This window comes from Elgaria multicarinata, chromosome 3, assembly GCF_023053635.1.
Source record: "Elgaria multicarinata webbii isolate HBS135686 ecotype San Diego chromosome 3, rElgMul1.1.pri, whole genome shotgun sequence".
Lineage (NCBI taxonomy): Eukaryota > Metazoa > Chordata > Lepidosauria > Squamata > Anguidae > Elgaria > Elgaria multicarinata.
In genome coordinates, this window is record NC_086173.1 from 104,120,071 (window position 1) to 104,181,018 (window position 60,948).

The 60,948-nt window shown below is 43.0% G+C and overlaps 2 protein-coding genes across 2 annotated transcripts; one reads left to right on the forward strand and one right to left on the reverse strand.

Moving 5' to 3' along the window:
* Positions 1–18,314: 18,314 nt before the first annotated feature.
* On the reverse strand, positions 18,315–31,152 carry GLYCTK (glycerate kinase). The gene is made up of 5 exons (XM_063123377.1): positions 30,952–31,152; positions 30,436–30,842; positions 27,792–27,943; positions 20,665–20,840; positions 18,315–19,555 (listed from the first exon to the last, which is right to left on the reverse strand). Exons 2-5 carry the CDS (start codon positions 30,810–30,812, stop codon positions 18,647–18,649), a joined length of 1,614 nt encoding a protein of 537 aa, XP_062979447.1. The 5' UTR covers positions 30,813–30,842; positions 30,952–31,152; the 3' UTR covers positions 18,315–18,646.
* Positions 31,153–36,441: 5,289 nt separating this feature from the next.
* On the forward strand, positions 36,442–60,710 carry WDR82 (WD repeat domain 82). The gene is made up of 9 exons (XM_063121142.1): positions 36,442–36,834; positions 50,990–51,087; positions 52,670–52,736; positions 52,923–53,022; positions 53,308–53,424; positions 53,890–54,045; positions 55,715–55,784; positions 56,022–56,164; positions 59,815–60,710. The coding sequence occupies exons 1-9, from the start codon at positions 36,674–36,676 to the stop codon at positions 59,842–59,844; spliced, it is 942 nt and encodes a 313-aa protein (XP_062977212.1). The 5' UTR covers positions 36,442–36,673; the 3' UTR covers positions 59,845–60,710.
* Positions 60,711–60,948: the final 238 nt, after the last annotated feature.

Sequence of the window (60,948 nt, forward strand, 5' to 3'; positions counted from 1 at the left end):
CCCCATATATGAAAAGAACCTGTGTATTTCAGCTTCCCCCTCTTTGAATGTACTAAAACCATTACAGTCGTTTTGACTATAGTAATGGGGTACATCACTTAGGCCCATTACTGTAGCAGTGGGAAATTTGCACTTTATTTATTTATTTATTTATTTATTGCATTTATATACCGCCCAATAGCCGAAGCTCTCTGGGCAGTTTACAAAAGTTAAAAACACTAAGCATTAAGCATCTCTTCTTACAGTCTGACCCTTCCTTAGAAGAGACTAAGGCCTGGTCTACCGATTCTTTTTTTGAGCGGGGAGGAGTAGAATCTTGAGATGGTTCAGTGGACTGTACTGTTTCAGACTTGGAGGGGATAAGGTGTACTTCTGAATGCTCCTCCATGTAACAAAAAAAGAAACATCTTGCAAATTAAACAAAATGTCTGGGGCAGTAGTTGCCTCTCTGTGCTAGTTTCCTAGATACAGGGAGGTGTTTTTGTTTTTACAGAGGGGAATATTCAAAAATGGTATCCCCCCACCTGCAGTCCCAGGTAGTATAGTGAATTCTGCCACCTTATTCCTGCCTCATTCTGCTACGGCTTAAGTGCTTAATATAATGGCTCTTATTCTCCTGGGCCATGTCTACACCAGCCGTTTATTCAGGGATTATATCAAAATCATCCCTACTGGGCCGCATACTATTCCCGCGGTGATCTCGGGTCGACCACTCAGTTATTCAGGAATATTGCTGACTAGATTTGTAGCAGCTTTTCCAGCTCTCTCAGTACAATCCCAAGGTCCTTGGACGGTGTGCCCACCCCCCTCTGCGAAGCTGTTGCTGATTGGCATGAGCTCCTGACACAGCAAACAGCCAATCCGCTGGGCATTGGCGTGTTTCATCACCCAGTGTTTCTTTTTTTCTTTTACACAAACATATTGATGCGTAGGAGTGCATTTTCAACTCAGTACCTATCCCACCTCCCTGCATTGCTGTGTGTCTGTGCTGGTGCGCATCTCGGAGGAGGTATTAAAAAAATATTCCGTGCCCTGTACCCATCTGTCCAGTCCCGCCCACTTCTCCCGATACACATTCAGAACCGCCATCATGAGGCACACATCCTCCCGCAACGGCTCTCCTTTACTTGTGGGAAACTTCACTTGCGTGTGCCCCCTGTGCGACAATCACGGAAGCAGGAAACCTCGCAGCTATCCCTCCTCTGTTGCAAAAGGGCTGTAGGTGTAAATTAGGCCCTAGTCTGGGTAAAGCAATAGGCCACAATAGCTGATTCTGGTTTAAACAAATTTTACAGCTCAGTCAGGAACCAGGAGTTTCTCATGTTCTTACACAACTCCTGCTCATTTCATTCAGTCTGCACAGAAGATGTTGGTAAACCATGCCCCCAAACTAGGGCAGGATCTACACTTCTGCTTTAAAATGGTTTAGAACAGTAGTGACAACTGCTGGGGCCCAGGGCACACTCCATATGCAGTTTTCAAAGCATTTTCAAAGTGTCATGCCCTTGGTGAAGATCTGGCCTAGGACACAGGAGTTCTAGGGAACTCCTTTCTTCTTTTCACACAGTATTTTCAAGGGTTGCTTATATTCCCACAGTACCCTCATTAAGGTCCACTGTTAAAAAATGCAGCCTTTACATTAGCAATACATGAAAACTTTGAGCTAGATAAGTATGTCAGTAATGTCAGCAGAAGAATCAGCACTACACTATCCTTGATGTGGAAAACACTGGCATTTAAAACTCCATCTGACTAGTGTTTTATTGCATGCTTGTTACTGGGCGCTCATGGAGTTTGCTCAGGTCCCTCACATGACGTCGTCTGCCCCCCGCACGCCTTCTGCCCCTTCTGGCCTCCCTTGTGTGACAAAAAACCCTCATTAAGTCTGAAGTTTTTTTAAACTCGGAATCGCTGCTCTCTCCTGCTGTGGGCAGGAGAAGCAGCACCATTAGAACAGCCGACTCAATGGGCCTCGTGGTCATTCTGTACTTTCTCTTTTGAAAAGAGGAAGTAACTGAGGAACGAAAACATGAAGGTAGGGAGTGTGTTAACCCCCAGTGTGATGGAGCTTTTACACACTCTAGTTTCCCAGGCATGTGTTTAAAGACTCATGTGTAAGACCCAAGTATTTCCAGGCATTATTTCCACACTGGAAACACTGGTGTGAACACTGGTACTTCTTCTCACGGCTATTGTAATGTGTAGCCCTGGCTTGGGAGCTGTGGCGGGGCTGGAGCGAGGGAGGGAGGGAGTAGTAGAAGCAGTGCAAAAGACAGTAAGTGCCTGTGGACATTTGCATTCTTTACCTGGGAGAAGGGGCCCCACCTGGACAAATCAAGCTGTGTAATTCTTCAAAGTCTCCAGCAGCATCTCTGTTAGCCCACCAATCGGTAACCCTCTCACAGCTGCTCTTGAGCGACTGCACTTTCCAAGAGGCCAGAAAGAGTTCCCTGTAGGCCTCTCTTAATAAGTGGAAGGAAAATGACCTGCTTTCCCTGCTTCTACTAATCAGAAATTCTGGCTCCAATCTGAGAAGAAGGAAAGGACTGTTTATATGTTTCAGACTGTGTGGTGCGCGTGCTTGCTTGCATGCCTGCACGCACGCACGCACACACACATATGGGTACATGCACAAATATCCATGCTCACATGGGATTCCCCCCCACCCCCGTTCTGTTCCTCAAAATAGGCAGCCCTGTAAGTAGTCATCAAACGGACTCTAACAGAGTAATAGATCCCAGATTTCATTCCTCCCACACACACCTTCTTAACAGAATATCTCTGTTTGTTCACTCTGTTGTCTGGCTTCCTGTCAAGATATCCTGCAGCCAGCCTAGAGCAGCTTCTAATGGGCTGCCAGGGGATTTAGCCTGATACGAGTGTGTACCAGGTGCTGACAGCTTGCTGGAACAGCTCGCTCTACTAGCGTGATTGGAAATTGGTCTCTCATTTTCACCCTGTCATAGCGGGGAGATAGCAGAGGGATGAGCAGGGATGCTCTCTTCTTCTTTCGGTAGATTTCCACTGCTGCATGAGACAGGGGCAGCTTTTTCTGCCTGGGGATGATTTGCTCAAGCATGTTTCCGCCACTGCCTTGGCTCTTGTCATAGAAGGGGCAGGCTCTCAGGCTAGTCTTATCTAGCCAGTCTCCTTTTGGCAGCAGGGGCCATTTTCCTGAATCCATTCTCTATGTCATTAAAATAAAAATAAAAAATCTCCAGTAGCCCTGGGTGTGTGTGTGTGTGTGTGTGTGCATGAGAGAGAGAGAGAGAGAGAGAGAGAGAGAGGTCAACATTTTTAGATGTAAAATGCAAATTCTCTGACAAGTATTGTCAGCTTGCGCAACAGAAAATAGTCTCTCCCCAATATCTTACATGTAGTAATTCAGTTTTTAAATACATGAATATTTATCTATTGAAGCAACAATATTCGCATGTAGTCTTGTAAAGAGCCCCTCATTTGTTTGCCCCTGTTTGATAAGAATCATTACGAAGTGGCCAGGATTCAGGAAGGAACGAAAGACAGTAGGTTCTATTTACTTATACATCCCTTTAAGATGTTCATCTGTTGGTAATGATGCTAGTAAAAGTTTGTGTGAGCGAGTAAATGTTTGCAGATATCTTTTCAAGACTGCTAACAAGGATGTTGCTTTTTTAGTTCTGAATAAAATGGCATCTTGGAGTGTGGGTTTGCTTGAGCTGGCTGGCAAATTCCATTATTCCTGATATTCATGCTTTTTTTTGTTGTTGCAAGAATGAATATGCATTTGTTTGCTTTAATGTCCTTGTAGAATATCTCTGAAGGGTAGACAGGACATCCTTTAGTTGCCTTTGTCCCTCATTTTTTATATAGCCAAGAAAATTACCACTCTAAGCTGCAATCAGCATGAGACTTGTATAGTCAAGTGTTAGGAAGGCGCAAATAAAATCACATAAACCTGAAGCTGAACTGCAGTCTTTTGTGTTTCTCCCCACCCCTCCCCTGCCCCCCTTTCCCCCCCAGGGAATTGCTCTTCATGGATCAATATCAGGTAAAGTCCCTCTTAAGAGCTAAAGACAAAAAGACATACATGGAATATATGCATATACGTGGGAGCAAGAAATTGGACTGAGATTTTGCAAATCACAGTGGCTTTGCTGGCAGTGGAAATACAGGTGAGTGGTTTAATTATGTAAAAAACAGTTTAAGCTAACTAATATCTGAATCCAGTTATAGGGAAGAGTGTTGTTTTGCTTATTAGTTAATTTAACCCTTCTGCTTGTGGACCGGGGGGTGCATCTCACACTGAATCAAAGGCTGTGTGCAGAAGGCAGCATTTCAAAGACTTGGATGCAGTATTGTGAGACCGCCTGTGGCACATGTACTCACTATTTGTGTATCTGCTGTTCAAAGCAGCTTTGCTGTTTCTTGTAGGGCCTCAGGTTGTATCGTGAACAAGCCAAAACAAGTCAAAAAAGGATGACCAGAACTGATGAAATAGATATGTGGGTGCTCTGAGTACCCATTATTCTTCCTATCCTCAGACCCACAGCATTTTAGGAACTAATTTAGTACATGAAAGAATGGATAGAAACTCACCTATGAACATGCAAGTCCTTGGAAAAAGAGTGAGAGACCGCAGTTCATCTTAGAACCAAAATTGAACAAATCAGTTCTGCATAAATTCTGATCATTTTCCACTGAGCACATGTAAGAGAAACAGCATAAATTGCTCCCTCTGGCCCAGAAATCTGCCCACCCCTACTCTAGGGGACCCCTATGATGATTGACAAGCCAGCTTCAATCCAGACTAAACCTGTTTCTCTGCTTCTCTGGTCAGTTCTGTTGTGAATGCATGGTGAATGCTGAAGGTAAAGGAAGTGGAGTGACAACTTCCTTGGCCGAAAGTGCAGGAGCAGCAGTGATGGATTTCTTCCCAGAGGCCCATCTGCTAACTGGTGTTACAGATACAGACACTACTGATAGTGTCTGTAGTGAGTTTCCTTCTCCCCACCCCTTCACTCCACATCATTTTTTCTTTTGTATCGTGTCATTTAGATTAAGCCTGAAAGCAGGGACAATCTTATTATTGATCTTCCAGGAGCCTTTTTCAGCAGAAGAGGAGGCTAAAAATGCTTTCAGTTTCAATAGAAGAGAAGCTTTTTGCCCCACTGTGTTCTATGGCTTTTTATTCCTATGTGATTATATTGCTAATTTCATATAGGGATTGAAGCCGTGCAATATGCTGGGGATTTGCAACGGAGAACTCTCACCTTGGAAAGCCTCGTCCAGTAAAGTGCCGTTGGAGAATTCAGGGTCATCCGTAAACAGGGGGAGAGCTGCCTCTGTGGATATTTATTTGCTATAAGTTACTACCATACACTGTTCCATTCCCCTAACCCAACCATTCAGCAGTGACCATTCCTCCTCCTCCCTTCCTGCAGCTGTTTTCTCATAGTAAACAAAGCACTGTGTAGGTTGTCTGGGCAAGGGTGCTATGCCTGGGTACATGTAATGTCTGCTTCTTGTAAGGCCTGTCCCTTCAGATAACAAGCTGGAAATGATGAAAATGAATATATGTGCCAATATCTTTGGTTGTTTTGTGTGGATTATTGGATTATGCATATATGCAAGCACACATACCACTCTACTATATGTGTACAAGAAGAACTGGCACATGATAAGTACCCTCTAGACCATGGAGAGAATGAAGGAAGATTCCCTCCCAGACACACTCTGGTAAGAGATGACACACTCCAGGTCTTTGAAAACTTCCACAGGGGAAAAACCCTCAACTGCAGTGCAAAAATGAGATAAACTGGGGGCTGACAGGTATGGAATCCCAAAATGCAACATGTCCTTCCTCCTCCATAGGGAATAATCATGGCTTTCCTAGTTTTTCTTTATAAGATGTTCTATGAACATAAGAACATCAGAAGTGCCATGCTGGATCAAACCAAGGGTCCATCTAGTCCATCACTCTGTTCACACAGTGGCCAACCAGCCATTGGCCAGAGATGAACAAGCAGGACATGGTGCAGCAGCACCTTCCCACCCATGTTCCCCAACAACTGGTGCACAGAGGCTTACTGCCTCGAATACTGGAGATAGCACACAGCCATCAGGGCTAGTAGCCATTGATAGCCTTCGCCTCCAGGAATTTATCCAACTTTTTAAAGCCATCCAAATTGGTGGCCATCACTACATCTTGTGGCAGTGAGTTCCTTTTATTTGTCCTGGATCTCCCACCAATCAGCTTCATGGGATGACCCCAGGTTCTAGTATTTTGAGAGAAGGAGAAAAATGTCTTCCTATCCACATTCTCCATACCAATCATAATTCTGAACACCTCTATCATGTCTCCCCTTAGCCTCCTTTTTCCCAAGCTAAATAATCCCAGTTGATGTAACCTTCTCTCACAGGGGAGATGCTCCAGCCCCTTAATCAATTTAGTTGCCCTTTTCCACACTTTTTCCAGCTCTAAAATATCCTTTTTTAGGTGTGGTGACCAGAACTGTATACAGTATTCTAAGTGTGGTCACACCATAGATTTGTATAAGGGCAGTATGATACTGGCCGTTTTATTCTCAATTCCTTTTCTTATGATGCCTAACATGGAGTTTGCCTTCTTTACAGCAGCCGCACACTGGGTGGACATTCTCATCAAGCTGTCCACCACAATCCCAAGACCTCTTTCTTGTTCAGTCACTGCCAGTTCAGATCCCATTAAGTTATACTTGAAGTTTGGATTCTTTCCCCCCAATGTGCATCACCTTACACTTGCTTACATTGAACTGCATCTGCCATTTGGATGCCCATTCTCCCAGCTTGGAGAGATCCCTTTGGAGCTCTTCACAATCCCAGCCTGCTTTAGCATTCCATACCTTCTGCTGCAGCAGTTCTTAAAATAAAAGGAGGAATCTGAGATTATTGTTAGAATACAATTCAGTTCAACTGAGAAGCAGCTTCTCACTGGGAGCATTATCTCATCCAAAATGACTGGGGCAAATAGAAACCAAAATGAAAAATCATTCTGATTCAGGGTAGGTGCCTGGTTGCTGCTTGGCCCTGTCATTTTGGGCCAAGAAGAAACTGGGCAATTGACACTGAGATAATTTGTCCAGGGCCTTCTGTTTTACATGATAGGCTTTCAGAAGTGAGCCTGTCTCCCTTCTGGTTAGATTCTCTTACAGGTGCTCATCTACACTGGAGTTACCTTAAGAAGCTTGCCTTTAACTACAGAAAACGTGTCTGGAGCAGTTATGTTCAAGCACCTGCATCCAGACGTTTTTCTGAAGCAGTTCTCCATCATCACTGGAAAAGAGAAGCATCCTGGTATTGCACAAACAATGGAAGAGAGGTAATATCTTCAAGTAGATGTGTGATGCCTGAAAGAGTTAAACTCTTTCCCTCCTGCTGTCTTTGTTATTGTCTGCCTTTGTTCTATAGGAGGTTAAGTTGCTCCCTAGCTGAAGTTTTAAGGTCAAAACCAACTCTTCTTCCATGTCTCAGTGCTGGGTCCTCTCTGACAAAAGAAAAGTGGATGACACATGTTTGTACCTGTGCTGCAGGCTGAGAGTCTCAGCCTTCATGTAGGTTTAGGTAGTATAACGGTAACTGCGCAGCAGAATATGATGTCACAGCGAGGTTATCATTACTGCTGTCATATACTGTCTTCCCACAAGTTTCTCAAGGGGCCATCAGGGGCTTTTTAAAAGTATGTGCTAAATCTGCCATGTTAGTGAAAATGGGCAAAATTATACCATTTGTGGAAGAGATTATAGGAGTAGCTCTTCTGCTCACTTCATAAAAGAAGGCCCCCATTAACACGGTGTGAAATATTAGCCATTAATCAGCATCTGCACAGAATAAACTATCCATACATATCATTATCTGATCCTTAATGAAGCGATAATAGGAATGCTGTGGAGCAGGGATATTAATGTCTCCTAAGAGGCCAGAGCGGTGGAAAGGCTAGAAGCCAAGATGTTTAATTTAGTGCCAAAAGCTTCCGCAGTTAATAAGGTAGTTACTTCTCCCCAACCATTTGCACTGTTTGGCTACAAGTGCTCCACTTACAGAAATGAGCTCAGCCCCCAGAAGGTACTTGGCCAGCTGTTGTGCTGCTGATCCCCCGGCCATCGGACTGTATCCTGCCCAAAGCAGAATGTGTACCTACTGCCGTCTACCCAGCAGGCAGCCCCGTTTAGGTCCTCTGCATTGCTCTGCTTTCTTGTTTGGCCTAGATTTATAGATATTATAGCATCCATCCCCCATATAGAAAATACTTTTAGAATGTCAGCTATGGCTCCCTGTGCTACACTCATCTACCTCGATCAAAGCGACACACAAACACAACGGCCTTAAAAGCTATAGAGAGAGGCATCTATATTTCCACGCTGCAAAATCCGCTTCAGAGAGATCCCGCAAAGTGTCTCCTGCTCTTGGGACTTCTTCAGTAGTGTGAAGATTTTGGATGGAGACTGACCATAGTTCTGAAAATGTGATTATTGTCCTCTGGTAGCTATGCAGGACTTTGAGGCTCTACAAAAACCTTGCAAAACAGTTTGAATGATAATGGCTTGAGTGTGCACATCCCACAGGCAGTGATGGCTATATCAATCCAGCTTCCGCTCCCTGAAAAGAGTGGGGGAAATACTGCATGGACAGCTGCTTCAGAATGCCAGGAGGAAAGTCCAGCCTGCCACCTATCTTCCTTCCACAATTATGGGGAAACACACAATGGCCCTTTTCAGATGTCACACTAGACTCTGCAGGTTAAGGTATTTTGGTTAAGCAGCAGGTTTTAGTGTGCTGTTTGCGCTGCGTTTTGCTAAACCCTGGTCACTTTGTAAGCACAGTCGGACTGTTTTCACTAACACTGCTCTGTAACAGGGTTAGAGGCTGTAACCCTGGCTTAAAGTGTTGTATGCAATGCCCCCAGGGGTTAATGGCCCGGTATCATAGAGCTGGGCAGCAAGAGCAGCCTTAATCGGCTAGGACGCTCTAGCCGGCAAGCTGGATCTCCACTGCCTATTCCTACCATGCTGCTATGGCCACACCGGCTGCCATTTCATGATCTCAAGGCTGATTCAAACGTGCTACATGCACTTTGGAAGCCCATCTATGGGCCCTGTCTATTAATTGCTATGATCCCTCACGTATCCAAGTAAAAGGCCTTCAGAATCCCCTCTCACTGACCCGCCCTCAGGGTCTGTACGATTACTATTCCTACCCATCAGTCACTGATCAAAATGGCCACCGGGGGAAAGGAGAAGTGGGCATCATGCTCATAACTGCCGCCAAAGGAAATGGTGGCAAGCATCCTGGCCAGTGAGAGAGGGGCTGGCTCCTGGCTCCTCTGTGTCATCACATCTGCTGGAAACAGCATGAAATTGGATAAAAAGAGTGGCCCGATAATGGCTGCTCAGGTGCTCAAGTACTACACCTTCTCTCTTGCTGGGCTATTTTGTAAGAAATCAAGGACACAATCCTGTGCATATTTAGACAGAAAAAGTCCTACAACTCCCAGCATTCCGCAGCCAGCATGGCCAGCTAGGGGAATGCTGAGAATTATAGGACTTTTTCAATGTATATAACACGCATAGGCTTGTAACTTAATTTTATTATAGAGTGAATAACTATCCATGAAAGTTTCACCTATTTAGACCTAAGGAAATGTGACCTGTTCCATTCACATGGCCACCAGCACAAAAGAATGTTGGACATTACTATAATCTCTCTGTGCTAAATTTAAGTACTCTCCTGTTGTGACATTTGTACAATTTGCCATTCTTAATTAATTAATTTATTTATTTACAATGTTTATATACATTGAAATAGATTTTTTTTAAAAGCAAAATGCAAAGTAAACTGTGGCTTGTCATCAAGGATAGGCTTTCTGGGACAACATTTTCAGGAGGCACTGAAAGGAATACAAAGATGGTGCCTGCCTCACTGACCTCCAGAGGGAGGGAGTTCCATAGGAGGGGAGCTACCACACTGGAGGCTATTCCCCTGGTGGACCCCAATTGGAAGGTAGGTCTATATGGAACCACCAGGAGCATGCCCTCGGATGACCTCAGTGACAGTGCAGGTTGATAGGGGAGAAGGCGCTCTCTCAGGTATCCTGGTCCCAAGTTGTTTAGGGCTTTGTAAAAGAACCTTAAACCTGGCCCGGTAGCAAATAGGCAGCCAGTGCAGTTCCGTCAGCAAAGGAGTTACATGCTGGAAGGGGGCAGCTTCGAACAACAGCCAAGCTGCAGCATTTTGCACTAGCGGCAGCTTTAAGGGCAGCCCCATATAGAGCACATTGCAGTAATCCAATCTTGAGGTTAACAGTGCCTGTACCACCAAGGCCAAGCTATCCCTGTTCAGGAGAGGTCATAGCTGGCGAACCAGCTGAAGCTGGTAAAAGGCACTCTGAGCCACCGTAGCCACTTGAGCCTCTAGTGACAGAAATGGATCTAAGAGTACCCCCAAAGTATGAACCTGATCTTTCAGAGGAAGTGCAGCCCCATCCAGAACAGGCAATGAGCCTATCTCCGAGACTCAGGAACCACTCACCCACAGGGCTTCCGTCTTGCCAGGATTCAGTTTCAGTTTATTGGCCCTCATCCAGCCCATTACTGAGTCTCGGCACTGGTCCAGGACCTGCACAGCCTCACCTGATTCAGTTGTCACAGGGAGATAGATTAATCTTCTCTTCATAGGAGCCCCATAAAAGTGCTATTAGTCCCTATTGCACAGAAAGCAAATGTAAACCTCAACTACTGACATTTCACTATTGGATTAATACTCCAACAACCCCTGTGGTGCTGACAGTGCTAAGACAGCCAATCCTTAGCAAGGCCATTATCACTCACGAATTTAACTCTTGCTCATTCTTCCACTCCTCTCTTCAGTCTATACTGCTTATTCTCATATTTGATATTTTTCTTTTGAGTAAAAAACAACACCAGGTACATCTGGGTAGACTGTCAGGTATGATAAGGACGTGTGTGCTTGCTGTGCCATAACAAATCCAGTGGTTGCACATTGCTTCACCTCCTGACTACCACTGTTAAATGGCAATGCATGAGTGTGAACCTCTGCCTCACAGGCTGCAGTGCCTGCACTGTATGAACCAGTCACTCCTCCCTTCTTTGGTGGGCTCTTTCCTCTGCAGGCAGGATGTACTTCACACATCCTCACATGGTATATCTTCAATGTGATTCTGACAAACCTTACCGCTTTCAGCCATAACAGGGTACACAGGTGTACACATTTTACATTGAGGTTATGTTTATGCAGAACAAACACCCTATGTGAGGTAGCCCTCAATTAGGGTAGATGTTTAGCTCTTAGGAGATTATGGCCTGGCTTGCTAGGTACAATCTCAATTAAGGAGATGGAAAACCCTTTCACCTCCTGCCAGAAGCACCCGCTTTAGTGATCTTTCCAAGGGTGCTGCAAAAGTGTTTGGCCATTATGCAGGGAGGGGGACAAGAACTGGGTGGAAAGAAGGAATGTGTCCCCATTGCCAAGGTGAGCAGGCTGGCACTCCTGTCTTGCCACACTGGACTGGTAGGCAACAAAAGTGCCAGCCGTGCAAGATTGTGAGCATCAGCACAATTGTCTCTGCAGTGGGAACACATTTTCTCTGCTTCCCCCCTTTGAAGTGAGGGATGTATGGCCATTTTCTGGTGCTGTGATACCATCACCCTGTCTAAATTAATGCTGAGAGGCTGAGATCACTTAGCAAAGATAGAGAACACACCCCTTTGTGTTTTAGACTGCACCAAAGCAGTTGCCAATGAGGAAAATAAACAGGAATGAACAGGCACAAGATGGTAAGCTTTGTATGTGGGTGGGTGTCAGTGAACATTTCAGGGGGCCCTTTTCATGTCACATGAAAATTTGGCACAACTTGAGTGGGCAAAACCTGCTGAAATCTCAGAAACCAGAAAGGAGCTGAGTAAGATTTCCAGTAGCTTGAAGCAAGGCTTCAGTGCTTTCCCCTGATTAGCGAGCCACAATTATACAAAAGAGTAAAAATTGCTGAACTGATTATGCAAAGCAAGTGAAATTATTCCACTGAGCTATGTGCTCAGAATTCAGCTTTGCTTTGAATTGCCTGGGTACAAGATTTTAAGAACATAAGAAGAGCAGTGCTGGTTCAGACTAAGGGCCCATCTTGTCCAGCTTTCTGTTTGCACCACGGCCAACCAATGGCCAACTCACAAGCAGGACTGATTTTTTTCTGAGATCCCAGTGATATAAGGCAGGATACAACTGTTTTAATAAATAATAAATCCGTGCAAAAACAACTATTTATTTCTTAGCCATGTAGTACACATAACCCTGACTATCTCTCACAAAAATGGTCTTGGCATGCGATAACAGGGACAGCAGCTATCCAGAAGCCTCCCTCTCACACCCCGGCCCCCATCAAAGCCTTGATTGGTGTTGTGAGGACTGTGGCAACAAGGCAATGACTTGCTGGAGATTTGTTTTCCTCTTTTTCGTTTTCCTTCCTCTATTGTGCACAGCCTCCCCCCCTCCCATGAGAGGAGCTGTACATACATAAGGCAGGTTTGAAAAGTAAAAGTGTTCTTACAGCCTCATTGTCCTTGACCAGTCTCCTCATCCCTCCCCCATTCCTCATTAAAGAAAAGAGGACTGGAATATAAAAATATTCAGGAGAAGGAGCCAAGTGAACACTGATGTGAAGTGTGCTTCAAACAGCAGCATCCTTTCATCTAACCTTTTTTATCAGCTTTTTCCCTTTACAAGAGGAATTTATTTTAATCATCAGTGAAATGCTCCCAATTTAAAAACACACACACATACACAACACAGGGAGGTTGTTAGAGGCATGTACGCAGTTTCAACAGCTCAGGGATTACCCTTGAGCAGTGGATGCTGCAAAGGCTTTGTGAACCTGTCTGTGAACACGCGCAGGCCTCATCTCCAAGGATTAAAGGAGAACTCTGCCAATATAAAATAAATTGGTTTTTTTTCCTGAGGTCGCTGCTGTGGTGGTGGTGGGTTGTTAAAACCATAGTGGGGACAGATAATGAGGACAAATGGGCTTAGACCCTTCTTTGCAGCAAGGCGGAGTTAGGCAAGTTTGAATTGTTAAGAGTGATTTTAATAAAAACTTTTAATCCCCCCACACACTCCCTGAACACATTGAGCGTCTTCAGATGGGGGGAAATCGTGTTTCCTTGCCATCGTGCACCGTCACTCTTGCTTCCTGCTTCTGCGTTGGGAACGAGCGGAAATTACAAGGGGGAAAGAGAGTAGAGACCACGTGGCCCATACGGATCAATGGGAACAGCGCCCTCCAGTAGGCATTTAATAGCGCAGCCTTCCAGCACACGGCAGGGAATACAGTCTTTTTTAAAAAAAAAAAACCACGGCTTTTTTGTGGATTAATTTACAACGCTAAAACCAGGAAATAGAGCGGGAGATGCGCAGGAAGATTACTGCGTAATCAAAATGATCCGTCAGTGGCCAGTCGCGAGCGTGCGATAAAACACTCTTATGAAGAAGCTCATTGTCTTTGCCATTAATTGCTTGTGCGAGGTACTGCAAGCTTTGAATTGGCTGGAGAACCTCATGCCCAAGGGGCAAATTTACCCCTCCTGTACTCCCAACATGGCCACACACCCTTCCTTATTCCCCCTACCACCCATCGTTGGGTGGTTCCCCAGCTTTTGTGCAGTTTCCCCTCTCATTCTAAAAGGTTGAAATGACTCTCTTGAGGGTTAGTTACTGGCAGAGAAGAACATTTAAACTACAATTTGCCCCCACCGCCTTTTGCCTTCAGCCCCACCCCCTTTGTCTTCAGCCCCGCCCAACATGAATATGGCCTCTGAGAGCTTCTCCAAAACTGAATTCTGCCCTTGGGCTAAAAGAGGTCCAACACCCCTGCTTTAAATGAACCACACTTACTCTATGCTGGCTCTGAACCAGCACCAAGAAGGGGACACACACTTGTCCCCTTGTAGTCCAAAAAGGTTCCAAATATAATGCAGAAATACGTATCTATTAAGACTACTATGAGTTCTCCCAGGAAAAGAACCTGCTGAGATACCAAGCGAGGAGTGTGAACTGTCCCACATGCCACAAGGGTCACTGAACTATGTGGGGTGTGGGGGTGAGGAGAGAAGGCACCCACCCACCCAAAATGATGAAGAAGGAGAAAATTCTCCAAAGTGGCCTTCTATTTCTAGGGAAGCTGAGGGGGGAGGGAAGAAAAGAAAAAACAAATTAAAACTTTTCTGAGAACTTTTTGAGAAATTTCAGCTCAGCTCTCATTCTTCAGGCTTCAGCAACACCCCCAGGGTTTTCCAAATGTTACATTTCTGAAGGGTGATTGTGAATCCATCTTACCTCTAATGCAGATGTTTGTATCAAAAAAACTCTACTTCCCTGAAAGCCCCATTGCGGGTTTGTGGGTGGGTGGACGGACAGTGTTGTGTCTAGTTCCAAAGAAGAGGTGGAGAAATACTGTGCCAAAATCTGTCCTTCAATTTCCTGAAAGTTTTCTTCACCCATGAAAGAGGCTTCCACTTTTCCGCCACAATCTAAGGGTGTTTTATAGTTTATTTTGAATTTCTTTGGGGGAATGTTTTTGTGCTTACACATCTCTCCATTGCTCTGCAGCCTCCCAGGCTGCCTGCAGTTCCTGATCTGAAAAATCTCTCTGACAGTTTTTTTTTTCAGATCAGGAAGTGTGATCGTCTCTTGGGCTTTAACTGAAGTGCAGTAAGCCGAGGTTACAGGCTGTCAGAGAGAGGTAATTCTGCAATGGAAGGCAGGGTACTCCTCAGCCACCTCATAAGAAAGGAAAGCACAAGGACACCCAAACCAACCAATGGGAAATTCTCCCAAATTTTCTACTCCTTTGAATTTCTTTTCAAAAGTCATTTCTTTTCTATCAAATTGAATGAGAATGGTAAAAAAATAAAAAATAAAAATGTGAAAGTAATTTTTGGCACAGCACTATTCAGAATTATGTGACCACCCAGAACAATTTCTTGCAATGTTTCAAGGAGGGGTAGGGAGGGATACAAAGCACTTTTGAAAACGTTACTGCTATTTAGGATTAGAAATATGTGTAAGCATGGGTTAAGGCTTTCCCACCGTAGGAAAAATAAGTTACTACACTGGTAGAGGCAATGCTGCTACATAATTTTCTTCCGCTCCTAATTGCCATTTTCTGAGACTGGAACTTCTAAGAGCAGGTGACTTCCCTTCCTACTTACCATGATCTCCTGTGAGACAACCCAAGATACATTTCTTCTTATATGAAAAAAGCTTGATGTCCCTATCCTTGTATTCTCTCCTTATAGAATACGTATGGAGACACAAAAGCCCTTAGGAGACTCCCTCACACACAGAAAGGTGCTCCAAGTTCTCTTGGGATGCCCTTACATCTTGTCTTTTCATGTGTTAAGCCACAGAGGCAGCCTCCAAACGAGACAGACACTTATCCGCACGCCTAGTATTCCCTTAAAGGTAATGCTTTTCTTTTAAAAGCCCTCTTAAGCTGACTGCCACAGACTTACTATCCGTGCTATAAAAAAGCCTTTCTCAACGTAGTGCCCTCTAGATGTATTGGACATCAACCTGTTAGGCCCAGCCAGTATGACCAATAATCAGAATGCTGGGAACTGTAGTCCAAAACATCCAGAGGGCATCAGGTTGGGGAGGCTGCTGCAATACAACAATGTACTTCTGCATTGTTTTGGGAGAGACAAAAGTTTCTGACGGAGACTCGTCCTCTGAGCCAAACGACAATGGCAGGGCTGTGTCCTCCAGCCAGGAGGGCTGTCCTACCCCCAAGCAAATAGCCTGTGTCTTGTCCTCTTCAGAATCCTCTGCTGCACACTGGAAGGTTCAAGGGCTGGGAGTCACGACAGCTTCCAACTAAAGGTGGTTAGTCTCACTCTAATTCATCAGTCATGCTGGTGGGAGAGGACATGCTGGAGCAAAAAGAGCTGTACGTGTTTCTTAAAGTCTGGCTCTATAATGATTGATGACCCATTCACATAACCCATATTGTGACAAAATATGGGCAAAGACCGGTTTTGTTCAGTTTTGTCCCAGCGAAGAGGCAAACTGGCTAGCAAACCTCAAATAATGGCCTTATTTTGCAATGCAGCAAATTGGGATCAGGACAGTTGCTTTTGCAGGCTTGTGTGTGTGTGTGTGTGTGTGATTGTGTTTGTTCTGTGGGATCAGAGGAGTTAATCAGAGTGACAGTGACTTCTGACTTTATACAGTCGAAAAGGTCACAAACTTGAGGCTGCATTGCTTTCTGGCCAGCTCGCGAAACAATACATGGAGTGCTAGCTGCACCCACGCTGTGCAGCGCATTCCCCCATGAAATATCAACCAGCAAGAAAATGCCACTGCAAAGGGGGAGCAAAAGGTCACGAGGTCAGTTTGCATCTGTGCCAGTACACCTCATGCCATTCCTCCCATACCAGGTGGTAACACCCACCCCCCACTTCAGTGTCAAGCAATGACTCCAAGATCCAAGGCCAGAGCTTCCGAAGTCCCATCGCAAAATATACTTTAAAAAGGAGAAATGCTTATTTAGGAAATACAAAACAAAGTCAAGCATGTTAGAAAATAGAACAGCACAGAATACACTCCACATCAGTTGTACTGATTTAGCTTTGGAGATGATAAACACCATAATCAGGGCCAATAAATGGAATTAAGAAGTTAGAATGTTACCAGTATGTGTTTGAAATGAAATCCTTTTCTTTTCATAAAATGGGTTCAGTGTTAAGAGTTGCTCAGGTATGCAACAATAAAGACAAAAAGATAGCAATTTACCTTTTTATGAAAGAAGGAGATGTTGAGTACAATGACCTCATAACCCATGTGATTTTGAATCAGTAAGCAAATATTTTGAATTTATTCCATGTTGGACAAAATATTAGATTTGGGTCATTGTGAGAGACCGAGAATGAAAACTATTTCTCCAGTACAGAATGATTAACATTTAGCAGGCGTGTTCTGGAGAGAATTTTTAGCCTACAGCAAACTTAAACAGATGTGGAACCTACATAGAATGTATAGGGAGGGAATACAAGATGGTCTGATATGATACTCAGATCATTTTATGCTGGTAAGTGTAGATTCAAATATAGCATGGCATACAAATACATTATACTTAAGACTGATCATCTCTTCTTTTCACCTTCACAATAGCCTAATGTAGACAATGAAGGAGCTAGGCAGTCACTTTTACAATACCAATACACATGGGTGCGGTAGTATTTTGACTTCACTTTAAAGGGGGTGAAATCTGTTTAACGGGGGCTTTGGATTCCCCTCATCCTTAGCAGTCCTAAAGTCCAATGGTGTCTGGCATTTAACACTCAATGGACTGTGTATCTTATTAGAATTTACTATTACAATCACCCTAATTTGCGTCTCTGACAAACATATGAACATTCTGAATGCGCCTGACTTCACAAATCACAAACATTTAAAGCAGGCTTCCCCAACCTAATGCCCTCTACATGTGTTGGACTACAACCTTTATCCTCCCCCATCCAGCTGTAGTCCAACATATCTGGAAGGTACCAGGTTGGGTGGAAGCTGATTGAAAGCATATCGCTCAACAGCAGAGACTGAAGTCTGGCTATCTCAAAATGCCTCACTATTCTTACTGGCTGCCTTTATAGATATACAAGAGTCCACCCGTACAACACCATCACTCCCTTTGTGGTCAGGCCAATCCAGTGACTACATTGCAATGTTAATATATAAAACTATTCTGACAACAACAACAACCTTGTTCATTATATGCCTGAAATCATAGAAATGTCTGTTGCCAACTGGTGTCCACTCATAGTTTATGCCGTCCAACACTCAACTTGTTGAAATACTGCTAAATCTTGTTAGTCATTCTGGTCAAGTGTTCTTTCTTCATATAATTTCATGGCTGCTTCAGTACAGTATTACCTATTCTTCTACCTCCTGAACCTTTACAAGTGCTGCTGCTGTACTTGTGCCCTCATTGTTGTTATATCATTATTCCCTTTGTATGTTTACAGGTTTTTAAATTCACTTTGCCTTGTTATTGATACTCTTATGAAAATTGATAAGGAGAGAAATTTCTGTTACCAAAAACAAATTATATTAGCAGTCTCAAGCGTGGAAGTCCTCATTTATTTATATTAGTTATTATTAACATTTTACAACTTATTTGGTAAAAAGCAATCAAGGTTTTTAACAACAATTTAAAACAATAAAACCTTAAAACTGTTAAGAACAATAACATTAAAAACAAGAAAGAATTTAAACTACATAATTTAAAAGGCTAAATTAAAAAGAAGTGTTGTCACAACCTTTCTAAAGGCCAAAGGAGCAGGTGGGTAATCATAGTTCTTGAGGGAGCGCATTCCACAGTCTGAGAGTGACACAGGAAACAGTCCTTTTCACATGTGCCCAACACATGGACCTCCTTGATATCCAGAATGTTGGTATTACGCTTACTCTGTGTTGACCTTACTTCTTTCTTTTTTAAAAATGAAACATTTAACATGTCCTGGATGTTAAGTGACCAGAAAGCAACACTCCCCAATTTATGTAGCCTAGAGTTACCCACAGTTAGATGTTCTTCCTTCTTAGTAAAAGAATCTTAACGTCCGAAGCATCACAAACTTCCTCTGGCTCTGATTAAAACAGCATGAACGTCCATGACATTTGTGCCTGTCAGGCCTGTCATCAAAAGGTGACGCCCGCTTTGGAACTCAGTGAAGAATGAGTATGAATTATTATTGCTCAAAAATGCTTCCACATCGAAACCTTCCTGCTCAGCCTCGCCCACCAGTTCCTGGCTACAGAGGGCCCCAGCAGCCTCCGTGGGTCCATCTTGTCCATCAGTACCACCACTCAGGAATACAACTTCAAATTTCTCAAGAAAGCTGCCTTCTGCAGTGGATTTCACTCTGTGCAGCTCTAAAGCCACTCGCAGAACTAATTCCTGATTCCTCCCCCCCTTCCCGTTTCCTTTAAGCTGCACAGTGGTTTCTCCACCCGCCAAAAGACAAATGGGTTTTTCAACTTGAGATTCTTGCAAATGTCTGAAAGCATCTGAAAGGTCCAAGCCTGGGATCTCCAGTTCTGCTGCAAGGTTCGAGAGAGCTTCTTTCACCTTGTCTTTCAAAGGGGAATTCCTGGAAATTCTCGAGGTGCTCAAGCAAACAAGCTGAATTAACAGACTGTAGAAGTGGGCAACGGTGCTGACCTCCCCACACATGACATCACTCAGAAGCACAGTTAGATAACCCCGATCTTCCGCTTGACGTTTGGCCTCCTCTAAAGCTAATCTGTTAGACCCAATGACAACATTGTAGACGTGGGAATAGTCTTCGGGAGTGCTCTGCTCCGTGACGGAACTAGACAGCACTGTCTGCACAGACTCTGGCAAGCTGTTTAGCAGATCATATTTGGCCAATATCTGCAGACAGTCCTGGACGCGGTGAGAACTGGGTACAGTAGGGCCACTTGCTATAATGTCCAATGGATCCCCAATGACATCAGAGAGGATAAGGCTCAACACCTAGAAACAAAGAAGGCAGCAGATAGACTTAATACAACACCCTTAATACAGCTCATTAACATTCAATGGTCCCTGCTCAGGATTTGGGCAGTAGTTGCGACTCAGAGTGAGTTCATCCACGGCTGTTGATCACTTCCATGACTGCAAGATCAAGTGATGGCTTGCATGGATGAAAAAGCCACCAGAGGCCAAACACGACAGAGAGTGCTTTGTGTCCCCTCAAATTACCTCAGAAATAAGGTGTTTCAATATGTTTCATTATAAATCATAGAGGCTGCAGTCCTGATCAACTTCGTTAGGAAGTAAGCTCCGTTGAACTCAGCGGGATTTATTTCTGGGAAAACATACTTCAGTTTAGGGTTGCAGCATTTAATCATTTAATGCTGCCTTCCCCAACCTGGTGCCCTCCAGATGTGTTGGACTGCAACTCATATCATTCCAGCACTGGCTATGCTGGGACTGGATTCTATTTCAGTTCATTTTTGACAAAACAGCTTTCTGAGCCACAGAGGAAAACTGCGCAAGAAGATCTGGGAGCAGGTTGGGAACCAAACACCAAGGCTGGGCCCCCTCCAGTTTGCAGAGGGGCACCCTTCTGGACCTTGCATGGCCCCTAAAGACCGCTTCGCCTTCCATTTCCCACACTAGCTTCCTCCCCTCTGTGCTCTCTTTCATCCTTGCCCCTGCAAACAATGAAAAACAGCCACATTTTGCAATGATTTGACATCAGAATAATACTTTTTTTACTGTTACGGAATTCATTAATGTGTGGATTATTAATTCATTAAGTGTGGATTATTGTCGCACACACTGCACAGATCGTGCAATCTAGAGGCAGATGATGTTTCAGGAGTGTTAGATGTTAGTCACCTTTCAAGTCAGTTACAACTGCCTCCCTCCATTCCTCAGATTCTTTGGATGTCTTCAGCATCGCTGAAATGGATCTTAGCCATTCACATGGCTAAGAACTTTAAACTGCCCAGCCCTTCTGCACCTCACTCTACTTCCATTTCACCCACACTTGACCTAGAGCTATACCAAGCATTCTCTTCAAATACTTTTAAAAATATTGACAGAGCCATTGGGTAAAGACAGCCTTTCATACCCACCTGTGCAGGATAGGCTGCCCGTGCCAGCCCCCCACCTTTTAACAAGGAGAGAGCCTTGCGAATGGTGTTCAGCTCTTGAATGGTAGCTCCTTTCGAAGCGAGTAGCCTGGTGAGGGTTCCCTTCTCCTCGAGGGTGACTGGAGGGATGGGTGCAGGTAGAAGTGCCGAACCCCCTCCTAAAATGCAGGAGAACTTAACTGTGAGTACATTTCTATGCAGCAAGATTCCTCCCCACAACCCAAAGGCTAGTTTCACATCACGTAGGCAAGATACCAAGTCATTCTGAGGCCAGCATTTCCTTTGTTTCTTCCCCTTGCGTTGGAAGCAGATTTTGTCCTAATTTTTTTCAACTGCATGCACAGTGTTCTGGAATGACAACTGGGAATGCTTTCCTACCAAGCAGAGAGATTCACTCCCTCTGTACGCATTCATCTCTGACAGCGACTCGGTACAGTTCTGGGCCCAGTTACACAAGCAACTAACACAGAGACCGTAGACATCAAGAAAACAGATTCTCCCATTACAATGTACCAATGTCAGACTATCAGCTGCATGGCAAGGGTCTGAAAATGATGGCGATGGCAATCTAGATGAAAGGACAGAGGGACATCCATGATGAATCATATCTGCAGAAAGGTCATCCAGGGAGACATGCAAGCGTACAGAATAGGCAGGGAAGGAAAAGCTGAGGAAGTGAACAAGAAACAAAATGACTGCTTTCAGGGATAAGGAAGAGACTCTGGCCCTTTCTACACCTAAGGATTATCCGAGGAAAATGGAGGGATCGTCTCTGCCTGCTCCCGGGATCCCCTGTGTGTCATTTGCATGCAGAGGATGATCCCGGGACGATCCCGGGAAAAAGGCAGATGTAGAAACGGCCACAGTCAAGCTTGGAAGAAGAAAAAGGGTATGTCCAGGGAGAGGAGGAGAGCTGGTGAGTGAGGTAAAAAAGAAAGAAAAAAAGGCGATACTGGTAACTGTAAAACTCCAAAATCTTAAACCAAAAGCATGCTGGAAAGAAATGTTAACATTTATAGAAAAAGGCAGATCCTTGCCACTCCAGTTGGAAGAGAGCTGTGGGGCTTTAACTGACCATCTTACCCGCTGTTTACATGGAGATTATGAAGGTTCCTCTGACCAATGGATCACTACCTACTGCTACTGAGCTTTAGAGGCAAAAAGCATGCGGCTCAGGGAGCAGGGGACAAGACAAGAGGCAGCTATAAGGGTCTGTACATAATTCAAAAGGATTTGGGAGGAGGGAGTGTGCTAGTCAACCTTCCCAGTGGAGGGAATGGCCCTAGAAAGGATCAGGCCTAATTTAGAGGAAAATAAAAGGCTGCAGAAGTATAATAAATGAACACTTTTGCATTTTTGGTTTGCTAGTTGCTGTTCTCAGAAACTGAAGTCAAGGGAAGGACTGAGGTTTGGCTAATCACAGAATGCAAATGCATTGATGGATACCAGTGTGCAAAATTACTGATGAGAACATTAGCCTTAACATATTGGGGATCAGGATGGTGAGAGTTTCCACAACTCCAGTCTTCTTTGCAGCCACAAGTAACATCCATCTCTTCTCTGCCACCGCCATCTTCCCTTTCTGGCCCTGAAATCCAAGGTAGCCATGGCATCACCACCTGATGTGAGTTCACCAGAGCTTGCTTCCACTAACTTCATATGCTATCAGATTAGGACTGTGAAGTCCCAGGCTCAGATCCCCACTCAGCTATGAAAGTCATTGGGTGGCCTTACGTCGGTCACCATCTCTCAACCTAACCTGCCTCACAGAGTTGTTGAGAGGACAAAGGGGAGGGGAGGAGGAAGAGCCACACATGCCACCCTGAACTTCTTGGAGGAGAGATAAGATAAAAAAACAAATTAACTAACAAGTCTAAAAGCCTCCATTTTGTTCAATATGCCACTAGCTACGAGGGGAGACATTTGCCCTATAGAGATGGGGCTGCATACTAATCCTGCTCCTTGTTTCTCTTTCAAGCTAGACCAATCAAGATTCAGGGCTGATTTAGCAAAGAATAAAGAACAGAAAAATAAATGGCAGAGAAGAAGGATCTAAAACACGGTTGTCAAACATAGGGCCTGGGGGGGGGGGTTATTAAGTTCTCTGCGGTCTCCACTGTGGCCTGTGGCATCCCTACCACACTTCACACAAATTATTCAACCCAAACTCTGGGGCTAGGGAGCAACGCCTTTACTAGTGCAAGCGGTTGCTACTGTATGCCCTTAGGAGCAGCCTCTCCCACCATTCCCTTTAAATTAGCAACTCAGATGTCAAGGAGTGCAGTGCATGGGGAGGAAGAAGAGCCAAGTGCTTGCCAGCATTTTCAGCCAAGACAGAAAGATGTGGGAAAGGTGGCAGCGGCCTGCAGAGAAACCTGCAGAGGAGGAGATGGGTGACAACAGGAATACTGAGTCAGGTAGGGTGGAAGAGGGGAGGAACTGGCCTGAGAATTAGGAGCTGCAGGGAGCTCAGGTCTGGGTAGGGCAATTCCAACTGAGGGCAGTATTTATTTATTTATATAGCACCATCATTGTTCATTGTGCTGTACATAGTAAAAGAATAAAACAGCAACACCCTGCCACATAGGCTTACATTCTAATAAAATCATAATAAAACAATAAGAGGGGGAAGAGATTGCACGAAATAGGCACAGGGGGCAACAAAACTAACAGTGTGAAAGTAAGAACAAAGTCAAGTTCTAAAAGCTGTAGAAAAAAGAAAAGTTTTCAATTGAGCTTTAAAAATAATAATTGAACCTGTGATCCGCAAATGCTCTGGAAGAGAATTCCAGGCATAAAAGGCAGCAAGAGAAAATGGACAAAGCCGAGCAAGAGAAGTAGAGATTCTTGGGCAGGTAAGAAACATGCCATTCGATGAGCGAAGAGCATGAGCGGGGCAATAGTGTGAGATGACAGAAGAAAGATAGGAAGGAGCTAGACTGTGACAAGCTTTGAAAGTCAACAGGAGAAGCTTATATTGGATTCTGAGGTGAATTGGAAGCCAATGAAGAGATTTCAGAAGTGGAGTAACATGATCAGAGCAATGAGCCAAAAAGATGATCTTAGCAGCAGAGTGGTGAATAGAAACCAACGAACAGATGTGAGAAGAAGGAAGGCCATTCAGAAGAAGGTTACAACAATCGAGAAATAACCAAAGCATAAACAAGAGTCTTGGCAGAATAGTAGCTAATTAAAGCTACTTTGATGTAAGATGGGATAGGTGGCACGTTGTGCCAAGATCATTTTTAAAGAAATTCAGTACTGGAGCTATTATTCACCACCAAAACTAGTGACCCTTCATACAAATAGCATGGTTATGGTTCCTGGGAGTCTGCTGGATGGGTTTCTTTTGTGCCCTTAACCCATTTGGATCCAGAGAAAGCATCAGAATACCAGGACACAGAGAGAGAGAGAGAGAGAAAGAGAGAGAGAGAAATGCACAAGTACACACACACTGTAGTCTTTACTGTTTTATTGACCTCGTTCATAATGAGCAGCACTTAAAAAAAAGAAAAACACAGTACCACTCTAAGAAAAATATAGAAATGAAATGAACTGACACTAAAAGCTTATGGCAAGTGCCGCAGACGGATGTGAAAGAGAGGGCCAAGAAAAGAAAGAAAAATAGCTCAAGCTCCAGACATATCTGCAATCTGAGCAATGCATATGTGTGATCACAACTAAAAGGATGACCGTGGAGAAATATGATCAAGAGGGCTGCGAAAAGAGTAGAGGGCAACTCTGCAAAGGCGTTAGCTCAAAAGCGACCCTTAAATGATAAATGCTCTGAGTTTTGAGACACACTACGTGTAAAACACTACAAACCACAAATACACACGATATTTCATCAATCACTATGAATCCAGTTAAGAGACAGCTGTATCCAGATAGGGAGTTTTCTCATATGGGACATTTTGAACTGGCTTTCAAAAAAGGAAAACAGGCAACAGCGTGTTTTGAGAGGCTAAAAATCTTTTCAAGAGAAAAGCAGCCAAGTGGCAAAAGGAAGTTCAAGAAAATTCCCATCAAAGGGCATTTTCACCCAGGTAAATCTATGCTTGGATAATGCTGCAGTCTTGGAGAGTGCTCGTATTCTATGAAGCTGAGGAATAGAGCTTCCAGACTACAATGGATCTAAGAGAACAATTAATAACCCCAAACTACTGTTTGTGAGCTAGCTATGAAAACCCTGAAACATGGAAATGCACACATGGGTGCACACATGTGTCCATGATAAGGATCAGTGGTTGTTTCATGAGCAGTGTGAACATTTTAGGGACTACATACTCTCCCCCTCAGTTCTGTAAGAAGTGTTCTGGTCCAACCTCCATACATCTAAATAAGATTAGTGACGGCACCCAGGCAAGACTTCTTAGGTCGTTTCTACACCAGCCCGAAAATGCAGGCTGGTCATGACCGAGTCCTTGTGTGTCCAGATGATGCAGAGGGACTCCCGGGAGGAAAGAGGGATGAGAACGGGTTTTCCCAGGGATAAGTACTCCCTGGGAAAATCCGATTCTTCCCGTGGTCTCGGGATCATCCCGAGACCACGGGACATGTGGCCGCCCATCCCGGATTCTTCCTTCCTCCCCGCGAGTAGCGGGGAGTAGTAGAGGGAAGGAACTGGGCTAGAAGGAATCCAAGGTTGGGGGGGGGGAGAGCGGGGTCGGGCCTTTTTTTTTAAAAAAAATAATACTCACTTTTCATTGGAGTGGACATGCGCTCAGCTCCTTAAAAAAAATGTAATGGTGGGCGCGACACCCTCCTTCCTCCTGGGATGTTGCACCTGCATATGGACTAAGAGGAGGATCTCGCGATGGGGATATCATGAGATCCTCCCCACTCCCTCCCTCTGTAGAAATGGCCTTAGTTGCAATTCATTCCTCCTGCAGGCCCACAACAAAAGCGCATCTTCTGAAACTATTTCTGTGGATTTGAGTAGTTATAGAGATATTGGTTCGGTGAGCGGATTTGTGTTAATATCTAATGCATTTTAATTTGGTAAATTAAAAAATACCATCCTAAGCCTAAGTAATACTCTGTGATAGGCATCAATATTTAAAAGTAAGTAACTTACTTCAGTATCTTCAAGCATGGACAATTGTGCCAAGTTTAACTGAAATACTTTCTAAATGACATGTAAGTAAGTACTGCTTGCTCTATTCATATTTTGTCCCTGCCACAACCCTTGTCCATCCATCTCTGTACCAAATACCAGCTTTGCATTATAACACATCTGGCAACCGTGATGGAGCGAACACTTCAAGATGCAGCTGCAGTGCCAACACAACACCCCAGGCCAGTTTACACCAGCAGTCCAGTGACACAAGCTATGAGAGCAGCAGTCCAAGAATCCATCACATAAAAAGCTACAGGGCATTCTGCTCCAATGGCACTGAGGCCCCTTCTCCAAAGGCAGATTTCATCACTACGTGGCCAAAGCAAGGAAATACAGAACGTCCCATTCAATTCCTTCCCAGCCCATTCAAAGCAAACTGAAAACATGTCCCTCGGACCGATCCTATGTACACTCAGTTCCCACTCCCACCATCCCCAGCTTTTCTAAGGGCACCGCTTTTGTATTTTCTGATTCAGGACTGCCACCCACTGGAGAAAGTGGGCCTTGCTGCTTTAAAATGCATGCAAGGGCTCTGAGAAACTAAAGCAAGTGCAGTTATAACTTCTACTCGTGTGGTTTCTACGGGGCTTAATTAGAATAAATTTGCAAAGAATATATATCTTGAACAAAATATGTCTTTAGTAAACATCCAAATACAGAAATATGCCACAATTTGTCCTTCTATGTGCAAACAACAACAATAAGAACATGGATCTCTTGCATGTAGCCCAGTCCCGCGTGGTTCTGTATCTCTAGGTGCCGAGTATTTTGGAAGTCCCTTTTGTAGATTTTTTCTCAACTTTTATTTCATAGGACAATCCCCAACCAGTAACACAACAGTTCAGAGTATTAGCCCTGCAATAATATAATTAATACAAATATCAAAAATGCAAAAAAAAAAGATTCTCCACCCCCTTGAAATGCTACTGTACACAATTAACAGTTCAATTTACCTTCTACAAGGTGATAAGAGCCTATAATTAAACAGAAATTCTTCTAATACTCAGCTTTCAGCAGAACTAGTTCTCTTTCTTTCAGCTGTTTCTTCTCTAGCCCTCCCTCTGAGTGAGAGCCCCACTCAAGGGACCAAACCATCTACTCCATACGGGTTACACAGTGTTTTGGGAGCCTGTGGAATTTGGAGATTAATTAGCAGAAACCTGGCGGTGTGGAACGTTAATCTGGAGATGAATGACACAGTGAGATCTACAGATCTCAAATCTCCAGAAGAATGAGGCAGGAAAACTGAGTCAGAAAGAGAAAGACAGAAAACAACCGACTATCAGCCTTCTCCAACCTGGTGCCCTCCAGATGTGCTGGACTGCAACCCCCATCGCACACCCCAGCAAATGGCCATGCTGTCTGGAGATGATTGGAGTTCTAAACCAGCACAGGCTGGGGAAGGCTCAATTAATATTACATGGCAAAGTCTATTTCAGCAAGCTAATTAAAACGTTTGATGCAGATGTGTTAAACTAAATATTAGAATTTCACATTCCATTTCCTTTCATCCCAGCAGACATCACCATACATGAGGATTCAAAAATGCAGTTCTCCCCAGGACAGAAGAATAATAAAAAGCAGAGAAACAGTGACAGACCAGGCTACCTGGGTCAGCAATGACATCATTTCCAAAGCAAGCAGGTAGAGGAGAGCAACAGGCATGCTTCAGGGGCCGGGGCACTGCCACTGTCCTGTTGCTAGAAGAGTACATTCTCACACACATGCTGTGAAGCTGCCACCAGCATGGGAGTCTCAATGGGAACTACTCTGAGCTACTTTACGCTCCAGTTCTGCTTTCGTTGCAACAAACAACTTGACCTACTTTGCCAGGCATGTTTATGGAGCGGCTTCTCCCATGCACAAGCAGGAGAAAATATAAACCAGATTAGAAAAATGGAAAGAAGGATGGCACGAATGCACAAGGAAGAAGAGAAAGCAATATATTTCTTAGCATAACCCAATCCCGTTTTGGGATTCCAGGCATTACCCGAGATCAGCACCAGGAGAAGGTCCTCTGCTGTCAGGCCTTTGGCCAAATCCCGGATGGTGCTGGCTGCTTTCAGAGCTTCTCTATCAGGAAGGTTGTGCTTAGCTCCCTCCATAACCTGGATGTGGCTCTGGGGCTTCAGCAACATCTCCCTACAGGGTTAAAAAAAAAGATGAACACGCTATCTTTTGAACCACACTTAAGCATACCATTAAACACCCCTATGAATGACGATGCACAGGACAGTGGAGTGCAATTCACCCTTGTCCCCAACAGCTTAATGAGGCACTGCCTAGAGCAACTTTTATAGGTCTATGCTCCATTGCCCAGTAGGCTGACAGCTGTTCAGCCCTTGGGTCAAACACAGTGACATCCCACAAGAACTGCTCAAAACTTATGAATGGAAATATAAAGCCTGTTTCCAGGTGAACAACAACAATGATTAAAACTAGTCCAGAAGCATTAATTCCAGACCTAGGATGTGAGTACGCAATTTTAAAAAGGCACTGTTAGCCTGGCATAACCATTCTGTACACAGGGACAAAGAATTCCAAAGCATTTCAGCCAGATCTTGCTATCTTGGATCCATCCTAGATCACTGTGTTTCCCTATGGCAGCCTACCCCAACCTGATGCCCTCCAGATGTTTCAAACCACAGCTCCTGGGCACCAGATTGGGGAAGGCTGCTCTAGATGAATTCTGTACTCTGTGAACCCCCATGTAACAAGATTGCTTTGTTTTCAAAACCCTTGAACAGGAAAACCAGCCAGAGTTTGAAGCAAGGTCAACTGATCATATATTCTAAAAACAAGCCCTCTAGAATAGTAGTTTTGACCTAAACAATTCTGGCTTGGGATTTCTGTCGAAAAGGCTGAAAATTAGCACAAAAATATGCAACATGTCCCTAAACTCAGCCTCTGTACCAGAGGACTGGAAGATGGCCAATGTAACACCTATCTTCAAAAAGGGATCCGGGGGGGAGGGGGATCCGAAAATTACAGGCCTGTTAGCTTGACATCTGTTTCAGATAAATTGGTTGAAAACATTATTAAGGCAAAATTAGTAAGCATATAGAAGGGCAGGTCCTGCTGAAGAAGAATCAACATGGCTTCCGCAAAGGCAAGTCCTGTCTCACTAATCTACTAGAATTCTTTGAGATTGTCAACAAACATGTAGATAGGGGTAATCCGGTGGACATTGTTTACTTGGACTTCCAAAAGGCTTTTGATAAAGTCCACCACCAAAGACTCCTGACTACACTTAGTAGTCATGGAATAAGAGGAGAGGTCCTCTTATGGATCACTAACTGGTTAAAGAACAGAAAGCAGAGAGTAGGAATAAATGGTCAATTCTCCTGATGGAGGAAAGTAAATAGTGGGGTCCCATAGGGATCGGTATTGGGACCAATTCTTTTCAACTAGTTCATAAATGATCTGGAGTTTGGAGTGAGCAGTGCAGTGGCCAGGTTTGCCAACAACACCAAATTATTTAAGGTGGTTAAAACACAAAGGGATTGTGAAAGCTCCAAAGGGAACTCTCCAAGCTGGGAGAGGGGGCAGCCAAATGACAGATGCGGTTCAATGTAAGCAAGTGTAAGGTGATGCACGTTGGGGGGGGGGGGATCCTACTTCAAGTATAATCTAATGGGACCTGGCTGGTGGTGACCGAACAAGATAGAGATCTTGGGATTGTGGTGGACAGCTCAATGAAAATGTCCACCCAGTGTGCAGCCACTGTAAAGAAGGCAAACTCCATGTTAGGCATTATAAGAAAAGGAATTGAGAATAAAACGGCCAGTATCATACTGCCCTTATACAAATCTATGGTGCAACCACACTTAGAATACCATGTACAGTTCTGGTCATCACACCTAAAAAAGAATATTATAGAGCTGGAAAAAGTGCGGAAAATGTCAACTAAAATGATTAAGGGGCTGGAGCATCTCCCCTATGAGGAAAGGTTACATCAACTGGAATTGTTTAGCTTGGAAAAAAGGAGGCTAGGGGAGACATTATAGAGATGTATAAAATTATGCATAGTATGGAGAATGTGGATAGGGAGACATTTTTCTCCCTCTCTCAAAATACTAGAACCAAGAGACATCCCATGAAGCCTATTGGTGGGAGTTCCAGGACAAATAAAAAGAAAGACTTCTTCACACAGCGCATAGTTAAATTATGAAACTCACTACCACAGGACGTAGTGATGGCCACCAATTTGGATGGCTTTAAAAGGGGGTGGATGAATTCCTGGAGGCGAACACTATCAATGGCTACTAGCCCTGATGGTTGTGTGCTAACTCCAGTATTCAAGGCAGTAAGCCTGTGTGTACCAGTTGCTGGGGAACATGGGTGGGAGGATGCTGTTGCACCATGCCCTGCTTATTCATCCCTGGCCGATGGCTGGTTGGCCACTGTGTGAACAGAGTGCTGGACTAGATGGACCCTTGGTCTGATCCAGAATGGCACTTCTGATGTTCTGCAGCACAGGATCAAGAGTAAGATTCAAGTTACATCACATCAAAAAGGAGTCATGAGGGAACTCAGATTATAAATATAGGAGTTGGTAGGGGGGAAACCTTGAGGCTGCTCTACATGCCTAATTTTGTACTTAATCACCCTCTGACAGGGCCTCGCTTCCTTACCTCATTCCTGTGTGTTGTAGAGTTTCTTGGATGCCTTGAGGAACGCTAATTACTCCCCGAACAAGGTGGTCTCCAAGGATGTCTTCTGCCACAGCTGCCATGCCCAGAACAGCCTTCCCAAAGCCAACCAGGTACAAGTCCCCCCTGAGTTCAAAAGGTCGGCCATGCAACACGAGCCTGGGGCATTCACTCGTCTCTAGCACCAGGGCCCTTTTCAGCATGGGCCCCGGCAGGACTGTGCCAACAGCACTGCGGAAGATATGCAGCCCATGCTCCTTGAGGGCCATGTTGGAAGACGATGCTTCACCAGCAGAGCGAGAGCTGGGTCTCCAGCAGGCTCTGCCTAAGACAGGCCAGCATTTGAGGACATAGACCATGGCCAGAGTTGTTAGCCAGCCATAGTACACCTAGAACAAGGAATAAGAAAATTGAATCATTTTGAGCCATATTCTAAAATAAATGGGTGGGGAAGAGACTGGGGACACATGTGGAGCTTCTTTGCATTCCCCAGTGTACCTGTCTCACAGGAACTCTGCCTGCAAACCAGTCTCTGCTTCCAGCAACTGCAGTACGGGCTCGTTGCTCTCCTGGGAAAGTCCAGAGGTCTTCTTGTCCAACCAACTGGAAGGATCAGATGGAAAGCTTAATAATTTACAGATCAGGGTTTGCTTTCTTGTTTGCAAATCTTCTGTCTTCCATTAGGGAAGCAGGCATACCAGAAGCTGCAAATTAAGCAAAGCAACCTTCAGGAAAGCACAGTACGCCAAACTGCTTTCTTGCCCCACACCCCACATAAAAATCATAGGAGTATAACCTCAATGTTAGAGTGTAAAAAAGGAAGGCTCCAAAAGTGGATACTCTGTGAGGCTAGGGTTACATTAGAAGCCCCAGTGACTTGCTAAGTGGTGGGAAAGCGAGAGCTAGGCCAGATCTACACCGAGCAGGATATAACACTATAAAAGTGGTTTGAAAATGGTATATGGAATGTGTCATGGGCCCCAACAGTTGTGACTGCATTTCAATACTGTTATAAAGCAGAAGTGTAGCTCTTACCCTAGTTAGGGATTACTTGGCTGAATTGCCTCTAACTCCCCGCCTCAGCCTTTTCTCTCTCTGCCACTGTTATTAGGAATAGTTTGCTGGTCTAATGCTAGGGCGTGGTATACTAATCAGTGCTTTCTTTCATAAATATTTGTGGCAACACAAAACCTCTTTGCTGCACCTTTCACTCTTGAAAGAGGCACTGCAGCTAGTCCAATAATGTGTTCAGCACTGAATTTAAGCTTGGAGATTTTTTTGACATTTTGGCAGGGACTACGGCCAGCCCAGGATACAAATGAAGTTTTCTTGCTTTTCTGTTTGCTCATTTTTAACTTTGAAGCCTCCATTTGGAAAAGCATCCAGAAACCTTCATTAATCTTTGCAGGGATCTGCTGAGAATAGTTTCTTCCGTAGCACGATTGCTCAGGGATTATGAAGGGTTTAGATTAATCTCCTTTAAATGAAAACTTCATAAGCTGCCATTAATGAATACTGGCCCTAATCTGCATATTAATTTGAATAAATCATCATGATATGTTCTTCTTCTGAAGGTTCCTTATGAATCTGGCTTGAGCTCCAATATATGAGATGGTTTCTAGTTCCTTATTAAATCCTCTGTGGGGGTGACGAGGGCGTTGTAAATAGCTGGAATGATGTACAAGCGTATATTAACCAACAGCATTCACTTTACCTGAAATAATAGTTTTTGCTTTATCAATTAATGAGGAAAGTATCATGTAAGGTTTAACTATTATGTCTGATATATAGATGTCTAGAAAAAATATACTTTGGCTTAATTAGTAAGAAATTGCTTTGCCAAAGACCTATCAAACTTAATTGTATCTAACTTGAAAAGTGTATGTTTAAGTTTTTGTATGTGTATTTTCATTATGAAAGATTCTCTTAAAAGACAAGATAGTGAACTTAGATTTATGAAACACCAATTGACACATTGGCAGGGAGTTAATATTTGAGAAACTGTGTAAGTTTGTACTGATTCGGGGTTCAAATAGCTTCTTTGATAGTGAAACTCCTTGTCTATAATACTGCCAAAGAACTCTATAAACCAAAATAGTAAGCAAAATGGGCTCAGCAATGCCCTTTTGTAACAGCTAGAAATGCTTAGGAAACACTTTAGTTGCTTTTATATACTTTGCTGCTTGCATTTCAACTGGCAGTTTATATTTGCATCAATAAAAGAAAGAAATTGATTCAAAGATTCCTGTACTATTATTTAGTACTAAACCTAGATTGCAACTCACCAAACAATCTTAGGTGTACACTTTGTTTAGAAGTGTTTTATCTGCCATAGGGAGTAAACAGGCAGCCAAAGGCTCTGAAAGTACTGAACTAAAAGCAGGTAGCTAAAACATGCACCGTACGAAGCACTTCACAATGGTCTGACTCAGTACAGGGTAGCTTCCTATGTTTGTCCTGACTCTACCACCATTCAATTAATGAGATGATCCTAGATTCAGTTATTTAGACAGAGCATTTCTACATGATGCAATACTTTAAACAACTTGCTTTTTTCTAAATTAAACAGCCTTAAATGTTGTAGGGGTTTTCCTTGCAGGGGAGTTGCTTCAGTCCCTTATTTATATTACCCATTTCTGCAACATTTCCTGCTCTGCGATATTCTTTTTGAGGTGGGGTGACCAGAGCTGTACACAGTGGCTTGATTCACATATTACGGTAACCCACGTTATGGGTTGTTGAATTCTGAGTTGTTGTGTTGTGCAGCCATGCTAACAAACCATGGTTCACTAACCATGAACAATGCAGAAAGAGAACACATGGTTTGTTGTTGGGTTGTGAACTCTGGGTTGTTTAAACCAGGGATTATGTGTGAACACACAACCCTAGGTTGTTAATGGCCACCTCACGTCTCACCCCTAGCTCCCATATCATTTATAAATAAGGTAAGAAGCACAAATCTCAAAACATATCTGTGGTCCCAACACAGATCCCACTATTGACATCCCTCCTTTGCAAGAACTATCCATTTATTCCTGTTTTCTGTTCTTTAACCAGTTACCAATTCATAAGAGGACTTTGCTTCTTATTCCATGACTGCTAGCTTTGCTCAGGAGTCTTTGGTGAGGGACTTTATCGTAAGCTTTTTGAGTCCACATAAACAATGTCTACCAGATCACACTATCATTGTCATGCTTGTTGACATTCTCAGTCTATGGCCTTAGCTAGACCTAAGGTTTATCCCAGGATTGTCCCGGGGTCATCTCTGTTCATGTAAATGACACACAGGCTATCCCAGGAACAGGCAGGGACGATCCCGGGATAAATCTTAGGTCTAGCTAAGGCCTATATCAACGGTCTAAAGTGTAAGGCAGGGGTGTGTGTCACCCAATGAAACTGACTAGCAGTATATTCAAGAAAGTACTTTTTCAAACAATGTTTAACTTACTTAGGATGCAACCCTGTGCATGTTTAGATAGAAAACCCCATATAATTTCCAGCAGTTTTTGTCTAAACATGCATAGGATTACACCTTGATGGAATTTGCTGCCACAAAGTATTGTGATGGTGACCACTATCAGGGAATAGTTTCAGCACTGAAGTGGGCCTTGTAGTTTGTAGCTAAGATTTAACTAGAAGTAGCCTGCAGGTGTTTGGGCCTATTTGCCCTGTGGAATGTCAGAATCTGTGCAAGCTTATCTCTGTCAGTGTTCTCAGAGAAGAACAGGGGAGAGTCGCTCTACACCCCTGGCCCATCTGCAAAGTCGACCTTGACAAGCAAGAAGACTAGTAGCTTGCCATCAAAACCTGACAGAGGATGGGTGGAGGTTGCAGAAGGATCACCCAAATTGAAGCATCATCCTAGAGAGCTGAGCAGTGATGCCCTGTTTGGGCAGGGACCTTGCTGAAAGGCCAAAAGACTTTGCCTGTCAAATGGTCTGGAAGAGGCATCTTACCATCACGCCTCCCCTTTTAAGTTCATGCATAGGTGAAGAGCCTTTGCTAGGAACATCTTGTCTGCATTGCCTGAAGCTCTCCGTTTGGATACATCATTGTCTGAGCCTCCAAAGTCACTCTGCACATGGAATCACTTAATTTGAACGTTGGATTGCTGATCACTGCCTGACTGCTGCCATTATTTATTCATTTATTTCTTGTTGTCACTCTGAGCATCCCTTGGAGGAGGCACCTGAAGGAGGGCCTTGGATGCTGAGCGAAGTGTACGGTCAGTTCATGCTGGGAGAGGCACTCCATTAGGTATTGTGGTCCTGACAGGTCAAAACCAGCACCTTGAATTGGACTTGGTAACATAGTCAACTAGGGAAAGCAGGTCAGAATTGGTATTATGTGTTTGGACCTCCTTGTCCCTATTATCAATCTGGACACCACATCAGGATGGAGAGGCAGGTAAGAAACAGATTTATTATTATTTTGTACAAGCTGCAGCTTCTGAACTGAAATCCAGGCTGCTTCAGGATCGCTGGGGGGGGGGGGGGGAGAAGAGAAACCTGCAGCCTCCTCCCCGACGCAGAACCCCCATCACAGTTGCTGCTTCTCTCCAATCTCTTATCAGAGATTGGAAATAAAGGAAGGGATTCCCTGATTGCTCATCTCCAATCTCTGATGAGTGATTGGAGTTAAGGGGTAGGAAGTATTGCCACAGTAGCAGATGCAAAGGAGCCACGTGAGCCACCGGAAATGGCTTGGTGGGCTGCACCTTTTGCACCCGATTTAAATACTGTGCAAAAACTTCTCCGTAAGACAAAATCCATGATGAAAATAAGCAATTATAGAAAAGTGAAGAAAATCCTGTCTGCATTGACAGACAAAAGTATTTAACACTAAATTGATTAATGAACCTAACCTCAAATAGTTACATGTGATAGATTTTTCCAATTCTCTCCTTATAAGAAAGTTTTGCTGTTGAGGTGATAAGACCAAAGATTAGACCAGGGGCTCATCTAATCCAGCATTTTCTTCATGGTGGCCAACCAGATGCCTGTGGGACACCCGCAAGCAGAACATAAAAGCTACAGTACCCGCCTACTTGTGTTCCCCAGCATACTGCCTCTGATATTGGAGATAGCATATAGCCGTCATGACTTCACAGAAGGTAAATCAGGATCTCTGGGTAATTTGCAGTAGATCAGCAAAAGATTTTTTACTCCCAGTTTAACAGCAGAAACAACAAAAATGGACATTTGTCTGAAAGGACTGTGAGCTCACGTATCTAGGCTCAGAGGCTCACGGTTCTTTCATGCGATGTATACGTCTGTTGCACCTGGCTTTGCCGGTGGATCTTGGGGTGGGGGGAACCAAGTAGATCTCTCAAGCTTGCCCAGTCCTGCTATACGTAATTTAAGCGCGAGGAAAATACCGCCACCGAGTTCGGTATGCACAAGGGATGCAGCCAGAATTCTACCAGAACTCATAAAACATTCCCTCACTTTCTCTCTTCCCTCGCGGGCCCGTCCCCCACCCCCACCCCCGGCGTTTTTTCAGTCTCTTTTAAAATGCCGCGAGACTTGATGACACCTGAAGGCATTCGAAATCCCAGAGGCGGGAAAAGGGCGGGACAGAGCTGTACACTCGACAGGGATTGGCTGTCTCCAGACTGAGACCAATGTTCCCGCTCGCCGGTCAGTTGCTCCCTCCACTGAGGCGAGCGTTCACTCAACACCAGCGCCAAAACGAGCAGGGCGATTGGGCGAAAGCGAGCACGAGCGATAACGCTCCTAGAATGCCCACTCCCACAATGCACTACCGGCGCTTCCCCGTAACAGCCAGGCCAAAGCTGTATCCCACAAGCCTCTCGTTGCTTGCTTGTTCAGTCGCCGTCGCGGGCTCGCTTGCCTCCAACTTACCCTACTATCCCATCATGCATTGCGCAGCTAGAGCCGCCGCACCTATTTCCTCCCTCCCATTTCCTCCGATGTCCCACAATTCCGCGCGCGCATTCCTCCCTTCCCCCCTCCTTTTCTCGGCCCCCTGGAGCCGCAAAATGGCGGACACAATGAGCAGGAGCCGCTGCCGCCGTCTCCTTACCGCAGCTTAAAACGAGCCCGCCTAAGGGCGCTTTCCTTCAGCTCGGCCTGCCTTCCCTTCCCGCCGTTTCCGTTCCCTCCCCGTGAGGTAGTCTCTTCTCCCTTTCCCGCTTCCCCTCACGTTTCCCGGCGCGCAGGCCCCGCCGGCTCCCCTTTCTCCTGGCGGCGGCGGCGGCATGAAGCTGACGGACAACGTGTTGCGGAGCTTCCGCGTGGCCAAGGTGTTCCGCGAAAACTCGGACAAGATCAACTGCTTCGACTTCAGCCCCAACGGCGAGACCGTCATCTCCAGCAGTGACGACGACTCCATCGTGCTCTACGACTGCCAGGAGGGCAAGTGAGTGCGGGCAGCGGACGGGAAGGTCGGCGAGTGGAGGCCCCCGGGCGAGCGAAACTTCCCCATTCCGCGGGGAAGTGGGCCTTACTCGAGGAGCAGAGCTGGTGGTTGATGTGGGATAAAGACCAATTCTTTAAATTAAAAGAAACCTTTTTAAAACAGCGGTGGGAAGGATGGTGTTGGTTGGCGCGACTGGGTCAGGGATAGGAACCATCTGCCTTTCAAGGAAGGGAGCGTTTGGGCGTGAGGAGTTGAGAACAACTTATTTCTTGACTTGAGGGAAGACAAGACCATACATTCTTTTAAGCAGTTTCCAAAGTTGGTGTGTTGTAAATGACCAAGAGTCTTGTGGCATCTAAAAGACTAACAAATGTATTCTGGTATGTTTCTACAAAGTGTTGTAAACTGCAGTGTTGGCTGTTCTTATCTGAAGCTTATTTTTGCATTTAAAGAGCTAAAACTATTTAGTAGCTAATGAGTTTCATTTCTAGATGCTAGAGGTTCTTGGATAATTGCACTTCTCAAGATTTTTTCTTTACACCAGACTTCCTCAACTTGATACCCTCCAGATTTTTGGGTCCTAGCATTCCTGATCCTGGGCTGGGGCTGATGGGAGTTAATTCAAAATATCTGGAGGGCACTTAGGCTGGGGAAGGCTACTTTACAATAAGTTGACATTGATATTCCATCAGATGTCTAGAAGTACAACCATCAGGCAATATCTGCTCAGCTTTAACAAAAGGGTATTGCTAAGGAGATGTTTTCATGAGAGCAAAATCAATTGTTTCTTGATATAGGATCATTTGGGGGATGTTCTGAACAGAAAAAAAATCAGAGGAAGGGGCATACTAAGGAAACTATAACCTAGGTGAAAGGAAACACAAGAAAGACCATAACTAGACAGAGATGATTGCCCAGTTTGCACGATCACCACAGCCTACCATGGTTTATACTGGGGCACCAGCAATCCACCCTCACTTGGTTCAGATGTTAAACCATGGCAATCACCTTTCACAGCTTGAATATTCAAAATGGCTGTTGGCACATGCTGCAACCCACCATGGCTTATTTATTATTAATAAATAATTTATTTATTAATTTAGCGGTGTACTGATAGCCATTTTGAATATTCAAAACGCGGTTGGTAGGTGCTGTGGTTTATCGTGAAGCTCAAACCAAGCAAGGGTGGGTTGTTGGTACCAAGATGCACCAAACTGCAGTGGAGCTAGGTTTTAGGACTCTGTAACAGTATTTTGGGTACTGTCTGTCTCCCTTGAGATCTGAGGTGGGGGCTGTGTTAAAGCTATGGGTCCAACTAAGTTCTGTATATTTGTAGATAAATCAGATATTACACAATGTCAGTAAGCCCCCAGGTGTTCTTGTTCTAAAGGAAACCAAACCCAGGGAAACATTGCATACCTGGAATCTTTAACCACTTGCAAAAGTGGTGTGGGCATAACAATATATTATTGGGGACCTTTAGAGTATAGGTGTGCGGGGATGTGTGTAAATTGAGGCTGAGGGAGATAAGTTTTGCAGTGACCAAAAATGGTAGCCTGCATGGAATTGGTTTGGGTCAGCAGAGGAACATGAATTGAATCTAACCAGTCTGTCAATTATTACTACTAGTTAGCCACTAGCAAACAAATGAAGCTGAAATTATAGCTATGATTATGTCAAATACTGCTCTGTATTTGTCTTGCCCTGCATCTTGAAGATTTAGTGATTCTAAGTATTTTTGTATGTGGAATTTGTGGCTGTTTAGTGGATTTGAATGGAATGGAGTGTAATGTAAAGGCTTTTGTTTTAGTTCAGATTCTTTTTGTTCTTAATGTCTTCTTAAGGTTAATCTAGAAACCATTTTTCTCTGAATCATTTCCTTTAAGTGTGAAGCCAAGAACAATGAGATAATATGAATGATAACCAAATCCTACTGAATGTGATGTTTTCAGCATCACACCTGTTACAGATTTTCCTTTAGCTTGCCTGCTAAGAGTCTGGTACACTTAACTCTTCTTGAATGTCCAGGTGCTGTATCACTTTACCTTGGTTTCATATTAGTTTTGAAATACCTAAAAAATCATGAGAAACTAAATTGCCAGTACTTAAAAAAGAATAAGTACTAAATACTTATTGGAATTGATCACGAGCCCCAGTAACGTTGTTCAGATTAATTCTTAACAGCATCAATGTTCAAGCTCTATTTAATGATAGGTATTTTTTACTTCTCTTTTGTGGTCATAGTCCCCATATTAACAACTTTATTTTTCAAGTGAGTTCATACAGAAGCTTCTCTGTATTTGAATCTACATATTATATAATTGTTTTCATTCATTAATACCATCAGTTGTCCATTCTGAAGCTGAGAAGATATAATGCTGTCAAAAACATTCCCAACCTATGAGTAGGTATGCTATTGTATAGGGATCACCAGGACACCTTGTTCTCATTCTGCAAATATCATAGAGAGTTTGAAAATAATCTTCCTTCTTAATCCATGAGGTTAGTGAACTATTGTTAAGAATGAATACTTACTTTTGCTACAAAATACCTTCTTAAATTAAGTGATACATACTTGAATGCATCATGGCTGAAAGTTACATACCATTTACATTGTAGGCTGTTCATAACATCACTTTTTTCAAAGAAGTGAGTGTCAAGCCTATAAGAATTCCTTATCCTCTCACTGGCAATTATTTGGGGTTGTTTTTTGCCACCTGTTACTGGATCATAGCTTGCAAGCTCTTTTGTTAGTTTGTTCCTCTATTGATTCTCGCAAACCACATGCAGGCTGCGTTTGGACATCACTTTAAGCCACAATGGCTTAATAAGCTACTCACAGAAGCATATTTTGAAAATATGCTACTGTTATTGCCCACACAATAACTTCCTGACTGTTAGAGCAGTATGACAGTGGAATCAGTTACCTAGGGAGGTTGTGGGCTCTCCCACACTAGAGGCATTCAAGAGGCAGCTGGGCAAGCAGCTGTCAGGGATGCTTTAGGGTGGATTCCTGCATTGAACAGGGGGTTGGACTCGATGGCCTTGTAGGCCCCTTCTAACTCTACTATTCTATGATTCTATGTGCATAGTTTATTAAGCTACTGTCATAATCTCAGTTATCCCTGCCCCCTGTACTGCAGTCTTCCCACTCCAGCGGTGGTGCTGTTTCACCCATTGACAACATCACAGCAGTCTGTTTTAACCTTCCACTATATCCCAATGAGAGGGGAGAGATTAATTCAGCGCTTCCACCATCACCTCGACAAGAAGCAGGGATGGCTGTGAAGCTCTAGAAGTATACAGGTTGTGGACCACACAAAGGAGCGAGAGCTCTGGGTGCACTAAAAGGGGATGGTGCAGATAAACCCGTGGAAGTTTTTAGGATCACGAGCAAACTTCATGCACAGTCTCCCAAAGTCAGAAGGCACCCAATGCACCATCAAAACCTTGCATGATTACACACAAAGGAGCGAAAAACCTGGGTGCACCAAAAAGGGGGTGATGCAAATAAACCCTTGAAAGTTTTCAGGAGTGGGACAAAACTTTATATACAGCATCTGGCACAGATGCACACAAGGCAAAATATCAGCCTTGCACAGCTGCCATCACCCGACCAAGACAGTGTTTGACACTGGGGGAGGTTGCTGAGTGCACTGCAGGGTGTTAGGGTGAGGTCGGGCTGTGAGTGCAATAATTGCAAGGCAAATTATGGAAACAGAAATCGGCCAGCTGGACGAGAGCGGCAGCAGTAGTTTTGATCAGTCCTGTCAAGCAACTCTGAAGGCAACCAAAATAACCCACTCTGCAGACCATGGATTATTTTGGCCAAGTATCATGCTCCCAACAGATGACAGAGTTTGTTGGGAGCATGATGGACCAGAGAAAGTATTATTTGCTTTCTAGGTGTAGCAGAAGTGACACAGCGCATCATTTCACTTAGCCCGTTGCAATATATTACAAAAATGTTTGGAAAGAAGACATACATTTATAGTGTTTATTGCTCAAATACTATAACCTACCAGAATAGTCTAGTATGAGATACTGTGTTGGTTTGGATGCAACAGTAAACCATAGTTTACTTTTGAAACAAAGCAAGCTGTGGACTGATGCACTCTCCCCAGTCCCTTTTGCTAAACGAGCTGTTTTCTGTTAATCCAAACTCAGGAGACTTTGCCTTATTTAAACTTTAAACTAGCTGGAATTGTTGTAATGAGGAAGTATTGCTAGTTTAGAATTGAAAATGTATGTTTCTGATCTCCCCTTCTTCTGGCATGCACCTGGAGTGGGAGTATGAAGCAAAGAATTGCCAGAATACATTACCCATAACATTAAACCATGTTTTAGCTTGGAATCCAAACCAGCTTATTGGTGTGAGGTTTAGACCCTGTTCAAATGACATGCTAAGCCACAGTGGTTAAGCTAAACATTCTGGCTTAACATGTTGTGTGAACCATGAACAAGTATGTTGTCAGAATCATTCCTAACCATGGTGGCTACATAACCATGGTTTAAACACATTCGCTAATGATTTAAAGAGTTAGTGGCCTAACCATGGCTTAGTGTGTTGTCTGATCAGGCCCATTTGTGCCTAGAATGATGGGGCTTAAGTTCAAATGCCTGCTCAGCCACAAAGTTCATAATTTCTTGGCCATCCTGCCATATAGTTACTATGATAATAAAAACATACTGGAAGTTTCCTTGAGTAGTTACGGCAGTAGTTAAGTTCAAAATGAACTTCTGCTTGCAGCTTGTTAAAGAGAGCACAACGTTTGCTTGTAAACTTCTTGGCTAATAATTCACAGATACTGGCTTGACTCAGTAGTCAAACATTTTTGTGGCTTCCTCTAAACCATGTGCTGGAGAATTTAGGGAAGGAGAAGGGTGGACTGTGTCTGGAGACGGGCAAAAGCAGTGCTGGGTTCTTGTGCCACTTAAGTGTGATGTGACTGGCAACTACCTCTGCATTTACCACATCGCTTGGGCAATGTGAGACAATGTCTTGCTACAGTGATAAATTAGATTGAAGGCTAAGATATTGGCTGTATTCCCATGTCACTGACTTACTGTGTGTGTGTGTTTGTGTGTGTGTGTGTGAGAGAGAGAGCATTCTGCACTCTTGGCCCTGATCCAGCATGGCTCTTCTTATATTCTTATGCCTGATTGCTTCCGCTGCAAGCAGGAGTGGCTAAACAAACCACAGACCTTCTGTCCATGGCTTGTTTTTTGTGGTGTGCTTGTCTAGGGAGGGACAAGCTAGAGTTCTTCGTTCGCATGTCATGATAAACAAACCATGGGCTCAAGGTCCCTAGTTTGTTTAACCACTCCCGGTTGCAGGAGGAATCATACAAGAGCGATCAGTTCATTATTGTAATCTACAAATGCAGCAGTTGAGGCATTTTATGATACTGTTTCCGTTGCAGGAAAGTGTCTCACGAATGAGAATACCATATTAACAATTAAGAGTGAGAATACTATAGAAACAGTGTTCCATGTCCCCCAATTCTAATGATGTGTCTGCTATCCAAGATTATCATAAGTAAAAATATGAATTGTATGAAGTTAAATGTGCAAATCATCCATGAACGTATTTCAGAGGTAGCCCTACTGCTGAACAAATTGCTAGCTCCTTTTTATTTTTGTTCTGGAAACAAAGCATAGTTGCTGTGGCCTTGCTTGGGGATGGAAAGGAAGGCTCAGAATTGTCAGATCAGATCTGCAGAAGAACCTTGAATTGGTCATATTCAGCAGAAATGTGATGAGTAAATAAAGTATTCAGCAGATTGGCACCAATAGCAGCTGTGGTTGGTCCTAACTGTATTGTGTTCTTTTGGACATCTTTGTTGTCCGCAGATTGCAGCAAATCTAAAGCATACTTAGAGATGTAAAATTTCCAGAAATTTTGATGCCATATAGGAAAAAATGGTACCGTGGTTTTGTTTTGCAGGGGTGGGGGAATGAAAGTTTTTGGGAAATTGTAAAATATGCAGTATTTTACTTATCTAAAGTCACACTATTACTTTAGGTGCATGAAATGTATTGTTTATAACTTGATATGCTTATAAAATATCATGTTTGTTATATTAATTTTTTAAATACAATTTATTCAAACAATTACACATTTATTAATTGACTTTACTTTTAATTCTTTTAATGTTTTTATTACAAATGGAGTTTTTAGCTGCTGAAAGAAATCTAGCACCTCTTCGTTTTTACCAATTTATGAGAAGCAGGCAAAAAAGTTGAAAATGGAAGAAACTGCCAATATTATAATGAAACAAGAATGATTTTATGCTTTCTGAACTTAATCTCTTCCACAGTGTCAAGCAACCATAGGGTTGGATTCAACCCTCACATGAACAGACATCCACTTACACAATGGAGCTTCTCTGGCTTCTCCTCCCTCTGCAGCTCCAGATCTGGACAGAAGTCATGGATGTGTACTTGGTGTAATGAGCTCCTGGCTCTCAGGGAACAAGTTTGTTCCTTTGAGGCCAAGGTTGCTGAAGCCAAGGTTCCTGACCTGGAGAAGCTAAGAGATAGCATGTTAGACAGTGCTTGGCTGGAGTCAGTTGTCGTGGTCCATATTAGTACCAACAATGTTAGGAAATGTAGTTGTGAGGTCGTGGAAGCCAAATTTAGGTTATTAGGCAGGAGGTTGAAATCCAGCACCACCAAGGTGGCTTTCACTAAAATGCTACCAGTTCCACCGCAGGGCCAGTTAGGCAAGCCAACTGAAAAGGATGAGATGATGGTGCAGAGAGGAGGGGTTCAGATTTGTTAGGCACTGGGGAACATTTTGGGACAAAATGCCCGTACAAGAGGGATGGGCTGGACTTAAACCAAAATGGAACCAGATTGCTGGCGCTAAACGTAAAAAAAAGTGGCAGAGCAGCTTTTAGACTAAATCCTGGAGGAAAGCTGACAGGAGCTGGGAAGCATCCAGTTCAGGTTAAATCATCTGAAGAAGACTAATATGAAAATGTTTTTGATTGTCCCAATGTAGAAGGTGAGCAAATAGGCCATGAGTACAGGATAGAACATGATAGCCAATTAAAGAAGCTAAAGTACAACAGTGAAAAAGGGACATGCCTGAGACATCTGGGAAGGGACACCATGTATATGTGTTTCTGTGCAAATGCTAGAAGCCTCCAAGCCAAAATGAGAGAATTGGAGTGCTTGATTTCAAAGGAGAACCCAGACATAGTGGGCATTACAGATACTTGGTAGAATAGAGAGAACCAGTGGGATATGGTCATCCCTGGATCTAAACTCTACAGGAAGAACAGGGAAGGGTGTGCTGAGGGTGTTGTTGCTCTTTATATCAAAGTCGGCATTGTATCAAGTACATTAGAGCACCTAAATGGGGCAGACTCCTCCACAGAAGTGCTGTGGGTGACAATACAGGGCTCGAAAACTAATTTAGTGCTCGGAAGTGCTATCGGCCCCCAAACTAAAATGTTCAGGGTGACCTTGAGATGGAAAATGAAATCAGGGAGGCCTCCAAATGAGGAAGTGTTGTAATAATGGGTGGCTTCAATTATCCTCACATTGACTGGATAAATGCATATTACAGTCATGACAAGGAGGTTAAATTTCTTGATGTTCTAAATGACTGTGCCTTAGAATAGTTGGTCATAGAACTGATCAGAGGGGAGGCAGTCCTGGACTTAATCCTAAGCGGTGTTGTCCAGGACCTAATACGAGATGGAAATATTGTTGAACCATTCGGTAACAGTGACCACAGTGCTATCAGATTCAATATATACTTAAGTGGGAAACTGCCCAGGAAATCCAACACAGTTGCATTTGACTTCAAAAGAGGGAACTGGTGAAAAGAAAGTTGAAATGGGGAATCAAGAGGGCTAAATCCTTGCAAAATGCATGGAGCTTACTCAAAAGCACAATAATAGAAGCTCAACTAAAATGTATTCCACAGGTTAGGAAAGGTAGCACCAAGTCCAAGAGGTCACCAGCATGGTTAACAGTGTCAAGTAAGCTATTGTAGAAAAGAGGGCTTCCTTCAGAAAATGGAAGTCTTGCCCAAGCGAGGAAAATAAAATGGAGCACAAGCTTCTACAAAGGCGATACAAGCAATAAAGCATTTTGAAGAGCACATCTCTAACAATCTCAAGGCCAACAGTAAAGGATTCTTTAAATATACCAGAAACAGGAAACCAGCTAGGGAGGCAGTTGGAGTGTTCGATGACAACATAGTTAAGAGAGTACTAAAGGAGGACAGGGAAATTGCAGAGAAGCTGAATGAATTCTTTGCAGCAGTGTTCACTGCAGAGGATACAGGACAGATGTCTATGCCTGAACTGATGTTTTCAGGAAGGGAGTCGGAGGAACTGAGGCAAATAGTGGTGACAAAAGATGAAGTTCTCAACCTTATTGACAAATTGAAATCAAATAAATCACCAAGCCTGGATGATATCCATCCTAGAGTTCTCAAAGAACTCAAATATGAAATTGTGGACCTTCTAACAAAAATATACAACATGTTCCTTAACTCAGTCTCCATACCAGAGGACTGGAAGATGGCCAATGTAACACCAATTTTTTAAAAGGGATCCAGGGGCGATCTGGGAAATTACAGGCTGGTTAGCTTGATATCCATTCCAGGTAAATTGGTTGAAAACATTATTAAAGACAAAATTAGTAAGCATATAGAAGGGCAGAAGAATCAATATGGCTTCCATAATGGCAAGTCCTGTCTCATTAATCTTTTAGAGATCTTTTACAGTGTTAATAAACATGTAGACAGGGGTGATCTGGTGGACATTGTTTACTTGGACTTCCAAAAGGTGTTTGATAAAGTCCCTCACCAAAGACTTTTGTAAAGCTTTCGTTAAAGAACAGAAAGAGTAGGAATAAATGGTAAATTCTCTTGATGAATGGAAGTAAATAGTGGGGGCCCAGAGGGATCGGTATTCATACCAATTCTTTTCAACTCGTTCTTAAATTATATGGAATTAGGAGTAAGCCATGAAGTGGCCAAGTTTACCGATGACACCAAATTATTTAAGGTTGTTAAAACACAAAGAGATTGTGAAGAGCTCCAAAGGGAACTCTCCAAGCTGGGAGAGTGGGCTTCCAAATGACAGATGCGGTTCAATTTAAGCAAGTGTAAGGTGATGCACATTGGGACAAGTATAATCTGATGGGATCTGAGCTGGCGGTGACCAAAGAAGAACGACATCTTGCGGTTGTGGTGGACAGCTCAGTGAAAATGTCAATCCAGTGTGCAGCAGCTGTAAAGAAGGCAAATTCCATGTTAGGCATTATAAGTAAAGGAATTGAGAATAAAACAGCCAGTATCATACTGCCTTTATACAAATCTATGGTGCAACCAACCTTAGAATACTGTGCACAGTTCTGGTCACCATACCTATATTACCGTATAGAGCTGGAAAAAGTGCAAAAAAGGGCAACTAAAATGTTTAAAGGGCTGGAGCATCTCCCCTATGAGGGAAGGTTACGACAGCTGGGATTGTTTAGCTTGGAAAAAAGGCTAAGGGGAGACATAGAGGTGTACAAAATTATGGATGGTGTGGAGGGAGACATTTTTCTTCATCTCCCATAATACTAGAACCCGGGGTCATCCCATGAAGCTGATTGGTGGGAGATTCAGGAAAATAAAAGGAAATTCTTCTTCACACACTGCATAGTTAAGTTATGGAATAACTACCACAAGATGTAGTGATGGCCCCCAATCTGGGTGCCTTTAAAAGAGGGTTGGATAAATTCCTGGAGGAGAAGGCTATCAAGGGCTACTAGCCCTGATGGTTATGTGCTACCTCCAGTATCCAAGGCAGTAAGCCTGTGTGCACCGGTTGCTGGGGAACATGGGCGGGAGGATGCTGATGCACCCTTGTCCTACTTGTCAACAGCTGGTTGGCCACTGTGTGAACAGAGTGCTGGACTAGATGGACCAGAGCTTTCCAAACTGTGTGTCACGATACGTTAGTGTGTCAGCTGCAGTGTGTAGGTGTGTCACACAAACGTAACAAGAAACCTCTGAGTCTATGTGAAAAAAGCAATACCAACTTGCATGCATTTTTACACAGCAAAGGTGCCGATTAGTATGGTGCACTAGTATATTCCCCTTCCGTCGTATCCGTGTATGCACACCACGGTCGAGGGATCATACAGGTACTGCGCATGCGCAGTAAGCATAATCGGGTCGAAACAGCTGATTCTGCGTCACTTCTGGTGACGTGGCTACACCTGAAGTGACGCATTCGAGAAATTCCATGGGTCCAGTTTTTTGATAGAACACCGTCTCAACCGCCGCTCGATCGCAGCTCAACAAAATTGGTTCAATGTGAAAGGTCTTGGAAATGTATGTTATTATCTTGCAAATCATATAATTTAAAAAATATAAATGAAAGGTTTTCATGAGATATATTGTGTCCCCATACATTTCGTTATTACAATTTATGTATGTGTCCGTATCTCTTATAAGGGGTTAGTTTAACCTTCAGTTTGCTAGTAAAACTGAATTACTGTGTCGCGAAATGATGCATGTCTAAAAAGTGTGTCACCAACATGAAAAGTTTGGAAAGCTCTGAGATGGACCCTCGGACTGATCTAGCATAGCTCTTCTTAGTTCTTATGAGATCTACCTGTTCTGGAGGCCCCCGCATTCCTCTGGAGCAGAGTTGGGGGTCAGTGGCGGTAGGGCAGGAAATTTGTTCTGTCACCAGTTCGTTCCCTCCCGGTTACAGAACAACATTGTTGGAAACACTCATTTTCAGAAAAAGAGCTGGGTGGGGGGAAGAGTGGGGGAACCACTGACTACTAACTTTGCTACATGAGGCTTTGATTAATCAGTCTCACTTTTTGTGCCATCGCTATCAACAGTTTCTACATTTTGAGATCCTTCATTTTTATTATCTTTATGGACTTCTAAAAACTGAAGGATTTTCCTAATTGAGGCAAGCTTCTCTGCCTTTTGACATGGCCATTAATTTCTTGATTTGGGATGAATATTTCCAAACATGGACTGGTTTCTTTCACATGCTGCTGAAGATGAAGGAATCTGAAGCAATAGTCAGAGGCTGTGTTATGTAAAGGCCTTGCCACCATGTTGTGGGAGGGATATACTTGGCTGAATCGCAGGCTACATTCCTAGGCCAAATACCTGAAGGTGTTGTCTATTCTGCATGATTTGAAAGTACTTTTCCAATTTCATCCTAATTTGTTGCTCATTTTGTAATCCAATCAAATGTAGGAGCAGTCCTATCATCACTTACATGTTTGCCTTTGAAATATGGATTTAAGACATTTGCAGAAGCATGTACTGGCTGGCAACAAAATTCTTTCTATTTCTTAATAAAGTCTCTCACTTTACATTCTTCTGTACTTGTAAGCAGAGATGCACTTAAATTCTCAAACTCTGTTGATTTTATCTTGGCATTTGGTAAGAAATGTCTGTCAATAGAGCACTGTCTGATTCAGATACAGTGAGTGCTGAAAAATCTGGCTTTAGAATCTTTAGGGAGTCTTGCAGCTGCACTTTATACTTCAGCTACAGTATGAGTAGCTTTTCCAAGTTTCATATTTTTTTTCTTCTGTAGATCCTTTGGAGTATGTCCAGCTTCATAATGTCATTTAGAAGTGAGTTTAGCCTCTGGGATGCACATTCTATTGCAGTAATATTGGATGATGCTAATGATGATTTCTATACTGCCCCATAACAAAAACTCTCTAGGAGGTTTATTTATCCATTATGAACCATGCTGCTTGCATGTTTCTTGCATTGCCAGTCAACAAAGCAAATACTATACCATTTCCAATCTTCTGTAGGACATATTTTACAGCTGGGATACTCTGCAGGATGTCTGTTCTCTCTTGTTTCAATGCTTCTGGAAAAAACTGGTTGTGTTATCAAAATGTTTATGATACCTTCTGCCTGCACATTTGTCCATCCATCTGTAACTACTGCTAGTTACAGTGCTTCGCTGATTTTTCCTTGCAGAGATTCTATTGCCTCTTCATATTCTGATTCTAAAAGAAGTTTGCTCAAAGAATATCTGCTAGGCAAATGTCTTAGTAATTTAAACATTTCCTGCCATTATGCATTTTCAGTTAATGACAATATATTACAATTTTTTCCTGAACTACAGATATCATCTTGTCTACAAATGGGCAGTCTTTTATACAGTTGTTTGCAGTATTTGGTTATTTGAAGATGTTGATGATACAAAAGCAGCAGCAAGATTGAGAGCTACTTTCTTTATCATGGTCCTCAGTCATGAAGGACTTTTTAATTGTCTACAGGACAGTTCATGCATACAAGGTTGTGTTTGGTCATCCTAGCAGCCTTTGGAAATACATACTTAACTTAACACAATTTGCAAATCTCATTTCCCGTTAGAATGACTTGCAGTATGGAAATGCTTCCATATGCTAGAAATTGGTCTCACCATTTTGCTGAAGGAAATAATTTAGCGTTTTCATGTGAATACTAATCTACTAAATTTGTACATGCGGTAGTTTAGTATTCACATGTAAATTCTAAGTTACCTCTTTCCTGCCCTACAGGTTTCACCTTACTGCTAATGCTGAGGAGTGATTTTGTCACAATCCATCACATCAGTAGGGATTGTTATAGTTTACTTAGGGATATAAAGATAAACTAAGGCAGCTAAAATATAGTTCAGTTTTCTGGATTAAGATGCATTTAAACTCTTACCTTTCAATAAAGTATACTTTCTTTCAGCTCCTTTGTGCTACTCTGTGGTGTCATGGATCTCAAGGCCAGGCTGAGTACATAATAGGCAGACTTCTGTAAAGCTTTGTACAGTATCCGATCACTACAGTGCCTGCACACTGAGGACAAGTGGTAGAAGTGCAACTCTCAAATGCAAGAGCAAGGTGCATTTTTGCCTCCAGGGGGGCATGACCATTTTCACAAGGCAAGGAAGAAGAATTTAGTGCTTCATCTCTTTGCTTGTGGGCTTCTTGTTCAGATCCAAATTAGAAGTTGGTGGGTCTGTTCCTGCCTTCCTAACTAGGCCTCAAGGGACTGGGAGTGGAGGACACTGGCAGCAGCATCCATTTGCTCCTGTAGAGATTAGAAACAAGCACCTTATTGCCTTGCTTGCTCAAAAGGCTGTGGAGAAGAGCAAGAGGTGGGGTTTTAGAGCTGCAAAGGGCTGAACTCATCCTGGCCTTGAGATCCACGACACTACAGAGTAGCACAAAGGAGCCGAAAGAAAGTATACTTCTTTATTGAAAGGTAAGAGTTTAAATGTATCTTAATCCAGAAAACTGAACTATATTTTAGCTGCCTTAGTTTATCTTCAAGTCTGCCTATTATGTACTTTTTAGAAATCATGTCAGGGGAGTAAAGGCTGGGTAGTAATATATGAACACCTTGTTTTAACACCTTTTATTCATGATTCTAGAAGTATCTTTCACAATCCATTTTTCCAATTTCTCAGAAAAAAACATAGAAGTCTTTGGGAGCAAAAGTGGGGTGGGGGGAGGCTTTCCATCTTTACCTGCAGTTCCATGTATCTTCTGAGAAAACTCAATTATTCTGGATTTTCTTATTGTTTATTGGGGGCTGTTTCTTCTCTCTCTTTTTAAATTTAGTGGTGTTTTAATTTAATGGTCGCACCAACAGCTGGAAAGTCTATTTGTGCAGGGGGAGGAAAAGGAGATGAGTGAGGCTGCAACAGCAGGGGAAAGCGCTGCATGAGCAGTGAGAAGGCTGAGAAGGTCTGTTCGTGTGGGGCAGGGGGAAGAGGAGGAAGGGGAACATGAAAGGAGAGAATGCAAGCAAAGGAGGGGGGACAATAAAAGAGGGTAGTAAAACAAAGAATCTAAGTGGGGGCAAAAAAGAGAGAATCTGGAAGAGTAATTCCCCTGGCCCAAATGACTGCAAGATGAATGCGTCCTCAGGACTTCCAAAAAATGAGAAATGTGCCTGTGCGGCCAAAAGTTTGCCTACCCCTGGACTTCTATATTACCCACAGTTTATTTTTCTAGTAATGGAAGTAGAGAAAAACAACATTCCTATAAAGTCAACTGGATTCTTTCAGTTATAGTGTGTGATTCCTTTTTTTAAAAGATTTTGATATGGTTGAGCAGAGTTCTTAAGTGTTGAAACAAGTCTAATTGTTCTTACATTTCTTCTTGGCAGACCAAAGAGAACACTATACAGTAAAAAATATGGAGTGGATCTCATCAGGTACACACATGCTGCCAACACTGTGGTGTACAGTTCCAATAAAATAGATGGTAAGTGATATATTTATTGTCCCCAATCTTTAGATGGTAAATGACTGTTTTCCTGCTCTTAGGGTCTAATTTCTAAAGCATTGCTTTCAAAGAAGTTCTCTGAAGAGTTTTTGACTCAACAATAAATCAGGGTGAAATGCAAGCATGCACCAGTGATTTGATATCGAAGGGCATGATATTGTCTCTTAACTTTGCCACTGGCTTAGTTTTTCCTACATTTTATTCATCAATCTTTTCCCCAATTCTCAAAATGTGTACTTAGGAGCATATCCCTTGAGGTCTCGAAATAAGTGTGCTTAGTATAACTGTATTAGTTTCTCTTTCTCTCAAAATGTTATAGTGAAATTTTAACAGAATGTCTAGAGCCATCATGACAAATGATGTTGTAATAATCTGTTTTATATAAATAATCCCCAACAGAGTGGTTTCTGTTGGTGACATCCTCTGCAAACTTTTGTATATCTGAGCTTGTTTTGCAACAGAAATGTGTTGCAAAATTTTGAAAGTTTGTGTCTAGTTTCCTTTTTTATTCCTCGCTCTGTCTCCTTCCCACACATTTTCTCCTAATCCTTCAGCAACATCCAGTTCTCCAAAACATTGTCCTGCCTTCTGTTCTGCTTGCTCCATAGACTCTGAAATTTCCACCTTCAATGCATCCGTCATCAACTCTTGACACCTTTCCCCCATTTTCTCATCAGTGGTAGCCTTCTCATCCCTATCCGTGACTCGCCCCTTCTATTCTGTGTTGTTCATATTTTTGCGCAGCTGAACTAGTTCTGGTGAAGAATCTTAACTTTCTGATCCATGAGATTCTAATATAACTACATGTCTCTTGGCTGTTCTGGCTGGGCATGATGGGGGTTGCAATCCAACACATCTGGAGGGCACCAAGTAGCAGAAGTCCAATTTAAGTATTTGACTAAACTATGCTTGGCTAAGACATTTAATTAGTCAATTGGTTTTCTAGCTTGCTCTTCTACATTTATCCTTTTAAGTCCTGTTAATTTAAACTGTACAAATAATTCATTTCATACCTATTTATGCTTTGGCTCTGTGTAGTAAACAGCTAGTAAGGTGGGTTTTTTTTGGCCAAATTCAGCAGTCATAACCTGAAATGAGATGTTGAGATATTTGGCATCATTCAGAAAGAGAGAATTTCAGAGTTAGTCAGGTGAGTTATTTTTCTTTTTCCTCAAGGAGGCCCATCACAATTGGTATGTGTGTGTGTATGAATGAATGTTTAGGTTCTTCTGAATTTTTGCTTGAGCCAACTCTGCAGATGTAATCCTTTATGAAGAATTCTTCACGTTTCAAACCTGATTCCACGTACCATACACTGCCTGGTTCCAGGCTGAGGTAGTAGTTTGTACAGTTTGAGGGTCTATGATACCACCCGGTACAGGAGATAACTGTACAGGCCACTGCCTTGCCTGGGGCAGAGCACTTTCAGCTAAAAGAAGATGCTTCCTACCTATCTCAGATTTGTGGTTATGTTTATCTTATTGAAATAAGCAAGCTATTACTACAACCAGGCATTGTAGAGTTGCTGTATAATATTTGCCTTGTGCATGTTTTCTTGCAGATACAATCAGATACCTCTCACTGCATGACAATAAATACATCAGATACTTCCCAGGACACAACAAGAGGTAAGAAGTGGAGCAGAGCAGTCATGAACTTTGTGGCAGGGAAACAGAAAGTACAAAACAAAGCAATGGTTAACTAAGCTAAGCTACAGAAGATTTTGTCTTTATCTCTTGTCTAAATGTTTCATGTTTTCTTAAACTTGCAAGAATGAAAGATGAAATATGGTGCAAATTATTTCTTTGTTTCAGAGTTGTTGCTCTATCTATGTCTCCAGTGGATGATACCTTTATTTCTGGGTCACTTGATAAGACCATCAGACTTTGGGATCTTCGGTCTCCAAATTGCCAGGTAAAATTTCAGATAGTCCATGTGAGCTATGCTAGGGGATGGCTTCAAATGTGGAATAAATTATAAATGTAGTCCTTGATTCCAGTATGGTAGTAGAAATACACAAAAAGACCCTATACATGTCTCATGCCTAGCTAAGGATGTTGAATTATGAAAGTACATAGTGACACTCAGTATTGGGAATAATAATAATAATAATAATAATAATAATAATAATAATAATAATAGCACTTTGTTTTCTGAAAACAATGGAATAATTCCTTTACACTTCTTTCCATATTCTAGGGTTTGATGCATCCTCAAGGGAAGCCTGTGTGCTCATTTGATCCAGAGGGCTTGATTTTTGCAGCTGGAGTTAATTCCGAAATGGTTAAACTTTATGATCTTCGTTCTTTCGACAAGGTATGTAATGCTCAGGTGGTTCTTGCATTACTTAGATTCCCGAAAGAGAATTCTAAACATGACAACTGTATTAGGAATAGAATCTCTGTGGTTCACTGATTGTGTATTTAAATTTGTAAAGCAAAAAGTCACACTCTGGGTCTCTCCTACAAGTTAAGGCATAACTCATTTTTGGTAGGTGATCCAGAGTGTGCTCTCTTGCTTAAAATGAAAAGTGCTTTGCTGGATCAGATGAGGTCCAACTAGACCAGTATTCTTTGCAAGAATCCCAGCAACCAGTAGGCACTAACTGGTTCACCAGTGGACTACAGTGTACCTCATGCTCACTGCTGGCTTAGATAACCTTAGTTTTCTTGGGAAAACATAATTCAAAACGTATTTTGTGCAGATTCATGCTGACTTCCATAAGCAGAATGACTGGTTATGGTTCTGCTACATGTCCTCATTTGGCTTCCTTTCTTGAAGGGTCCATTTGCTACCTTTAAGATGCAGTATGACCGAACCTGTGAGTGGACTGGGTTGAAGTTCAGCAATGATGGTAAACTTGTTCTTATATCAACCAATGGAGGGTTCATCCGACTCATTGATGCCTTTAAAGGAGCCGTTCTTCATACATTTACGGTGAGGACTGCTTTCCTTACTTTCCTGGGAGCCCTTTACTTTGGGCTTCCCTCAGGGTTAGGGTGAGATGTGTGACCCAGATCGGCTAGTACTGTTTTAGAGGAAGCTTTCTCAATTGTCTACATTTATTCTCTCTATTATGTTATGAAAATGTTGAAGGTATTCAGTTGACCAGATTCTAATTCTGCTAACCTCTTAGAATTAGGTGAAAATTTGGGTTTGGAAATGCACCTCAGTGGGTAAGGCTGAAACAGTAAGAGGGGCCACTGAATCAGTATTGTAACGCAAATAAATTAAGTTTATTGAAACACAATACCCAGCAGATAAGGAAAATAATAAAGCAACCAGAGCATGCAGCCCTATTTCATATTGCATAATTCATTCTAAAACTCACAGCAGTTTATAGCTACCAGGATCCACCAATATAAATTTGTCCAGTGGTACTTTCTCCTTGGGTTTTTATATTGATGAGGATTTTTCCACCCTCTTTGTTTACCCAGTTTTCCGCAAGAAAAAAATGGGTGTCCCTCTAAAATGCCATCTAAGTGTTTTTCCCCACCTTGTTCTGGCTTCATCTGCTGCCAAATGATGCCTTCCTCATGCCTTTATCAGACAAGGTCCCAAATATGCAGCTTCTCTGTATGATGAAGCTTACATAGAGCCAAGCTGTAATTGCCCGTCATGGCTGATACTAGGATTTGTTGAACCCAATAGGTCTCTGGATCCGATAGGGCTAGATTGACAGCACATCAGTTTGTTTAATTAAATGTAATTTCATTTCACGTGCACTTTAAATATATTCAATGTTTGTCTAATTGCTTTTTACATACCTCCCCCTTTGACCAAAGATTTCTTGTGGACCATCCTCTCGGGCTGCAGTGGGTAATCTTTTTGCCACTGAAGACCCTGTGGTGATAGGCAGTGGGTCAGGGGCTCACATGCACAGCCTTCTCCTCACTCTCAAATGCATTCAGGCTCAGGCATGGACCTTTTCCCCCACCCCCAGATATACACAAACAATGTCTCTCCCCACCCCATACACACACATCATGCTGGAATGGGGAGGTTTAAACCCTCTCCTCCCTGCACACTGAGGCCAGATCTACACCAAGCAGGATATCACACTTTGAAAACAGTTTGGAAATGGTGTATGGAATGTGTCATGGGCCCCAACTGTTCTCAATACCATTATAAATGGTTATAAGACAGTAGTGTAGATCCTGCCTGAGATCCTTTTAAAAGCAGAAATCATGCTGGTGACAGCCAGCCTCTGGCTTTCAAAGGCTCTCCCTACTAGGGTGGAGAAAGCCAGCCCCCTCTTCACCCCAGCAGGGGTGTCTTTAACCGCTGCCTCTAGCACTTCTGATGCAAACAAGCTTGTTGCTCCCGTGCTGCTAGTAGCAGGGCATCATCATGTCTTTGCTACACAGCAGGCTGCAAGATGCCCACATGTGCTCTAGGTCAGCAGCGAGCAACCTTGTCCTTCCAGATGTTTTGGATTATAATTCCAAGTAATCTTTTGGCTGGGGCTGATGGCAGTTGTAGCCCAAAACTCTAGAGCATTGCTTACCCGTGCTCTAGGGGGATCCCTATCTCTTTACTTATGGCTTGGTTTGACCTTTCTGTTCTTGCTTCATTATAGCCACCAATTTTACTCTTTCCCCCCCAGGGATATAACAACAGTAAAGCTGTCACACTGGAGGCTTCATTCACCCCAGATTCCCAGTTTATAATGATTGGTAAGAAAGCCAGTTTTCCTCTGTGTATAACTGTGGGGCACCAGTTTTGTAAATCACTTTCGAAGTCACTTCGATAAAACCTCTGGCCTTGAAAAGATTTCTGCCCTTCTCTGGAGTACCTGGTTGATTTTGTGTGGTGATCTGTTTGGTGTCCCATGATTGTGGTTTACCTGGGTTGCTTGATGAATAGGTCTTCTGCTGGTTGTTGATATTGATATTGCATAATCCAACTTGCAGGATCAGAGGATGGGAAAATCCACGTCTGGAATGGGGAGACTGGAATGAAGGTAGCAGTGCTGGATGGGAAACACACAGGTCCCATTACCTGTTTACAATTCAACCCCAAGTTTATGACCTTTGCCAGTGCGTGCTCTAATATGGTAAGGAGACCGTATGCTTTTGCAGAATTCTAAGCAAATTGGTTCCTTCGTTGATTGGCTATTCTTTTGTTGAAAAGAGATTAGGAGGTTGTCATCAGTTTTGAATAATAATAATCATTCTTTGGGCAGTGAAAATGAACAGTTCTTTTTAACTCCCCGAAGTTGCTCCTATTACTTTCCAAATGGACAAAATGCAGACTAATTAGCTGTGACCCTCTCTGTCTGCAGGCATAAAAGAATGTAGGAAGAGTCCTGGTTGACCCCAGCTTCTAGTGTTACAAGACTGTGTTTTGACTTCTGTTTTCCCTTCCCTGTTTAAATATATGTGAGCTTTTTTCTTAAATTAAGATTGTAAAAATTTACTTTAAATATATTTAAAATTATAATACCTTTTTAAAAATCCTGGTATAAGCTACTATCTGCATGTATTACAGTTGGAAAATTAGCCTATGAATTATTTTGAATAAAACCACATTAAAGCCCATTCACAATTCCTTAAGACTTCATTTAGGCCACTTTCAGATTGAGCTAAAGGGTATTTTTCTTTTTCTAAAGAAGCAATAAAAAAGCCCTACCTTTTGAGTTCAGACAGCTAGTAACATGGCATGATAGATTATATAATAGCACCACTTCTAAGAGTAAAGTTGAAGGCCATGCCCAGCCAAGGCCTTAGGTATGCAGAAAAATAAGGCGCTGATTAAAAGAGAGAGAAAAACAGAATTAATAAATACCCCTCCGTCCTAATGAGGGTTGCACATATGCAAAGCCCTCCCTTAGAAATGGTTAAAAGCTCTTTCATGATGGAAAGAAGGCTGCAAAAGGACCATCTTCCCTGAGGGTAGGCAAGGTAAGAGAGGGCAGGAAGAGCCTGATGAACTGCCTCATCCAGCAGCTGATGGTCCCATTTGAGGTGCTGCCTTCCTTTCCACTGTAGGGCTGCTGAAGAACCATTCTGCTCTGAGGGGATGAGAGAGAGGAGCCGCCTGTTGATTGAGAGCTTCAGCTATTGGGCGGTATAAAAATGCAATAAATAAATAAATAAATATCTAATTGGGAAAAACAGCCTGAAAAGAGCAGGCAAGGCATATAGTTGTGCTGTCAATGAGCCAGTGACAAGTATGGAAAACAGCTACTGCAGACAAAGTTTTTGAACTTTAGGGTCTTTTGGGACCTGGCCCAGGAGAACGTTTAAATATTTCTTCCCCTTGCCTTCAACAGGGAAGAAACATTGGGCATGCACACACCACCACCACCATTGTCTCATTTCTCGTTCGTGGTGGTTTTTCTTGATGGGCATTGCCAAGTCATGCTGTCTTTTACTGATTCAGGAATTCAGGGCGCACTGGTTCCCAAAGCAGTGAATAATATTACACTGTCAGCCTCCAATCTAAGCAATAATGCAGGAAGAAGCAGTTAGATTTCAGTAATGGCCCCTATGTGGGGCTGCCCTTGAAGATGATTCGGAAACTGCAACTGTTACAGAATGGAGCAGCTAGGCGTCTGAATCATATTACTCCTCTTCTGTACCATTTACATTGGCTGCCTGTTAGCTTCCAGGCCCAATTCAAGATGCTAGTTTTGGCCTTTAAAGCCCTAAATCGGGGTGCAAAAAAAAAAAAAAAAAAAAAAGGAGCCCATGAAGGTGTGAAGCAGCCCCCCACAACTGCCTGTTTTCATTTTTTTTTAATGAACAAGCTTACCAGACACGATTTTGCAACTCAAAATGAGGAAAATACTTTCCTTCTCCCCACCCCACCCCGCATCTGTTGCTATCATTAATAAAAATATTCCCCCATTCATTATATGTATTTTTATGCTCCCTGGAGCTCAGAGAATACTTCCTTATTTGTACTTTCTTTCCGTCCGTTGGCACTTTGGAAAAACAGGGCTTCTATGGCAGGAACCATAAAGCCTTAGAGTAGCATCTGAGAGAGTGTCACCTTGTACCTATAAGCTAGGCAGCCTGAATTCACTACTGCTGCTCCTGCTTTCTCCAGGAAAGGTAAACTGATGCTTTGAAGGGGAAACGTTATAAGGAGAAGGGTATATTATAAAGAGGAAGGGATGGGATAAATGAAATAAAGGGGGTAACAGAACATCTTCAAGGGCAGCCCCACATAGGGGCCATTACAGAAATCTAACTGCTTCTTCCTGCATTATTGCTTAGATTGGAGGCTGACAGTGTAGCCAGCGGCAGGCAACCCAGTGTCCTTCAGAAGTTTTGGACTACAGCTTTCATAATCCCTGATTATTGGCTGGGGTTGATGGAAGTTGTAGCCCAAAACCTCTGCAGCACGCCAGGTTGCCTACTGCTGGTATTGCCATACCCCAAACAGCTGATCTGTAGCACTCTGTTAACAGTGCCGGGAAGGGATTTGACGTCTGACTCAATAGTGCTCTTGCTCTATAACATTCAGGTCTGGGGCTGGCAGTGTGGTGTGAGGAGGGGGAAATTTAGATAGGAGGCCAACACCACCTTCTTCCTCTTAATACCTTTCCAGGGGAGAAGTTGAGTTCCTACAGGCCCCCAAATTACCCACATCACACTTCTGAAATGCTGTCAATATATAGAGGATGGAAACAGTAATGTAAGAAAACTTCCCTATTATTGCCAAAGGAGTGTGAGGGGACGGAGGGAATGGAGGATCTATCAAACCTACATTCTCATACTTTCCCCATTGTCAATTCAGAGTTTCTTGGCCTTTTGGATGTACGCTTCTGGCACAATTCCAGAATACATTTCCTAAGAGCACATGCAAACTTCCTATGAGCTAGGCTGGGGAGGGCTTAGATCAGTATTCTGCAAGAGAAGGCTAAGCATCCCTTCTTTAATGCTGATTTATAAGTGGGTTGGAGTGGCTACAGTAGACCAGGCAAGTATTGGACACCCACATCCAGGTATTTCCAAGGAAAATACAGCTTGTCTTACATATATGTTCTTTGTGTCCTTGCCATTAGTACAGAGAGGCAAACGGAAATCTGTTAATCTTGCAGTGGACTAACCCCATTTCAAAACACACTGAACAATGTGTTTTGGAGCAGACATGGAATACATGAACAGGAAGTTAAATTCTCATTTAATTAAATGACATGTTCTAATTCTTAAATCATCCCTTTTTTAATATGCCCCTTTTTAAAAGACTTTGTACAATTTAAGTCAATTTAAACTGGAGAGTTAAATCTTTTGTCCTGTTAATTTGAATTGATGTGGTCCAAGAGCCTGGACTGTATTGATTAATGGTGCCATCTTGTACCAAGTTGAGCTGTCCTACTTCATCAGGCTTTTCTCTGCCTTGCTGAAATGGTGGCAGATTGGGCTTAAGGTGGGTTCATTCATGATACTGTTCTGAAGTGGTGGGGCCACAACAAAGTCATAAATAAAACTGGACTGCTAATGAAGTTCAGCACTTACCTGGAATGTACTATGTATCTTGACGGTCTAAAAGACTGGGTACAGGGTGTTTGTTATCTTTTTGCAATTCTCCTTAGTCTGATCACCTCTGTCTAGAGACTTTTAGATGAACATACTGAGCCTAGATCAGATTTCTAAAGTGCTGTGACTAGTAGGTTTTTGCCATTATCTGAAGTCTAATCATTGTTGCAAATCAGCAGTTAACACATATCGTTACCATCATACTTTCTTCTTTCAGGCCTTTTGGTTACCAACTATAGATGACTAGTTCTGGATTCATCATTTCCATTGGCCGGGTTTCATGCTGTATTGACAGCAACGTGATTTGTGAAGACCACAATGAAAGAATTGGGATTGCTTCACTCAGAATGAATGTTCCCATCCAAAGCATCCTATGTATGTTTTGCTGCAGACTCTTTGTTACATTTCCTCAAAAGGATTTCTTCATCTGGCTGTGCATTACTGGTCTGGAAACTCGAGAAGGAGATCTGGCAGCATCTCAACTTCTCCCAGAACTCATTCCAGCTGATCTCAAGTTAACACCTTTGCTCTGGAGTATATTCTGGCTCTATTTTGCCACTTCTAATACATATTATTACTTCAGTCCCTTTTGATTTTAAAAAAGGGTTATCACTTGTAAAACACCTGGGATGCTGGGCTTTTTTAAAAGTGAACTTTCCAGTGTGTTCTTTACAGTCAGAAATATCAAAAGTATCTATGCTGTGCACTCTTCAGCAAATATTTCTTTGTACTATATACAACACTGTGCCATATATACAGGTAACTACTCAGTTGCTGGAGGAAGTTTCTAGGGCTACTCTGTCCTGTACCTGTGCGAAGTGCTGATGCTTCTTTGACTTTTGAGCTCCCAAGAGACCATGTAGGAGCTTTGGCCCTTTGCCATGGACAGCATCTGGGACATGCACCTACTTGGGGTTGCTCCGATGAAAAATCCTAAGCAATACTGGAGGCTTTCAGTTGGAAAATGCTCTCAAATGGACTGGATGGAAATGCACTCCCTATACCGATTCCTTAAGTGTAATCCTAGCTGATTGTGTAAATACCTGGGGGTGGGGTGGAAAAGGCATTGTATTTTTTTACTATTAGATATTAAAAAGCAACACTTGGACCAATGCAGTATTGTGGAATGAGTCTTGGTCATGTACTTGCCTCTCAACATTCCAGATTTCCATTGCATTTTTCCAAGGTACTAGGTACAGGTTGTATATCTCCTCTCTCCCCCCTCCACACACAATCGTCATCTATTATGTATTGTGTCCTTCTGGTAAGTACAAATTTAGTTAGCGGATTTTTTTCTTCAGGCTAACTTAATGGAATTGTATGGTTTCCAGTTATTTTTCCTTTTTGACCT

Coding starts and splice junctions, on each gene's coding strand:
- WDR82 (XM_063121142.1), top strand. CDS start 36,674: ATGAAGCTGACGGACAACGTGTTGCGGAGCTTCCGCGTGGCCAAGGTG. Junction 51,088..52,669: donor CAGTTCCAATAAAATAGATG/GTAAGTGATATA, acceptor GTTTTCTTGCAG/ATACAATCAGATACCTCTCA. Junction 56,165..59,814: donor CCAGTGCGTGCTCTAATATG/GTAAGGAGACCG, acceptor TTCTTCTTTCAG/GCCTTTTGGTTACCAACTAT.
- GLYCTK (XM_063123377.1), bottom strand. CDS start 30,812: ATGGTCTATGTCCTCAAATGCTGGCCTGTCTTAGGCAGAGCCTGCTGG. Junction 27,944..30,435: donor CTACAACACACAGGAATGAG/GTAAGGAAGCGA, acceptor TTAACCCTGTAG/GGAGATGTTGCTGAAGCCCC. Junction 19,556..20,664: donor GGGCAGCCTATCCTGCACAG/GTGGGTATGAAA, acceptor CTTTGTTTCTAG/GTGTTGAGCCTTATCCTCTC.